Source organism: Mercenaria mercenaria, unplaced genomic scaffold (genome assembly GCF_021730395.1).
Source record: "Mercenaria mercenaria strain notata unplaced genomic scaffold, MADL_Memer_1 contig_4765, whole genome shotgun sequence".
NCBI classification, from domain to species: domain Eukaryota; kingdom Metazoa; phylum Mollusca; class Bivalvia; order Venerida; family Veneridae; genus Mercenaria; species Mercenaria mercenaria.
The window spans coordinates 1-55,096 of NW_026463018.1; the positions used below are offsets into that span (position 1 = coordinate 1).

General features: G+C 37.5%; 1 protein-coding gene across 1 annotated transcript; it reads left to right on the forward strand.

Annotated features, from left to right (window-relative positions):
* Window positions 1-746: 746 nt before the first annotated feature.
* LOC128554158 (hemicentin-2-like) lies at window positions 747-51,020 on the forward strand (the record flags this gene model as incomplete). Its single annotated transcript, XM_053535407.1, has 7 exons — window positions 747-1,052; window positions 5,487-5,792; window positions 19,453-19,725; window positions 20,788-21,081; window positions 24,800-25,132; window positions 45,111-45,416; window positions 50,901-51,020. Coding segments are annotated over 7 exons (1,938 nt in total), but the record flags the coding sequence as incomplete, so codon positions are not given.
* Between the last annotated feature and the right edge of the window lie 4,076 nt (window positions 51,021-55,096).

Consider the following 55,096-nt stretch of genomic DNA (forward strand, 5'->3'; position numbering starts at 1 on the left):
ACTCATAAAAATATTTCAGCAAATAATGGTTATTTGAAAATAGTTAAAATAAAAAAAATCCACAGAATTACGTACTTTCAAGATAAAAACTATTAATTTTGCGCGGTAACTGACACGTAACGTCATGACGTCAGTGACGTCATTTTAAGGCAACATTGTTTTGAAGCGTTTCTGCGGCAATTTATTCATTATTTCTGAATTATTAAACCATAAAGCATCAGATCGAAAACAGGTTCATGATTTGTTTTCAGAAGAATGAATATACAAACACATTTAGTTTGTCGTAAACGTCGTCGTAAATCGTCACGTTAGCTTCCGGTTGGACATGCGCACATACAAATATGAAGGTAACCTACCTCCTTAAAGGAAAGTCTGTCCAATTTTACTTTAGTGCATTCAACCAAGCATACAAAGAATAACGAATATGCACATGATTCAGCAGTTTGCATGCACATATTCTGATAACTATTGAAAATTCCATTTCAACCATGCCTAGATACTTTACAGTTACTTCTTGGGTGCAACAAAACCCTCATTTTTCGAATTCATTGAAGGGTGGTTATAGACTGGAGAAATCTAGAGGTGAGTTGAAGAAGAACATGGGTATGAATGCTTTACATTTATCCAGGTTAGATTAAAATTTGATATGAAGTAACATCATGATTATCCTTTTTCATTATCCGGAGTACAGGATCATGCATATGTTATGTATCTATTGAAATTTACCTATATATTCCTAATTTCAGTAAAGCCCAGTCAGCCAAAAGCCACTCAGACCGCAGTGGTATCTGCTGGAGGCTTTGTAGAGGTCAGCTGCAGAACAACTGGTTGCAGACCTGCTGCTAATATTTCCTGGTTATATCAGGGGTATACAACAAAAGGCAAAGTTAATGCTACACTCAATGCTGCAAAAGAAACATATACAGTTGATTCATTTTTTCGAAGACAGGTGACTGCTGCAGATAATGGGCATAATGTACAATGCGTAATTACTCATCCAGCACTTGTTAATCAAGCAGAGGGAATTGCATCAGTTAATCTTAACGTTAGGTGTAAGTTTGTTTTTGTTAAGCACTCTGGAAATACAAAAATAAGAATAGAGTCAACAATTTTTCTGAAAGTCTCAGATGAAATTTTGTTAGTGTATTTTTAGATAGCACTTTTTGCTGATTATGCAGGCTGGAGAAATTTACTTTAGCTATGTCAGTTATACTCACTGAGCACATACAGAAAACTTCACTTACAAGGAACATGGTTACAATTTCAAATGTCCCAATTTTTACCCTTTTGAATTTTTGAAACATTAAATGGTTACAGTGAACATGCTTATATCAAATTAATGGATATAAGGAACACAATTCCATATGCATATTCTGAAAGGTATAATAAAGCTTCACTGGGTGTATCCATCAGAAATTCAACACTACTTTTGAATGTCCCAAAGGATGTATTATGTTATAACCCTGTTGTCCGTCCATTACCAGTTTTGTATCTATTCTGTAAATCTTGAACCCTTTCGACGGATTTCAAAGAAACTTTACAGTACAAATGTTCACCACATTGAGACAACATGCAGAGCACATGATCTGGATGGCTAGTTTCAAGGTCAAGGTCACACTTTGGGGACAAAGGTCATATGATTGTGTCTTATGTCTGCTCTGTAACTCTTGACCCCCTTGAAGGATTTCAAAAAAAACACTAAGTCTTGACACAAATGTTCACTATATAGTAATGTTTTGTAGAGCGCATGTTTTGGATAGCTTTCTTCAAAGACAAGGTCCCTTGATGATTTCTATGTCAAGTTTGAAACTGGGTTGTGTTGGGTCAAAAACTAGGTCAGTAGGCCAGATCAAAGGAAAAGCTTGTGAACACTCCAGAGGCCAAATTTGTTACTCAATCTTTATGAAACTTGGTCAGAATGTTAGTCTTTATGATCTCTAGGTCAAGTTCGAAATTGGGTCATGTGGGATCAGAAACTAGTTCAGTAGGCTAGATCAAAGGAAAAGCTTGTGAACACTCTAGAGCCCACAGTTGTGACCCAATATTTATGAAACTTTGTCAGAATTATTGTCTTGATAATTTCTTTTGTGATTGCCCTGTGTCCGTCGTCCGTCGTCGTCTTCCGTCGTCCGTCGTCAACAATTTGACTGTTAACACTCTAGAGGTCACAATTTTGGCACAATCTTAATGAAACTTGGTCAGAATGTTACCTTCAATAAAATCTTGGACGAGTTCGTATTGGGTCATCTGAGGTCAAAAACTAAGTCACCAGGTCAAATCAAAGGAAAAGCTTGTTAACACTCTAGAGGTCACAATTTTGGCCCAATCTTAATGAAACTTGGTCAGAATCTTACCCTCAATAAAATCTTGGACAAGATTGATATTAGGTCATCTATGGATCAAAAACTAGGTCACCAGGTCAGATCAAAGGAAGAGCTTGTTAACACTCTAGAGGTCACAGTTTTGGCCAATCTTAATGAAGCTTTGTCAGAATGTTACTCTCAATTAAGTCTTGGATGAGTTCGATATTGGGTCATCTGGGATCAAAAACCAGGTCACCAGGTCAAATCAAAGGAAAAGCTTGTTAACACTCTAGAGGTCACAATCTTGGCCCAATCTTAATGAAACTTGGTCAGAATTATACTTTCAATAAAATCTTGGACGAGTTCGATATTTGGTCATCGGGGGATCAAAAACTACGTCATCGGGTCAAATCAAAGGAAAAGCTTGTAAACACTCTAGAGGTCACAATTTTGGCCCAATCTTAATGAAACTTGGTCAGGATATTACTCTCAATAAAATTTTGAAGAGTTTGATATTGGGTCATCTGGGGTCAAAAACTAGGTCACCAGGTCAAATCAAATGAAAAGCTTGTTAACACTCTAGAGTTCACAATTTCGGCCCGATCTTAATGAAAGTTGGTCAGAATATTATTCTCAATATAATCTTGGACGAGCTCGATATTTGGTCATCTGGGGTTCAAAAACTAGGTCACCAGGTCAGATCGAAGGAAAAGCTTGTTAACACTCTAGAGTTCACAATTTTGGCCCGATCTTAATGAAAGTTGGTCAGAATGTTTTCCTCAATATAATCTTGGACGAGCTCGATATTGGGTTATCTTGGATTAAAAGAAAAGGTCACCAGGTCAAATCAAAGGAAAAGCTTGTTAACACTGTAGATGCCACATTTATTACCATATCGTAATGGAACTTGGTCAGAATGTTGATCTTGATGATCTATAGGTCAAGTTCAAATCTGGGTCAGGTGGGATAAAAAACAAGGTCACTAGGTCAAATTAAAGAAAAGCTTGTTAACACTCTAGAGGCCATATATATGACTGTATCTTCATGAAACATGGTCAGAATGTTAATCTTGATGATCTTTAGGTCAAGTTCGAATCTGGGTCATGCGGGGTCAGAAACTAGGTCACGGGGTCAATTCAAAGGAAAAGGTAGTTAACACTTTAGAAATCACATTTATGATCATATCTTTATGAAACTTGGTCAGAATGTTAATCTTGATTATCTTTAGGTCAGTAGGTCAGGTGGGCGATACAGGGCCTTCATGGCCCTCTTGTTATTAATCTTGGTCAGAATGTTTTTCTTGATGATCTCTTGGCCAAGTTCGAAACTGGGTCATGTAGGGTAAGAAAGTAGGTCAGTAGTAGATCAAAGGGAAAGCTTGTGAACACTCTAGACGTCACAGTTGTGACCCAATATTTATGAAACTTTGTCAGAATGATTGTTTTGATGATTTCTGTGTCAATTTTGAATCTGGGTCATATGTGGTCGAAAACTAGGTCACTATGTCAGATCAAAGGAAAAGCGTGTGAACACTCTAGAGGCCACAATTGAGACCTAATCTTTATGGTTATTGACCAGAATGGATATCTTGATGGTTTCTAGGTCAGATTTGAAACTGGGTCATATGGAGTCAAAAACTAGGTCAGTAGACCAGATCAAATGAAAAGCTTGTGACTCTAGAGGCCACAGTTGTGGCTCAATCTTTATGAAACTTTGTCAGAATGATTGTCTTTATGATCTCTAGGTCAAGTAGAATCTGGATGATGTGGGGTCTAAAACTAGGTCAATGGGCCAGATTAAAAGAAAAGATTGTGAACACTTAGAGGCCACAGTTGTGACCTGATATTTATGAAAATTTGTATGAATGTTTGTCTTGTTTATCTCTAATTCAAGTTTGAAACTTGGTCATGTGGGGTCAAAAACTAGATCAGTAGGCCAGATCAACACTGGTAAGCCATATAGGGCCATTATGGCCCTCTTGTTTATCTCTTTTTGGTAGTAAAATATAGACTTGTGGAAACATTTTTCATAATAAACTATGTACATACCAAGGCTGACATATCATTAGAACATTGCATAATGTTTATTATATAAGCATGAATAAAGCTGCTATTAAAATGGGAGATATGCAATGGCTGCTTTAGGTCTGCATCCTGCATACATGTAATTGGGTGGAGACGTAAAGTCTTTTATACAGGCATTGTCATACTAGAAAGAAAAAATTACGAATTGATAATTATTATGTACACTAGCTTTTAGAACCTGATTCATCATGTGAAATAATTTAACCAACAACATCAATATTGTTGTAGCTGTAGTGAAGTTTCAGTTGCTTGAATATTGTTTTATATTTTGCCATCGGGGTATCAAGCGTTTATTGAACACAGCTTCTTGTTTATTTTGTTTTGTCAAAAAATAGAATCGCCGCTCCCATTAATGAGAAAATAAAAATATGCTGGCCTAAGAAAATTTGGCACAAATGTTAATCACATCGACGACATGCAGAGCGCATATTCTCGATTTCTTGTTTAAGGACAAGGTCACACTTATGGGTCAAAGATCATCGCTCTGTAAATCCTCAACACCTTGAAGGATTGCTAAGGAACTTGACACAAATATTCACCACATAGTGCAGAGCGCATGCCCTGGATGTCTTGCTTCAAAGTCAGTGTTACATTTAGGGGTGAAAGGTCATCATTCTGTAACTCTTGAACTGCTTACGGGATTTCGAAGAAACGTGACACAAATATTAACCATATCGAGATGATGTTCAGAGCGCATGTTCTGCATGGCGAGCTGCGCCTAGTCAAGGTCACACTTAGGGGTCAAAAGTCAGACCTTCAGTCGTATGTTGCTCTGTATTGCGGTGCGCCTGTAATTACATTTTTTCACTAAGCTATGTTTTAAAAAGTAATAGCATGTCATTGCAACAATAACAGAAAGAGTAATATTATTGCTACTGGAAAGAACACATTGCCACTTGTGTGTAGGTCTGGAAGGTCCTACCCTGTTTCTGACATCACATGGAGAGTGAACAATGTTAATGAGGTTGTGACAACTTCGTGAAATACATTTTTAATTTACAATTAAATGTAATACATAATATTTATGTACTGGATGAATGTGTTTGACTGATACTGATTTTACCTTCTGTTAACTCCAGCTGCGTTTATGTCATTACAGTTAAACCTCTTACAGCAACAATAACAGGAAACAGAAATATCATTGCTAATGGAAAAAAAACATTAACACTGGTATGTACATCTGGAAGCTCTAACCCGATATCTGACATCACATGGAGAATAAACAGTGTCATCACACCAAGTAACGGAAATCTGTCTGACCAGAGTGGGGAATATGGTGGAATGAAACGTCGGCAGATACTCAAATTGGCCCCAACCCGTGACAATGATAATGATAGTATTTCATGTCAAGCTTACAATAATGCAGGGACATCTGAAATGTCTGAAGTGACACTGGATTTAAAATGTAGGTTTTCTGATATATTTTGCTACCTACTTATGTATCCCACCCCAATGTATGGTAGGAGAAATTGATTTACTCCTCCGTGCTTGTATATGTGTGTCACAAATCTTGTCCGCAATCTAAGTGGAACATTTCTCATCCGATCTTCACCAAACAAGATGTGTTTGTCAGTAAGATTTTGACCATGTTGGATAACTAGCCAAATAGGCCCAGGCACTTAAGACGTACTGACTTCAAATCACTTGCCCCTCATCGATGTAGGTTCGAGCCTCACTCGGGGCGTTGAATTCTTCATGTGAGGAAGCCATCCAGCTGGCTTACGGAAGGTCGGTGGTTCTACCCAGGGGCCCGCTCGTGATGAAGTAATGCACGGAGGGGCACCTGGGATCTTCCTCCACCATTAAAGCTGGAAAGTCGCCATATGACCTATTATGTGTCGGTGCGACGTTAAATCCAACAAAAAAAAACAAACTTAAGACGTATGGCCCTTGATTTAACCAAAGATCGCTCAGGTCTTGGGAACAAAATTGACCCATATACTACTAAATGAATAGTAGTATATGGCTCCTTTATGTCCCCAAGATTTTATCATGTCAGATTAGGCAGTTGAGGTCTTAGTGCATGGTTGACTCGTATACTATTATTCAGATGATTAGGCAGTTGTGAGAGAACTGCACTTTTCTCAAAAGCACAACTATGATACATTTTAAGTACTTATTTTCTGATGCATTTTTAGCTCACATGTCACATAGTGACAAGGTGAGCTTTTGTGATCGCCCTTTGTCCATCCGTCCTTCGTCTGTCGTCTGTCCTTCGAAAATTGGCCAGATCCCATCATGGGTTCTACAGTTATTGCCCCTTAAAGGGCCAAAATTTGTTATTTTTGGCTTGTGAACATGAAAGAGACCACATTTTGCAATTGACTTTAATCAAACTTGCACACAACTGGTATTGGCATAATATCTAGATTCTTTTCGAAAATTGGCCAGATCCCATCATGGGTTCCAGAGTTATGGCCCCTTAAAAGTCTAAAATTTTCTATTTGGCTTTTGCAGGCATAAAAAAAGTTATAGAGACTTTTATACAAACTTGAAAAATATCTTCAACAACAATAAATCTTGAATTTCATGATGAATCAGTTAGATCCGGAGTTGTTTTAGTTCTGATTACATCCTCTGATTTTCGTCAAAATGGCTTTATATCAGTAAGTACTTGTAGGACTCGTTTGAAATTTCATTATTGTCATTAGTTGGACTGAGACAATCAGGGTAGATAACTATGGACTGATTTTATGTCAAATTACCTCCCTTTATTTCAAACTAAAATGGGCATATGTATCTCTGTTACTAATGAAGATACTGATCTGAAATTTCATTTATGCTATCAGATGGACTTGGACAATCAGTTAAAATACATATTAACTGAATATATGACAAAATACCTCCCTTTGTTTTTGTTTAAATGAATATACCTTAGCAGCTTCTAATGAGATTGGTTTGAAACGTTATTGTCTTCCGTGGTAAGAAATAGTCATGTTAGATAACTCTTGATTGAACATTTATCGATATGAATACTTTCCTAAAATATTGTTGTAAAGGCTTGTACTCTGTATCTTCAACATGCATATACCAATGTGTAATTACCTCCCCTGATTTTAATCAAAATGGTTTATCTCTGTAAGTATTTATAGGACTCGTTTGAAATTTCATTATTGGACTGAGACAATCAGGGTATAAGACTATGGACTGATTTTTAGCTCACCTGCCACATAGTGACAAGATGAGCTTTTGTGAACTCCCTTCGTCTATCGTCTGTCGTCAGTCCGTCCGTGCGTCCATCCGTCAACAATTTCTTGTCTGCATGATAGAGATTTCATTTATGATTTTATTTTAACCAAACTTTCACACAATTTGTATCACTATAAGATCTCGGTTCCTTACTTGAACTGGCCAGATCCCATTATCGGTTCCAGAGTTATGGTCCCTGAAAGGGTCAAAATTAGCTATTTTGACCTTGTCTGCACAATAGCAGCTTTAATTATGATTTGAGTTTTACCAAACTTGCACAAAACTTGTATCACCATAAGGTCTTGGTTCCTTTCTTGAACTAAACAGATTCCGTTGTGGGTTCCAGAGTTATGATTCCTGAAAGGGCCAGAATTAGCCATTTTGACCTTGTCTGCACAATAGCAGCTTCATTTATGATTTGAATTTAATAAAACTTGCACAAAACTTGTGTCACCGTAAGATTTCGGTTCCTTTCTTGAACTAGCCAGATCCCATTATGGGTTCCAGAGTTTTGGCCCCTGAAAGGGTCAGAATTAGCTATTTTGACCTTGTCTGCACAATAGCAGCTTCAGTTATGATTTGATTTTATTCAAACTTGCACACAACTTGTATAACCACAAGATCTTCGTCCCTTTCTTGAACTGGCCAGATTCCTTCATGGGTTCCAGAGTTATGGCCCCTTAAAGGTCCAAAATTTGCTATTTTGGCTTTTGGAGCCATATAGAGACTTCATTTATGATTTTTTTTGTTGGATTTAACGTCGCACCAACACATGATAGGTCATATGGCGACTTTCCAGCTTTAATGGTGGAGGAAGACCCCAGGTGCCCCTTCGTGCATTATTTCATCACGAGCGGGCACCTGGGTAGAACCACCGACCTTCCGTAAGCCAGCTGGATGGCTTCCTCACATGAAGAATTCAACGCCCCGAGTGAGGCTCAAACCCACATCGATGAGGGGCAAGTGATTTGAAGTCAGCGACCTTAACCACTCGGCCACGGAGGCCCCTCATTTATGATTTAATTTGATACAAACTTCAGAAATATCTTCAACAGCAAAAAATGTTGGATTTCTTGATGAATCTGTCAGATCCAATCGTAGGTTCCAGAGTTATTTTATATCTGATAACCTCCCCTGATTGTAATCAAAATGGCTTTATATCAGTAAGTCCTTATAGGACTTATTTGAAATTTCATTATTGTCAATTTAGTTGGACTGAGACAATCAGGGTAGATAACTATGGACTGATTTTATGTCAAATTACCTCTCTTTGTTAGTCCCCTACTGGTCTACTGGTTTAAAACCAGTTTCGGGGACTATAGTAATGCGCTTCCCATCCGTCAATCCGTCCGTCCGCAATTTCGTGTCCGGTCCATAACTCTGTCATCCATGAAGGGATTTTAATATCACTTGGCACAAATGTGGCGACGTGTCATGTGCAAAACCCGGACCCCTAGCTTAAAAGTCTAGGTCACAGTTGGAGGTCAAAGGTCAACTGGGCTTTTTTTCTGTCCGGTCCATAACTATGTCATCCATGAAGGGATTTTAATATTACTTGGCACAAAAGTAACTCATAATAAGACGATGTGTCATGCACAACTTTCAGACCCCTAGCTCAAAGGTTAAGGTCAAACTTGGCAGTCAAATGTTTACATAGCATAAACAGGGTCTGTTTTTGTGTCCAGTCCATAACTCTGTCATTCATGGAGGGATTTTAATATCACTTGGCAAAAATGTTCCCCATGATGCGACAACGTGTCATGCGCAAATCCCGGACCCTTGGCTCAAAGGTCAAGGTCACAATGGGAGGTCAAAGTTCAACAGGGCTTTTTTCCTGTCCGGTCAATAACTATGCCATCAGTGAAGGGATTTTAATATTACTTGGCATAAATGTTCCCCATGATGAGACCACATGTCATGTGCAAAACCCGGACCCCTAGCTCAAAGGTCAATGTCACAATTGGAGGTCAAAGGTTAATAGGTTTTTTTTCCTGTCTGGTCCAGATCTCTGCCATCCATTAAGGGATTTTAATATTACTTGGCATAAATGTTCCCATGATGAGACGACATGTCGTGCGCAACACCCAGAACCCTAGCTTAAAGGTCAAGGTCACACTTTGAGATCAAGATCAGTGGGACTTTTTTCTGGTCCGGTCAATAACTTTGTCATGCAAAACAGGATTTGAATATCAGTTTGCATAAATATTTCCCTTGATGAGACAATGTATTGTTCGCAACACCCAAACTCTTAGCTGCAAGGTAAAGGTCACACTTTGAAATCAATGGCCAAAAGGCCTTTTTTCCTATCCAATCTGTAACCCAACAATCCTTAAAGGGATTTTAATATTACTTGGTACAAATGTTCATCACCATAAGACAGAGTGTCATGCACAAGAACCTGGTCCCTAAGTCTAAGGTCAAGGTCACACATAGAGGCCAAAGATCAAATACAAGAATGAGTTTGTTCGGAGCATTTCTTCTTCATGCATGGAGGGATTCTGATGTAGATAACTTGGCACAAATGTTCACCACCGTGAGGCACTCTTGTTTTTAGAATTATGTCCCTTTGTTTTTACTATAAATAGATTATATTTTAACTGATTTATTACTGTTCGTATGGAAAAATCGAGATCAGTTTTCTGTGGGTCAGCCTGCATGTTACATATAATTTTTAGGAGCATTTTGACATATCTCTACCTGGTAAAGAGTTTCTTGTGGACTTATATATATGCCTGTGTGATCTATGTCAGAACTTGATCTTATCATTAAGAGCAATGGTACTCAGGTGAACAATATAGGGCCATCATGGCCCTCTTGTATGTACTTAATTTCTGATACATTTTACTTCATTTTACCTTCTTAATTTTCTAATACATTTTACATAACTATTATTAGCATTCATGATTCACTTTCTTTCCTATGTTCAAGATCAAAAGTCAGTTTCTGGTGAGTGACTAAGGACCTCTATGGCCCCTTTGTCTATGCTAAATGAAGTATGACTACCACTCCAGATTAGTTTTGCCTCCCCCCACCCTTGGGGAGACATTGTTTTTGCCCTGCCTGTCTTGTTTGTCCGTCCGTATGTACGTCACACTTCATTTCCGATCAGTAACTGGAGAACCATTTGACCTAGATCCTTGAAACTTCATAGGGTGGTAGGGCTGCTGGAGTAGACAACCCCTAATAATTGTGGGGTTACTCTGTTAAAGGTCAAGGTCACAGGGGCCTGAACATGGAAAACCATTTCCAGTCAATAACTTGCAAACCACATAACCCAGAATGATGAAACTTCAAAGGATGATTGGTCATGCATTGCAGAGTAGATGACCCCTATTGATTTTTGGGACCACTCTGTTAAAGGTGTAGGTCACAGGGGCCTGAACATAGAAAATTATTTCCAGTCAATAACTTGCGAACCACTTGACCCAGGATGTTGAAACTTCATAGGATGATTGATCATGCAGAGTAGATGACCCCTATTGTTTTTTGGGTCACTCTGTCTAAGGGCAAGGTCACAGGGGCCTGAACATGGATAACAGTTTCCAGTCAGAAACTCGCGAGCCACTTGACCCAGAATGTTGAAAATTCATAGGAAGGTTGGTCATGCAGAGTAAATGACCCCTATTATTTTTGGTTCACTCAATTAAAGGTCAAGGTCACAGGGGCCTGAATATTGAAAACCATTTCAGATCAATATCTTGAGAACCACTGGACCCAAAATGATGAAACTTCATAGGATGATTGTTCATGCTGAGTAGATGACCCCTATTGATTTTTTGGATCACTTTGTTAAAGGTCAAGGTCACAGGGGCCTGAACATGGAAAATTATTTTCAGTCAATAACTTGCGATCCACTTGACCCAGGATGTTGAAACTTCAAAGGATGATTGGTCTTGCTGAGTAGATTACCTCTAATGATTTTTGGGTCACTCTGTCAAAGGGCAAGGTCACAGGGGCCTGAACATGGATAACCATTTCCAGTCAGTAACTTGCGAACCACTTGACCCAGAATGTTGCAAATTCATAGGGAGATTGGTCATGCAGAGTAAATGACCCCTGTTTTTTTTTGGGGTCACTCCATTAAAGGTCAAGGTCACAGGGGCCTGAATATTGAAAACCATTTCCGATCAATATCTTGAGAACCACTTGACCTAGAATGATTAAACTTCAGAGGATGATTGATCATGCAGAGTAGATGACCCTATTGAATTTGGGGTCACTCTGTTAAAGGGTCCTGAACATGGAAAACCATTTCCGATCAATAATTTGAGAACTACATGATCCAGAATGTTGAAACTTCATTCGATGATTTAACATGAAGTGTAGATGTCCCCTATTGATTTTTGGGTCACTCTGTTAAAGGTCAAGGTCACAGGGGCCTGAACATGGAAAACCATTTCCAGTCAATAACTTCTGAACCACTTGACCCAGAGTGATGAAACTTCATAGGATGATTGGTCATGCATAGTAAATGACCCCTATTGAATTTGGGGTCACTCTGTTAAAGGGGCCTGAACATAGGAAACCATTTCCGATCAATAACTTGAGAACCACATGATCCAGAATGTTTAAACTTCATTCGATGATTGAACATGCAGGGGAGATGACCCCTATTGATTTTGGGGTCACTCTGTTAAAGGGGCATGAACATGGAAAACCGTTTCCGATCAATAACTTGAGAACCAGATGATTCAGAATGTTGAAACTTCATTGGATGATTGAATATGCAGAGTACTATCCATGACCCCTATTGAATTTTGGGTCAGCCTATTAATGGTCAAGGTCACAGGGGCTTGGTCATATAAAATCATTTCCGGAAAGTAACTTGAGAACTTTTTGACCTAGAATGTTGAAACTTAATAGGATGATTGGACATGCAGAGTAGATGACCCCTATTTATTTTGGGGTCACTTGATCAAAGGTCAAGGGCACAGTACCATGAACAGTGACTTGAGAACCACTAGGGCAAAATGGCTGGACATGCCAAGTAGATGATCCCTATTGCAGCCAACCGTCAGTGTCTCTTTGACTTCCACTCCTGACCCCTTTGACTTCTTTCCTATACAACTTTGCATTGGGGGAGACATGCACTTTTTTACAAAAGCATATTCTAGTTTTTAGCTCACCTGAGCACGAAGTGCTCAAAGGTGAGCTTTAGTGATCACCCTGTGTCCGTCGTCGTCTGTCGTCCATCCGTCCGTCCGTCCGTCGTCAACAATTTGACTGTTAACACTCTAGAGATCAAATTTTTGGCACAATCTTAATGAAACTTAGTCAGAATGTTACCCTCGATAAAATCTTGGATGAGTTCGATATTGGGTCATCTGATTATCTTTAGGTCAAGTTCGAGTCTGGGTAATGTTTTGTCAAAAAATAGGTCACCGGGTCAAATCAAAGGAAAAGCTTGTTAACACTCTAGAGGCCATATTTATGACTGTATCTTCATGAAATTTAGTCAGAATGTTAATCTTGATGATCTTAAGGTCAAGTTCGAATCTGGGTCATATGAGGTCAAAAACTAGGTCACCGGGTCAAATAAAAGGAAAAGCTTGTTAACACTCTAGAGGCCACATTTATGACTGTATCTTCATGAAACTTAGAATGTTAATCTGAGTTGTTGAAAAGAATATTGTACATCCATTCAAGTCGAAACACTGTTAAAAGATATATAGATACCCAATTTTTAGCTCACCTGAGCACAAAGTGCTCAAAGGTGAGCTTTTGTGACTGCCCTTAGTCCGTCGTCATCGTTGTCGGCGTCGGCGTCAACAATTTGACTGTTAACATCGTAGAGGTCACAAATTTAAGCCAATCTTAATGAAACTTGGTCAGAATGTTACCCTCAATAAAATCTTGGACGAGTTCGATATTGGGTCATCTGGGGTTAAAAACTAGGTCACCAGGTCAAATCAAAGCAAAAGCTTGTTAACACTGTAGAGGCCACATTTATGACTGTATCTTCATGAAACTTGGTCAGAATGTTACCCTCAATAAAGTCTTACAAGACAAGCTTGTTAACACTCTAGAGGATACATTTTTGGCCCAATCTTAATGAAACTTGGTCAGAATGTAACCCTCAATAAAATCTTAGACGAGTTCGATATTGGGACACCTGAGGTCAAAAACTATGTCACCAGGTCAAATCAAAGAAAAAGCTTGTTAACACTCTTGAGGTCACAATTTGAGCCTAATCTTAATGAAACTTGGTCAGAATGTTACCCTCAATAAAGTCTTACAAGAGTTTGATATTGGGTCATCTGGGGTCAAAAACTAGGTCACCAGGTCAAATCAAAGCAAAAGCTTGTTAACACTGTAGAGGCCACATTTATGACTGTATCTTCATGAAACTTGGTCATAATGTTAATCTTGATGATTTCAAGGTCCTGTTTGAAACTGGGTCATGTGGGATAAAAAAACTAGGTCACCAGGTCAAATCAAAGGAAAAGCTAGTTTACACTCTAGAGGCCACATTTATGACCATATCTTCATGAAACTTGGTCAGAATGTTTGCCTTGATGCTGTATAGGTCAAGTTTGAATCTGGGTCAGGTGGGGTCAAATACTAGGTCACTAGGTCAAATCAAAGGAAAGGCTTGTTAACACTCTAGAGGCCACATTTATGACTGAATCTTTATGAAACTTAGTCAGAATGTTAATCTTGTTAATCTTTAGGTCAAGGTCGAACCTGGGTCATGTCAGATCAAAAACTAGGTCTCCGTATCAAATGAAAGGTAAAGCTTGTTAACACTGTAGAGGCATTATTTATGACTGTATCTTGATGAAACTTGGTCAAAATGGTAATCTTGATATTCGCAAGATCGAATTTGAATATGGGTCATGTAGGATCAAAAACTAGGTCACCAGGTCAAATCAAAGGAAAAGCTAGTTTACAATTTAGAGGCCACATTTATCCCCATATCTTAATGAAACTGGGTCAGAATGTTAATCTTGATGATCTAGAGGTCAAGTTTAAATCTGCGTCAGGTGGGGTCAAAAACTATGTCAAATCAAAGGAAAAGCTTGTTTACACTCTAGAGGCCGCATTTATGACCATATCTTCATGAAACTTGGTCAGAATGGTAATCTTGATGATTTCAAGGTCCAGTTTGAATCTGGGTTATGTCAGGTCAAAAAATGGTCACTAGGTCAAATTAAAAGAAAAGCTAGTTTACACTTTAAAGGCCACATTTATACCATATTTTAATGAAACTTGGTCAGAATGTTAATCTTGATCGTCTTTAGGTCAATAGATCAGGTGAGCGATACAGGGCCTTCATGGCCCTTTTGTTTCAGTTATATATGATTCAGGTGAATTTTGCATTTCAAAATCCAATTACAGGTGATGTTGGCGTAATTTAGAATGTTTCATAATATGGTGATGTCAAATGTGGAAACCAAGATTGCAGCCTGTCCGAAATACTTTTGGTGACTGTCCAGTACAAAAAAAAAAAAAAAAAAATAAAAAAATATCTTGACACTATTGATCTTGCTGATAAGTGATTTCTCATTACAAACAATAACAGTCAACAATGAACTTAATACATGTACACATTTAATTTATCAAAAATCATGTTTTTTCTTGAGTTTGTAATCAGCTTAAATATTTAAAAACTTTTCATTACTGAAAAATGCATATTGTGAGTTGTATAAATCAAGCCTGCTTAGCTCAGTAGTGATAGCGCAGATCTACCGATCGCGAGGGGTCGTGCAACGCATGGCGTGGCATATGTTTTATGACAATTTGATAGAAGACAGTGTGTCTTAAATCATTTGTCCTCCACCTCTAATTCATGTGGGGAAGTTGGCAGTAACTTGCAGAGAACTGGTTTATACTGGAACAGAATCCAGTAACAGTGGTTAGGTTAACTGCCAGCTGTTACATAACTGAAATGCTGTTTAAAAACTGTTTTAAATCCAAAATAAACAAAGGATCCATGTTCATAGTTGACAATGGTCAATATTCTAGTATCACAAAAGAAACTACAGGGCCTCAGTGGCCGAGTGGCTAAGGTCACTTACTTAGAATCACTCGTCCCTCACTGATGTGGGTTCAAGCCTCACCTGGGGCATAGAATTCATCATGTGAGGAAGTCATCCAGCTAGCTTACTGAAAGCAGGTTGGTCCACCTTGGCATAGGGTCTTCCTCAACCATTAGACAGCTTGAAAGTCTCCAGACGACCTATAATTCTGTCGCTGTGATGTTAAACACAACAAAAACAAAGGAAACAAGCAAATTCGATGAATTGGTATCCCCTGCATCCGTTTTTTATGGGGATGTGGTTTACAAACTTCGTAAGATCTTGGGTCATGGTAATTTTCCAAATGTATTTGGTAAAATTATAAAACGTTTTATTAAAAGAGGTTAAGACCCAACTGTTTTGAGACATACCGCATGTTTAGTGTTCAACCCGTTTACAGTTGGACACTACGCTTCTCTCTTTGATTGTGTCTGACGGAAGAGGGGGAGGACTCTATGATAAGCAGTTTTTAAATCCTACCAGGACTGGACTGTTTTGATATCTGTCTTCTGGCCTGTTTCGTCGGGCCCTTAAGAGTGTTTCTCTTGTTGCTCTGTCTTCTGAAAAGGCATCGAGTACATACGTTTTTGGTTCTAAAGGTTTGCTTTTTATATATTTATACACGAGCATTTTTATGTTTTACATGCCATGTCTTTTTGTTTCCATAACATGTGTTAGAGATTCGCCTGGAGGGGTATACTTTTATTTACACTGTCCCGTGTCTTTGGAGCAAGGGGGGGGGGGGGGGGGGGGGTGCGGGGGTAAGAGTGATGTTGGGTGCGCACCATAAACCGGTTTAAGCTCCCCAGTGGTGTTTTTGCCACTGACCGTTCCAAGGCAGTGCCCCACTGTGTTCCTTTGTTTGTCGTTTTGTCCTCATGTGTTGGCTTTGTATGTTTGCGCGTGTATGTGTATGTGTGTGTGTGTGTGTGTTTTGGTGTGCACGTCTGCGTGCTGTGGGTTTCGTTTTGGGGAGGCTGCGTTTTTGGTACGTGGCATTCCCTGTTTGATATTTCTCTTTGTTTTTTTTTGTGGTGAGAAATGACAAAAAACATATCCGGCAAAATGTTAAGGATGTTACTAAGAGGCAAATAATTTCATTAGTCAAAATCTATTTAACAGAAAACAAATGTTTAATTAGAGTATTAAAGAGTATACAATAAATGAATGATATTTTGATCCTGACTAAAGAATTTATTTTGAATGGAATATGCTTACTGTAATAAGCTTAGCTATTAAAATTAAATGCAGTTAATTGAAATGTGAGCTTGAAGTTTAACTGGAAAGAAATAATTTCCTTGAGTGGTTTGGCACCAAGTGTTGCTGTTTAACAAGTTCACTTGAACTTAAAAGAACAGATGTCCTTAAGAGAACACAATCAAGTAAGATATCTTGAATATGGCTGGGTGCAAGGTTGGGGCAGTTACAACTTAACATGTTGAAGGTTTGAACATTAAAGAACAAGAAAAGAAAGGAATGGAAATACATATATATGTATATATATAAATATATGTTTATATTTTGGGGGATGGGGGTGTGTGAACAGGTGAGGAAACAAAAATTCACATGTTGAGTATAAATATTGATGGAAAATTAAAAATCAAAAGGGTGAAGGAAGCGGGGGCAGGGGATGCATGATCGGTGGTGGGCATGACTGGCTGGAGGAGCGAGGTGGGGGAATGGTACAACTTGCATGTTGATAAATAGTCATGTAAGGTTTGAAAAAATCTAAATTAAGGAATGAAAATAATTTTTTTTTGATGGGGGTCGGGGAGGGAGTTGGGAGGGGGAGGGGTTGTGACCAAGGTAAGGGGGTGACCAGGTGTGGGTGGACAACTTTACATGTTTATAATAAATGTTCAGGGAACAGAATGAAAGAAATTAAATGAAATTCTACCAAATGGTAAGTTTGTTATGTACAAATATGTGGATTTTTATATAATTAAAGGGCAATAACTCTGAAGTTACAAAAGAAATCTGAACGAAATTGTGTTTGCACAACCACATTATGGTGATCTAAATTCTGTTTAAGTTTCATAGTTCTAGGTGAAATATATCAAAAGTTATGATGCAGAAATTGCCATATTTATAGTACCTTATATAGTTAAACTTCTAAGGGCCATAACTCTTGTGTTTTTAGGGCAATCTGACTGAAACTTGACTGGCCGCATAAACTCATTGTGATGAACATGTATATGAAGTTTTTATAAAAATATTCCAAACCACTTCCTAGATATGGCTCCAACCGCCCCGGTAGCCTAGTGGTAGAGCGTCCGCTTTGAGTGCGGGAGGTTGTGGGTTCGATCCCCTGCCGCGTCATACCAAAGACGTAAAAATGGTACTAGCAGCGTCCTCGATTGGCGCTCAGCATTAAGGGGATAGTGCTAGAACTGGTCAGCCCGGTGTCAGTATAATGTGACTTTGTGGAGTATCATGCCACGTGTCTACGGCTTGATATTCCATTGAGGCAGCACTATAAAGTTAGGCATTGTGCTCGTGCACTGCTACAAGTAGACACCGTCGTTTATATGACTAAATAATTGTTGAAAAAGACGTTAAGCCCGAACACATACATACATATAGATATGGCCCCAGATGGACGGATCGAAAGATGGATGGACTGACAGTGCCAAAACTGTATCCCTCCGGCTTTCGTCAGGGGATACCAACCACATTGGGTCAGATTTAATGACTAATAATAAATGAGCATCAGAGTTGCAACAAGAGGTGTCTGATAACAGCACGCTTGACTATTCGAAGAATTGATTGAAGAATGGGGTCAAAAGATATTCAGACATAAGAAATAAATAGATTAGACAAACAATGTTCCTGTATTTCTTGGATTTCGATAGGTCTTGCACTAAATGGCAATGTATGAACCAATTTCATAGTCCAAAAAGGGTCATAATTCAGTCAAAATAGTTATGTACTCTTGCCTACAGATGGAAATCATGATGATAAATTTTTTTTTGACAAAACATGGACTTGTATGAAAACAGAACCAATTTCAAAGTCCAAAAAGGGCCATAATTCAGCCAAAATAGATGACAGAGTTACGTACTCTTTCCTACAGATAGAGACTATATTATACTATTATAGATTATACTAAACCAGTGATAAAAGTTTCAAAGCCCTATGTCAAACACTTTACAAAAAATTTGAACTGGTACAAAAAATTTAACCAAGATTTCTAAGTCAAAAGGGGCCATAATTCAGCCAAAATCCTTGATGGAGTTATGTACTCTTGCCTATAACTGGACGTGGTGCTGATAAACAGGTGTTGAAAGTTTCAAAGCTTTATCTCAAAAGACTTTGTCAAAATATGAACTGGTAAGAAATACTAATCCAGCTTTTTAAGTCAAAAAGGGCCATCATTCAGCCAAAATCCTTGATGGAGTTATATGCTCTTGCCTATAACTGGACTTGGTGATGGTAAACAAATGTTGAAAGTTTCAAAGCTTTATATCAAAAGACTATGTCAAAATATGAACTGGTACGAAAAACTTAACCAAGATTTCTAAGTCGAAAGGGACCATAATGCAGCCAAAATTCTTGATGGAGTTATGTATTCTTGCCTATAACTGGACATGGTGATGTTAAACAAGCGTTGAAAGTTTCAAAGCTTTATCTTAAAAGACTTTGTCAAAATGTAGACTGGTACGAAAAACTTAACCAAGGTGTGACGCCGACGCCATGGTGAGTAGGATAGCTCAACTTATTCTTCGAATAGTCGAGCTAAAAAATGGAATAGTTGTCTTATATGCAATGTTATTCTAATATCTCTTTGCCTTTTTACTAAGATCAACTGTAGACTCTCATAACCTGCATTTCTGAATACATGTTTTGACAATATTTTAGACCGTCCATTGATTGAGAACATGCCAGAAATTATAGTTGTTGAAGGAAACAGCAGTGTACTTACATGTGTTGCTTCAAGTAAACCAGCATCTACATTCAGATGGTTCCGAGAACAGAGTACATTTCTCGATCAGGGAAATGGAACACTTGGAAATAACAAGTTTTCATACACAATAAATAATGTGAGGAGAACTGATGCTGCAACATACAGATGTAATGCAAACAATAGAGTTGAACTAGAAGATAACAAAAATGTTCGTCTTAAAGTATATTGTAAGTAATGAAAACCCATCCTTCGGTGGTTGTTTGCATAATAGTAATCTCACTTATAGAAGATGTTGCAGTATAGAATGGTGTTATATATGCTAGATTTTTAGCTCACCTGGGCACAGAGTGCTCATGGTCAGGTATTTTGATCACGCTGTGTCCGTCGTCTGTGTGTGCATCAAGTTGTCTGTCGTCGACAATTGATCTTCCTGAAATTAAATCAGAATGATTGCCTTGATGAAAAACTAGGTAGAATTTGAATATCGGTCATCAAAAACTAGGTCACTAGGTCCAGTAAAATAACCTTGAGTATGAGATAGAGGCTTTATTTTTCAATTGATCTTCATGAAATTTGGTGAGAATGATAGCATTGATGAAGTCTAGGTCAAGCTCGAATATGGGTCATCTTGGATCAAAAATTAGGTCACTAGGTGAAATAAAAGAAAATGCTTGTTTAAACTCAAGATTTTTGCTCCAATTTTAATGATAATTGGTCAGAATATTTTTTTCCATGAAATCACTAGGTCAACATGTTTATATACACTGTTATGGTGTGCTATGATGTGGGTTCGAGCGTCACGTGGGGCGTTGAATTTTTCATGTGAGGAAGCCATCCGGCTGGCATAGAGAAGGTCGGTGGTTCTACCTAGGTGCCTGCTCATGACGAAATAATGCACAGAGGGGCACCTGGGGTCTTCCTTCACCATTAAAGCTGGAAAGTTGCCATATGACATATAATTGAGTCGGTGCAACGTTAAACCCAACAAAATACATAAATAAGTTTTGTGTTTCTCAGGTGAGTGACCTAGGATCATCTTTGCCCTCTTGTTTTAAAATTCTTCCATGTGAGAAAAATCGTACAGCTGTATTACAGAAAGTCTGTCATTCTACTCAGATGCCCATCTGTGTTTGTAGTTAAACCCTCGGGGGCGAATTTGGTTTTACTGCACCATCAAAAACTTAAGTCTCTGTATGACCTTTAATTGTGTTGGTGTCAGATGAGAGAAAAGAAATAAGGAGTTCTTGTATTTACATAAATAAGGAGTTCTAATATTTACATATACTTAGATCCCCCAGATGTCACAGCAATAGCAGACAATACCACCGTCAAAGCTACAACTGCTTCGATACTTTGTAATGCTAAAGGGGTGCCAAGCACTAACTATATGTACGGTAAATGGATACAGACATGGGCTGGATATAATGTTCCTGTATCAGAGAAACCTGAAAGTGAGAGACTTGTGTTAAAAAACCTGACATATGAACACTCTGGAGTTTACACTTGTTCTGCAAGTAATGGAATTAAAGTATTTGGTACAAACAAAGAATTTATGGAAGGATCCGTTCTGTTAGTAGTAAAATGTAAGTGTACAATTTTTCATGTGCTTGTATTATGGTAAGTAGATTGATATCCAAACTATTCAGATCATATTGTAATGGTTATATAACTGAGATTCTTCATTTGAGATGTCTTCTTTACCTTTTAGCTCACAACCGCCTCGGTAGCCTAGTGGTAGAGCGTCCGCTTCGAGTGCGGGAGGTCGTGGGTTCGATCCTCGGCCGCGTTATACCAAAGACGTAAAAAATGGTACTGGCAGCTTCCTCGCTTGGTGCTCAGCATCAAGGGGATAGTGCTAGGACTGGTCAGCCCGGTGTCAGTATAATGTGACTGGGTGGGGTATCATGCCACGTGTCTACGGCGTGATATTCCAATGAGGCAGCACTATAAAGTTAGGCATTGTTCTCACTGCTACAAGTGGACACCGTCGTTTGTATGACTGAAAAATTGTTGAAAAAAAAACGTTAAACCCGAACAAACACACATTACCTTTTAGCTCATCAGAGCAATGCTCATGGTTAGCTATTTTGATCACGCTTTGTCCAGCGTCCGTCATGCTTGCGTGTATGTGTCCGTCAGTTTTGTTGAAAAGACATCATTCTCCTCCATAACGACTGAATGGATTTTGCTGAAACTTGTCATAGATGTTCCTTTGGTGGTCCTCTATCAAAGTTGTTGAAACAGTTCAAGTTGGTTGCACATAGGGGCTGCCAGAGCTAAAAATAGAAAAATCTTAAAACGATATCTCCTAGACCGATGGTCCAATTTGAAGCAATTTCACCTAAATGGTCAACCAATATTGTCCAGATTATTTTGATTGGTCAAAAAACATGAGGGCGTGGCCAGAGGGCGTGATCACTTTTCCCTATATGTATATAATGGAAATTAAAAAAAAAATCTTGTGTGAAACTGTTGGCCCAATTTTGAAATAATTTTGATTCGTTAAAATAACACGGCCGCCAGAAGGCATTGTAACTTTCCTTATATATACACATGTAGTAGAAACTTTTAAAATCTTCTTGTGTGAAACTGCTGGCCCGATTTTAGAATACTTTTACACAAATGGTGTTTTTACACAAATGGTGTTTGTGTGACCAACTACTAAGATTGTTCAAATTATTCTGATTCATAAAAAAAAATGTCTTCCAGAGGGCATGGTCATTTTCCCCTGTATGTATATAGTGGAAACTAAAAATCTTATTATGTGAAACTGCTAGCCAGATTTTAAAATAATTTTACACAAATGGTTCTTGTGTGGCCCTCTACCAAGATAATTCAAATTATTCTGTTTCGTCAAAAAACATGGCTGCCAGGGGCGTGGTCACTTTTCCCTTTAAGTATAAAACTGTCCTGAAATAACTTCTACAAACACTGTTAAAATTTTCCTGATTTGTCAAAAAACATGGCAGTCAGAGGGCGTGGTCACTTTTTATCAACAAAATCTTTAAACATCATCTCCAAAACTACTGGATGTATTTTGATAAGGCCTAAAAAAATGTTTGTTTCCTGTGACATGCTGGAAAAAAGGGGGGTCGGTAGGTAGGAATCTTTTATTTTTATTTCTTTTTTTTTTTAGTAGGGGTCAGAACATTTCAGTGTTTTTTTCTGTTTTTTTTAATATACCAGGTAATAGGGGTTGAAGTCCTGGCAATAGTTAACAAATTGTGCTAGATGTGACTTGAGATAGTTGATACTGGTAACTGAGTGAAAATGTGAATCAGATAACATTTAGACAATTTATTTTTAATTACTGAACATGACAAGAATTGTGACAGAAAAACAAAAAAATATCTAAAATGGCATATGACTAGAACTGAAACACATCATACAGTTTGATTGTGATCGCCTGGCACAATCACCTTTTTTTATTTGTTGTCCATCTATGGACAGGTGATTATTTATCTACTATTTAATCATTATACAGGGCGTTTGGTAGGTTCTGAAACCCAAGTCATATATAGACTCTTCTGCCTAAATTTTCAACGGTCAAAATCAGATTTTCAAGAGTCAAGATCAGCTATTCAGGGGTGAAGCTATTCTGTTTGTATAACTTTATCTAAGACAAATACATTAGTCTCCATGCAAGTCTACAAGAAAACAAAGCCATCCAGTTCTGATCTTTCGTTTAATTTTAGACTTTGGTGTTTCAGCATCACTAACATCATCATTCTTTAATAGAATGTTTGGTTAACGTACCACACACAATGTCATTATCACTGTCATTAGAACGTTTCTGACCACCTATACTGTATATAAATCCTAAATCAAATAGTTTCCTTTGAGCCATAGTGTCATAAAATACTCAAGAACAGTTCATAAAAGCACAAAATTACCAATAACAGCTGTCATATTTTTCTTAAAATCAGACTTTTTATTGGCTTAATATTAAGATTTGCACTAGAAAATCTCGTTGGAAATGTCAGAAATGTCCGAAAATCACGGTCGCGAAAACGGGGGACAAATACGGAAAACGAAAGTTAGAGTTTAATTCTTGAAAAAAAAAATGCATCTGTTTAATTTATTTTCTACCATCATAGCTATTCACTTTTTACAATTTCTGCTAATCAAAATATTTTTTTATTTGTTTCTGCCCAAACTAAGCCTCGAAAATACTAGAAAATTTGCTATACATCGTAATGTTCGGTTATCCAATTTGTTATTTAGTAACCTTATTATCGCCAATTAACTGCCTAATCAAATAAAATTGTTGACCTTTCAATAACGGATGTTGTTCATACCACAGCGTGACCACTGAACAAGTGGTACAAACACGATAGTAGGCTGTTCTTCTACGCATTGTTTATCAATTAACTTTTACACATTGATCAATAAACACCTTTATAAATGACGGACATTATTGTACTAAATACAAACCGCGAGATGACCACGTGTCAGTTGGCACATGGCGTGATTGACATCTGTCAGTAGCTTATTAGTATACGACGCTCCGCCTTCTGTCATACTTCCACTTGTGGCGGCGAACAGTGTTGAAATTCACTGAGATTTTGATTGACAAGGGGCAGAACTTCTGAACTCGATACGCATCAAAGAAAACTTCTCGATTTTCGCGGGTGAAAACCCGGAACCTCGGGTTTATCGACAAACAGGCTGTTCGCCATGTTGTTTCATGTCGACGGAACCGGGAAAGTTCGTTACTATGCGCGACGAGGTCGGATACAACTAAATTATCCCTATAATCAATAAAGATATGAGAGCCTCGAATTTCGGCCCATAAAAAAATTGCGGTCGGCGGTAAAAGCTTACGGTCGGTCGGGTTACAGGAAACAGACATATTTTTTTAGGCCTAAATTGTTTTTTAGATTCATTGAACAGACGGGTTTGTTTGGTTAAAAGTAGGTTTTCAGCTATCAGACTTTTAAAATCATTTTCTCTCGAGCTTTGATATTTGGCATGTGTTATAAGGATTTGACTTTGGACTCTCTACCTTAATAGTCCAATTTATTGCCCTAAGATCAATAAAATGGCCATGCCTGTGTCTGATATGTGCTTGCTATAGGCTTATATATAAGAAACTTTGAAAATCTTCTTCTCTGAATCATTAATAGCTAGAGCTTTGATATTTGGTGTGTGATATCAGATTTGCAATGTTTTCCGCAATTATTCAAATTATGCCCAGGGTTCAAAAATGTGTGTGACATGTATGTAATATAGACTAACATTATACTGTAACGGTTTTATTGCTGTGATTCTTCATTTGAAATGTCTTGTTTACTTTTTCAGCATTCCCAGTAATAACAAATGTAAGTGAGAAAACACCAGCCAAATTTAAAGAAAATGCTTCTTTAGAAGTTTACTATTACTCAAATGTAGCAGGATCTGAAGTGAAAATCTACAGGAATGTGAATGGGTCTAAACAAGAAAGAATTATCTACAATGCATCAGAGACTCGTGTAGAAGTCAGTTTACCTGTGTTTGCACATACCGTCAGAACTCGTGGAACTAAAGCACAAATTTTGATTCAGATACTGTCACAGGACGACTTTGGATCCTATGATGTTGTTGTTGCAAATGAAATAGGTTCTAGCACTCGATCATTTGAAATAGTTCCAAAAGGTAAATGTTAATGTTTATTTTCTAAAGCTTACTATAAAATATTAAAAAGTTAAAAGAATTTGTAACTCGAATATACAAAAACTATTGGAGAGTTAAGCCACTTACCTGTCGTTGGCTTTGGTTCAAGTTTTTAACTCATCTGATTAAAAAAAAAATGATGAGTAATTGTCATCACTTGATTAGTGTCGGCGTCGGCGTCTGCGTTGCCTGGTTAAGTTTTATATTTAGGTCAGCTTTTCTCCTAAACTATGAAAGCTATTGCTTTAAAACCTGCAACACTTGTTCACCATCATAAGCTGACCCTGTACAGCAAGAAACATAACTCCATCCTGCGCTTTGCAAGATTTATGGCCCCTTTTGGACTTAGAAAATATCAGATTTCTTGGTTAAGTTTTATGTTTAAGTCAACTTTTTCTCTTATACTATCAAAGCTATTGTTTTGAAACTTGCAACACTTGTGCACCATCATTGGTTGACCCTGTGCATCAAGAAACATAACTCCATCCTGCTTTTTATGCCCACGGCATCTACTGATGCGGGAGGCATATAGTGATTGTCCTGTCTGTCCGTCTGTTCGTTCGTTTGTTCGTCCGTCAGTCCGTACGAGGTTAACCAAATGGGATCGTTTCGTCTAGCATCAATACCCCTTACTAGAATGACTTGATACTAATGCAGATGTAACCTGTGACCATTCCTCATCTTCAGACATCACTTGACCTCAGTATGACCTTGACCTTGACCTCATTTTGGACTTAGGTTGCTTTATATGGGCCATCTCTTGGTTAACCAAATGGGACCCTTTTGTCTAGCATCAATACTGCTTACAAGAATGAATTGATACTAATACAGATGTAACCTGTGACCATTCCTCATATTCAGACATCATCTGACCTCAGTTTGACCTTTACCTTGACCTCATTTTGGACTTAGGTTGCTTTATATGGGCCATCTCTTGGTTAACCAAATGGGACTGTTTCGTATAACATCAATACTGCTTACAAGAATGAATTGATACTAATACAGTTGTAACCTGTGACCATTCCTCATATTCACACATCATCTGACCTCAGTTTGACCTTGACCTCGTTTTGGACTTAGGTTGCTTTGTATCGACAAGGGTGCCACCGGGGGCATCAAGCGTTTATTGAATGCAGCTCCTTGTTGCAATAATTATTGACCCTTTTGGACTTAGAAAATCAGTTTTCTTGGTTGAGTATTATGTTTAAGTCAGCTTTTCTCATAAACTATCAAAGCTATTGCTTTAAAACTTGCAACAGTTTTTCACCATCGTAAGTGGACACTATACATGAAGAAACATAACTCTATCCTGCTTTTTGCAAGAATGGGTAGGAAAATATTTCTATTATACAAAAAAATCAGATGAGCGTCAGCACCCGCAAGGCGGTGTTCTTGTTATGAAATAGTAATACCATATCATCAAGGATATTTATGCCCCCCCCCCCCCCCTTGAATGAGGGGTATATTGTTTTGCAGATGTCAGTGGGTCTGTCGGTCGGTAGGTCAGTCGGTCTGTTTGTAGACCAATCCATTTCTGGATGATAACTCAAGAACACTTGGGCCTAGGATCATGAAAGTTGATAGGAAGGTTGGTCATCACCATCAGATGACCCCTATTGATTTTGAGGTCTGTGTGTCAAAGGTCAAGGTCACATTGACCCTGACCGCCTCAGTAGCCTAGTGGTAGAGCATCCCCTTCAAGTGCGGGAGGTTGTGGGTTGATCCCCGGCTGCGTCATACCAAAGACGTAAAAATTATACTAGCAGCTTCCTCGCTTGGCACTTAGCATTAGGAGGGTAGTATTAGGACTGGTCAGCCTGGTGTCAATATATTGTGACTGGGTGGGGTATGATGTCACGTGTCTATGGCGTGATATTCCAATGAGCACTTTAAAGTTGGGCATTGGGCTCACTGCCTCGAGTAGACACCGTCGTTTATATGACTGAAAAATTGTTGAAACAGATGTTAAACCTGAACACACACACACGCACACACACACACACACACACAGTGATCCTGAACAGTTAAACCGTTTCCGGATGATATCTCAAGAACTCTTGGGCCTAGGATCATGAAAGTTGATAGGGAGGTTGGTCATGACAAGCAGATGACCCCTATTGATTTTGAGGTCAGTATGTCAAAGGTCTGCTTTGCTGTTAATACATGTTAACTTTTAAAAGCATTCATTATCTCTCGGGCGAAAAGAGAAGTGAGTGATTTGTTAGAGCAAGAAAGACATCAGGGCCCAGTTGTTCGACACTTTAACAGACTGTTAAACTAATCGCTTGTTAAATTTTGATTCAAAATACTAGTCTTGGTTTCAGTGTTCATAATCCTTAAGTCATACATTTAGGTTTCTACGTTTTCTAAAGTGTCGAAATATTACTCTAAAAGTTAATCGACTGTTACCTTAATCAACTGTTAAAGTTTCGAACAACTGGCTCCAGATCTGAAAAATTTTGACCGTTCGGTCGAGTATAGTAGTATTTAGGGATATATTTCCTTTAAGGGGGTCTAAATAGAACGAGCAATTGAGGATGTAGATAAATTCATCACCTAAATGGTTAAGTTGGCAGTGCCGGCACTTCCAGTCTGCATATGGAACAAATGACTACCTCCATCTTCCCGTTTCTATTGGCAGCCTGTGATTTCCTGTTCTTATATTGAATAATTTTAAATGTAAATGTTTGGGCAACGTGATCAAGTATTTCTCCATTTTGATATCAGACTTAAACATCAGACAATTGACTGATCTAGGCCGAGTTCGAAAATGGGTCATCTGGGGTCAAAAACTAGGTCACTAGGTCAAATCAAAGGAAAACCTTATGTATGCGATAGAGGCTGTAATTTTCAATTAATCTTCACGAATTACAGTCAGAATGATTGCCTAGATGCGATCTAGGTCAAGTTCGAATATGGGTCATCTTGGGTCAAAAATTAGGTCAGTAGGTTAAATCAAAGAAAAACCTTGTATATGCGATAGAGGCTGTATTTTTCAATTGTTCTCCATGAAATTTGGTAGGAATGATTGCCTTTCTGAAATCTAGGTCATGTTTGAATATGGGTCATCTGGGATCAAAAAGAAGGTCACCAGGTCAAATAAAAGAAAACCTTGTGTATGCGATAGAGGCTGTATTTGTACCCCCCGATAACAAAGTTGTAATGGGGGGTATACTGGTTTCAGGTTGTCTGTCTGTCTGTCTGTCCGTAGACACAATCTTGTGCGCTCCATCTCTCCTAATCCCCTTGACAGAATTTAATGAAACTTCACACAAGTGATCAGTAACAACAGTAGTTGTGCATGGGGCATGTTAAGTTCTTGCAGAAAAAAAAAATTGCAGAGTTACGGGACTTTGTTTTTTGTTACTATACTATATACATGGACACAATCTTGTGCGCACCATCTCTCCTCATCCTCTTGACACAATTTAATGAAACTTCACACAAGGGATCAGTAACAACAGTAGTTATGCATGGGGCATGTTAGGTTCTTTCAGAAAAAAAAATTGCAGAGTTACGGGACTTTTGTTTTTTGTTACTATACTATATACATAGACACAATCTTGTGCGCACCATCTCTCCTCATCCTCTTGACACAGTTTAATGAAACTTCACACAAGTGATCAGTAACAACAGTAGTTGTGCATGGGACATGTTAGGTTCTTTCAGAAAAAAAAATTGCAGAGTTACGGGACTTTGTTTTTTGTTACTATACTATATACATAGACACAATTTTGTGCGCACCATCTCTCCTCATCCCCTTGACACAATGTCATGAAACTTCACACAAGTGAACAGTAACTACAGTAATTGGGCATGGGGCATGTTAGGTTCTTTCAACAACAAAAATTGCAGAGTTATGGACTTTTTTACTTGTTAACATACTATGTACATACAGTCTGCATATGCAATCTTGTGTGCGCCTAATCGTCCGAACCCTTGCACACAATTTAATGAAACTTCACATAAGTGATCAGTACCAACCCTAGTTTTGCATGGTGCATGTTACGCTCTTTAAGATAAATATTCTGCATAGTCATGGGACTTCGTTTTTTTGTTACTATACTGTATACATACAGTCTATATACATACAGTCCATATCTTTATGCAATATTGTGTGCGTCAAATTGCAATGTACTCAGGCTTTCAAGTAGTCCTACTTTTTCCTACTTTTCCTGCTTTTTAGGTCTGTTCCTACTTTTTCCTACTTTCTTCGAAAAAACTCCTATTATTCCTACTTTTTTATCTAAAGAAGAAAAAATATGTTAAGAAATTTTATTAAGTCTATTTGTATAATGAATGTAAGGACTGATGGTGTACTGGTGAGGCTCTAGAGACCTTTGATATGCTGCTGGTGACCTCTTCATTATGTGAGTTGAAGACTGACCTTGATTTTGGAGCATAAGAGGTTGCAGGTAGCTATGTACAATGGGGACCTCAAAGCATCATGAAAATAGAAAAAACCTTACATATTGTGCTGCTGTGTAATTGTGAGTAAATGTACAAGAATCAGGCCCAGATCCAGGACTGAAAAGAGGGTACCCATGCCTCAGCCCCTCCCCAGTTTGCTGAGAAATGACCTATACTCATCAAGGTTGCAACCAACTATTTTGGCCAAGGATTAATATTTTCTCAAAATTTAGACACAAAGTGCACCAGAAGCCTCCATTTCATACCAATATTTTAAAATTTTCCAGGGGGAGAACACACTGGCTTCCCAAAATTTGGAAACTACCCCTCCCAGTACCTTAAAATTTAGACCAAAAAATGCAACAGAGCTCATTTCGTACCCGTATTTCAAAATTTTCCAGCGGGAGAGCCCCCTGACCCCCTAAAATGACTGGGATACCTCTTCCCATACCTAAAAATTAAGACTAAAAAATGCACCCAGAGCCCACCATTTCATACCTGTATTTCGAAATTTTCCAGGGGGACAGCCCCCTGACTCCCTAAAATAACTGTGATACCTCTTCCATACCTAAAAATTAAGACCAAAAAATGCACCCAGAGCCCACCATTTCATACCTGTATTGCAAAATTTTCCAGGGGGAGAGCCCCCTGACCCCACCCCACCAAATGACTTGGATACCTCCGTCCATACCTCAAAATTTAGACAAAAAAATGCAAAAAAGCCCCACCTATTCATACTTGTATTTCAATATTTTCCAGGGGACAGCTTCTGACCCCCACCATCACCCCTAAAAGGAGGGGAGTACCCCTCCAGTAATTCAGAACTTAGACATTATATCAAAACATTGAGGGAGAGGATCCACTTATTCCTTCCCCAACTTGGACAGAGGCCCCCCTCCCAAACCTACCCCCTCTTGGCACTATGCACTTCGCCGGTGACGTATGCCGGTGATGCTTTTGTTCTAAAACTTGCAAATTTGTTCTCATAAGTTCCTACTATTTATAATCAGATTCCTACTTTTCTCCTACTTTTTTATATCAGAGGCTCCTACTTTTCTCCTACTTTTTCATTAAAGGTCACTTGAAAGCCTGTGTACTGTGTCATTGCATGCAGGGGGTACATTCATCACCTTTAGTGATAGCTCTAGTTTTCAATTGACCTTCATGAAATTTGGTCAGAATAATTGCCTTGATGAAATCTAGGTTGAGTTAGTTTATGGGTCATCTGGGGTCAAAAAGTAGGTCACTAGGTCAAATCAAAGAAAAACATTGTGTATGCGATAGAGGCTGTATTTTTCAGTTGATCTTCATGAAATTTGGTCAGAATAATTGCCTTTATGAAATCTAGGTCAAGTTTGAATATGGGTCACTAGGTCAAATCAAAGAAAATACACGTCTGTTCGTTCGTCACAACGTTAACTTTTTGCATGAAGGCACTTTACTCGCGAACCACTGCACCCAGGACCTTCAAACTTCGCATGCTGATAGTACTTATTGAGTATACTACCCTACTGACCTTGGGGTGACCAGGTCAAAGGTCAAGGTCACAGGGGCCAACGTTAACTTTTTGCTTGAAGGTACTTTACTCGCGAACCACTTCACCCAGGACCTTCAAACTTCACATGCTGATAGTACTTATTGAGTATACCACCCCTACTGACCTTGGGGTCACCAGGTCAAAGGTCAAGGTCACAGGGGCCAACGTTAACTTTTTGCTTGAAAGTACATTCAACTGTCCGTCTGTTCGTTCGTCACAACGTTAACTTTTTGCATGAAGGCACTTTACTCGCGACCCACTGCACCCAGGACCTTCAAACTTCACTTGCTGATAGTACTTATTGAGTACACCACTCCTACTTACTTTGGGGTGACCAGGTCAGAGGTCAAGATCACAGGGGCCAACGTTAACTTTTTGCATGAAGGCACTTTACCCGCGAACCACTTCACCCAGGACCTTCAAACTTTACATGCTGATAGTATTTTATGAGTACACCAACCCTACTGACTTTGGGGTGACCAGGTCAGAGGTCAAGATCACAGGGGCCAACGTTAACTTTTTGCATGAAGGCACTTTACATGCGAACCACTTCACCCAGGACCTTCAAACTTCACATGCTGATAGTACTTAATGAGTACACCACCCCACTGACCCACTTTTGGGTCACCAGGTCAAAGGTCAAGGTGCTGCGGTGGCATTTGTCACCATTAGTGAAATCACTAGGTCAAACATGTTTACACTGTTATGGTGTGTTATGGTGTGTTATGGTGTGTTTCTCAGGTGAGCAACCTAGGGCTGTTTAAGATAGACCCTTGAAATTCTTATGATATGTAAAGTTTTTCACACCGATCTTAAAACTGACTTCATTGACCATGAATATGACTTACTGACCTACTTTCTTCAGGTGAGCGATACAGGGCCTCCAGGGCCCTCTTGTTATGAAATGCATGCATTTGAAGTTGAACGAGGCATATTTCATAACATATTCTTGTTAATCTATTCTCGTGGCCCATAATCAATTTGCACCAATAGCTAATCATTCTTGTTTTAATTATTATTCCTAACGGATAACAACCTAATTCTCCATAGAACATATACAATGGTATACTTTTCTTGCACAAGGTGAGCTTTTGTGATCGCCCTGTGTCCGTCGGCGGCGTCGTCGTCGTCAACAATTCGACTGTTAACACTCTATAGAGGTCACAATTTTGGCCCAATCTTAATGAAACTTGGTCAGAATGTTACCCTCAATAAAATCTTGGACGAGTTCGATATTGGGTCATCTGGGGTGAAAAACTAGGTCACCATGTCAAATCAAAGGAAAAAGCTTGTTAACACTTAAGAGGTCACAATTTTGGCCCAATCTTAATGAAGCTTGGTCAGAATGTTACCCTCAATAAAATCTTGGGCGAGTTCGATATTGGGTCATCTGGGGTAAAAAACTAGGTCACCGGGTCAAATCAAAGAAAAAGTTTGTTAATACTCTAGAGGTCACAATTTGAGCCCAATCTTAATTAAACTTGGTCAGAATGTTTCCCTCAATAAAGTCTTGGACGAGTTCGATATTGGGTCATCTAGGATCAAAAGTTAGGTCACCGGGTCAAATCAAAGAAAAGGCTTGTTAACACTCTAGAGGTCACAATTTGGGCCCAATCTTAATGAAACTTGGTCAGAATGTTACACTCATTAAACTATTGCACGAGTTCGATATTAAGTCATCTAGGATCAAAAGCTAGGTCACCGGGTCAAATCAAAGAAAAGGCTTGTTAACACTCTAGAGGTCACAATTTGGGCTCAATCTGAATGAAACTTGGTCAGCATGTTACACTCATTAAAGTCTTGAACATGTTTGATATTGGGTCATCTGGGGTCAAAAACTAGGTCACCAGGTCAAATCAAAGGAAAAGCTTGTTAACACTGTAAAGCCCACATTTATGATTGTATCTTCATGAAACTTAGTCAGAATGTTTATCTTGATGATCCCAAAATCCGGTTTGAATATTGGTCATGTAGGATCAAAAACTAGGTCACTAGGTCAAATCAAAGGAAAAGCTAGTTTACACTGTAGAGGCCACATTTAAGATCATATCTTAATCTGGGTCGTGTGGGGTTAAAAACTAGGTCAGAAGGTCAAATCAAAGGAAAACCTTGTTAACACTCTAGAGGCTACATTTATGACTGTATTTTCATGAAACTTAGTTAGAATGTTAATCTTGATAATCTTTAGGTCGAGTTTGAATCTGGGTCAGGCAGGGTCAAAAACTAGGTCATCTAAAAGGAAAAGATTGTTAACACTATAGAGGCCACATTTATAACTGTATCTTCATGAAACTTAGTCAGAATATTAATCTTGATGATCTTTAGGTCAAGTTCGAATCTGGGTCATGTGGGGTCAAACACTAGGTCATCGGGTCAAATCAAAGGAAAAGCTATTTAACACTGTAGAGGCCACATTTATGACCATATCTTATTGAAACTTGGTCAGAATGTTAATCATGATGATTTTTAGGTCAATAGGTCAGGTGAGCGATACAGGGCCTTCATGGCCCTCTTGTTCTTAAAACTTGTTATGAATTGTTTCTATTAAATCAAGGTTTTGGAACCCCCATGCTTCAGAGTTATATTTAAGAATCAGAACAGATTTATCAAAAAGTTTCATTTGTAAATAAAATTGTAGATCAAGATTAAAAATTCTTGGAAAAAGAATAGGCATAACTGTGTTTATTTGGTTTGCCAAATGTTTTCTAGCACCTAAGAAACTTCCAGATGTCAAAAACTGTGTTCCTAGGTATTTATACCCTTTGACTATTTGTACAGGTTCATTATTTATTAGCTCTTCTGCTTGGCTCAGTAGGGAGAGCGCTGGTCAACATACCACAGGGTCGCGATTTCCATCCTCGGGTGGGGCATAATGTTCTCCGTGACTATTTGATAAAAGACATTGCATCTGAAATCATTCGTCCTCCACCTCTTATATATGCCAGGTAGTTGGCAGTTACTTGCGGAGAACAGGTTTGTACTGGTACATAATCCAGAAACACTGGTTAGGTTCAATGTTTGCCCTTACATGACTGAAATACTGTTAAAAACAGTCAGAACAGACAAAACAAACAAATCATTATTATGCCCCCTTCGAAGGAGGGGTATATTGTTTTGCAGATGTCTGTCGGTCAGTCGATTGGTCCGTATGTAGACCAATCTATTTCCGGATGATAACTCATGAACGCTTGGGCCTAGAATCATCAAAGTTAATAGGAAGGTTGATCATTACCAGCAGATGACCCCTATTGATTTTGAGATTTTATGTCAAAGGTCAAGTTCACAGCGACCCTTAACAGTTAAATGGTTTACGGATGATAACTCAAGAATGCTTAGGCCTAGGATCATGAAAGTTAATGAGGAGGTTGGTCATGACCAACAGATGACCCATATTGATTTTGAGATCTGTATGTCAAATGTCAGGGTCACAGTGACCCTGAACAGTTAAATGGTTTCCGGATGATAACTCAAGAACGCTTCGGCCTAGGATTGTGAAAGATGATCGGAGGTTGGGAATTTTTGGGAGGTATTTCTGGTGAACATAGAATATTTTAATGGATAAGTATGTTTTATGACAAATAACTGCAATTAACTTAATTAGATAGGTAACAAAACAAATCGGATTACAGTAAAACCTGTCTTAAGAGTCTTAATCATGATATGAACTTGCGCACCTCCTATTTTTCATTTTGGTCTGCCCCCTATTTTCAGAGTTATGGCCCTTTAAATAGTCAAAAATGCACATTTTACTTTGTGACGCACCTAGCTCAAAAAATATTTCATATAAATTTATTAAACTTTGTATGAGTCTTTATCATGATATGAACTTGTGCACCTCCTACTTTTTGTTTGGCTCTGTCCCCTGTTTTCAGAGTAATGGCCCCTGAAATAGTCAAAAATGCACATTTTCACCTTGTGATGCGCCTAGCTCAAAACGTATTTCATATAAATTAATTAAACCTTGTATGAGCCTTTATCATGATATGAACATGCGCATCTCCTATTTTTCATCTGGATCTGCTTCCTATTTTGAGAGTTATGGACCCTGAAATAGTAAAATATGCACATTTTCACCTTGTGACACACCTAGCTCAAAAAGTATTTAATATAAATGGTTGAAAACTTGCATTAATCTTTATCATGATATAAACTTTCACACCTCTTAGTTTTTGGCTGGCTACACCCCTATTTTTAAAGTTACGACACCTGAAATAGTAAGAAAATGCACATTTCCACCTAATTATGTGCCTTACTCAAAACGTATTTAATGTAATTCATTAAACCTTGCTTGAGTCTTTATCATGATCTGACCTTGCACACTTGGCATTCTTCTTGAGAGTCTTTGCACTTATTACAGAGAGGTATGGCCCTTGAAATAGCCAAAATAGAGGAGTTTTTGGTTGCGGGTTTATATTGTATTTCTTACAATCATAGCATCTTTATTTTATTCCGAATCACATGTGCTACACAAAATAGTCCCATTCATAAACAGTGCAGATGAATTATCAGTGAACAAGCATTCTTATTCAACCTGTATCCACACACACTGACCATTTTGATTATATAAGATCTATCAGTGATAAGGTATTCCAGCCCAAGGTTAGATCACAAGCTGGGTCAGGCAGAGTTCATCTTAGACATAAGGCACATTAAATTTGTATTTGTTTCTCATTCATGTATATTCATAGACTGGCATTTAAACAGAAAATAAATCTACCAAAAACCCACAACCATTAGACATTTCAAGGCTTTGCTTTTGTAATGCTTATAGCTCAAAAGTATATGGCCTGGAATAATGAATTCTTTTTATAAAATGTTTGTTTAGGCTAAACCCTATTAACACTGCAACATTTAAATTATTGCCCCTTTTTTGTGGCAAATGTACCAGTGTGGGGGGAACACCCTGTGTTCTACAGACACATTCTAATTAGCTCGACTATACGAAGTATGAGAGCTATCCTACTTGATCCGGCGTCGGCGTCGGTGTCTTTCCATGTCCCCTCCTTGGTTAAAGTTTTTTTTAACACTTTCTTGATGGATTTGATTCAAACTTAAAACAGTTATTCCACATCATCACCCACATCATCTGACCTCAGGGCTATAACCCTGGTTCCAATATTTCATGATTTATCCCCCCTTTTCACTTAGAATTTCAGGTTAAAGTTTTGATGCACTTTCACTCTATCTCTGTTATTACTGAATGGATCTGATTCAAACTTAAAAAAAATAGTTGTTCAACATCATCACCCTCATCATATGAAGCAAGGTGAATAACTCTGACATATTTTTTTAATGAATTATTCCCCCTTTTTACTTAGAATTTCAGGTTAAAGTTTTGGTGCACTTCCACTCTCTCTGTTATTACTGAATTTATTTGATTCAAACTTTAAATAGTTGTTCAGCATCATCACCCACATCATATGACACAATGTGCATTACTCTGGCACAACTTTTTCATGAATTATTCCCCCCTTTTTAGAATTTCAGGTTTAAGTTTTGATGCACTTTCACTCTGTCTCTGTATTACTGAATTAATTTGATTCAAACTTAAAATAGTTGATCCACCTTATCATCCACATCATATGACACAAATTGCATAACTCAGGCACAGTTTTTAGCTCACCTGAGCCAAAGGCTCATGGTGAACTTTTGTGACCGCTCAATGTCCGTCATCGGTCGTGCGTCGTCAGTCGTGCGTCTGTCAACATTTTCTAAAAAAATCTTCTTCTTGAAAACCACCAGGCAGAATTACACCAAACTTCACAGGAATGATCCTTGGGTGGTCCCCTTACAAATTTTTCAAAGAATTTAATTCCGTGTTTTATATAGACTTATATAGGGAAAAAACTTTAAAAATCTTCTTGCCTGAAACAGCAAGGCCTAAGCTTTTGATATCAAGTATGTTGCCTTTCCTATTGTTTCTCTACCAAATTTGTTCAAATTATGTCCCTAGTGTGAAAAGAGGCCCTACCCAGTGCTTACCAAGTTTAACATAGACTTATATGGGAAAAAATTAAAGATCTTCTTATATGAAAGTTCAAGGCCTAGGCATTTGATATTTGGTGTGTAACATTGCCTGGTGGATCTATAACAATTTTTTTTCAAAATATGCCTCTGGGGTGAAAAGAGTCCTCGCCCCGGGGGTCACTTGTTATAATTATGAGTTACTTAACAAGAAATACTTCAAAAATTATCAGGTCATATTTCATAGACTGTTCAATTATAATTACCTGATGACCCAAGCGATTAGGGATCACTTGACTGTGACCTTGACCTACTGCCCTACTTTGTTTTTTAAGATACAGCCTTGAAATTTAGATGACATGTACAGTTTTGTACACGAATCTTAACACTGTCTTTCAGTGACCATGATTGTGACATACTGACCTACTTTCTAATATTTTAGGCTTAGCATCAGTTTGTCATTTGAAACATGTGGCTCATATTACTCAGTTGAGCGATTCAGGGTCATCATGACCCTCTTGTTTCATGAATTGTTCCCCCATTTACTTACTAGAATTTTATGTTAAAGTTTTGATGCATTGTTTAGAATATACTTATATAGTGTTTTGATACACTTTATCTCTCTAATTACTTAATATTTTTGACTCGGGCTATTGTACAATATCTTCATCCACCATCGGAGTCACTCCAGTGGTAGCTCCAGTTTCCTGAGATGTGCCCAGTTTTACTATCCAGCACCGAAATAGTCGAGCGTGCTGTCTCCTTAGACAGCTCTTATTTTTTTAGCTCGACTATCCAAAGTATAAGGAGAGGTATCCTACTCGCCCCGGCGTCGGCGTCGGCGTCTTTCCGCGTCCCCACCTTGGTTAAAGTTTTTTTTACACTTTCTCTTTTTTCAACTTACCTCTGTAGTTACTTGATGGATTTGATTCAAACTTGAAATACTTATTCCTCATCATCATCCACATCATCTGACATAAAGGCCATACCACTGGTACCAATATTTCAAGAATCATCCCCCTTTTCACTAAGATTTTCAGGTTAAAGTTTTGATGCACTTTCAATCTATCTCTGTTATTACTGAATGGATTTGATTCAAACTTAAAATAGTTGTTCAACATCATCACCCACATCATATGGCACAAGGTGCATAACTCTGGCACCATATTTTCATGAATTATTCCCTCTTTTTACCTAGAATTTCAGGTTAAAGTTTTGGTGCACTTTCGCTCCACCTCTGTTATTACTGAATGGATTTTATTATTATACCCTCACCAAACATGTTTGGAGGTGGGTATATAGGAGTCAGTTTTGTCGCGTCGCCCTCGCGTCCACTCCCGTCCCGTCCCGAAATCTATTATCTCAGTTATTACTAAATGGATTTGATTCAAACCTAAAATAGATGTTCCACCTTATCACCCACATCATGTGACACAAGGTGCATAACTCTGACACCAAGTTTTCATGAAATATGTCCCCTTTTACTTAGAATTTAAGGTTAATTTTGTTGTAGTTTCACTATATCTCAGTTATTACTGAATGGATTTGATTCAAACTTAAAATATTGTTCCACCTCATCACCCACATCATGTGACATAAGGTGCTTAACTCTGACGTCAATTTTTTATGAATTATGTCCCCTTTTTACTTTAAGGTTGATTTTGATGTATTTTCACTATATCTCAGTTATTACAAAATGGATTTGATTCAAACTTAAAATAGATGTTCCACCACATCACCCACATCCTGTGACACAAGGTGCATAACTCTGACGTCAATTTTTCATGAATTATGCCCCTTTTTACTTAGAATTTAAGGTTAATTTTGATGTATGTTCACTGTATCTCAGTTACTACTAAATGGATTTGATTTAAACTTAAAATAGATGTTCCACCTCATCACCCACATCATGTGACACAAGGTGCATAACTCTGACACCAATTTTTCTTGAATTATGTCCCCTTTTACTTAGCATTTAAGGTTAATGTTGATGTATTTTCACTAAACCTCATTCTGATTGGCTTAGAGCCAAAGGGAAGTAACCTTTTTTTTTAACTTTTGTACCGAGTTTCTTCCCCTTAAATTCCAGGAATTAGTCTATTTTTAGAAATCCTATTTTTAGATTTTCAATATTTTTGGTATTTTTCTAACTTTTTTATTATCAGTCCTATGTAAACAGTAAATACATTTTTCTGTGGTAACATGGGTCGGTAAGAAATTTTTTTGTATTCACTTTTAGTGTATCGCTAATATTAGAGATTTTTTATATTTACCTCATCCCTCATCCAGGGCACATAATTATACTAGTATTACTTATATGTGGAAGCCCAGGATGAAGTACTCCAAAGATGAGTAAACTTCTTTTAAGTATTAAGCTTTTTTGACATTTTAATATTATGTAAAGTAAATTTAAGATTACTTATGGTTGCCATTCTTCTGTGACAAGACCGTATGGTGGGGGTATGAGTCACTCCTGTGACAGTTCTAGTTCAAACTTAAAATAATTGTTCAGCATCATCACCCACATCATATGACACAAGATGCATAACTCTGGCACAATTTTTCATGAATTATTCCCCTTTTTACTTAGAATTTCAGGTTAAAGTTTTATGCACTTTCACTCTCTCTCTCTGTTATTACTAAATGGATCTGATTCAAACTTAAACAATTGTTCAACATCATCACCCTTATCATATGACACAAGGTGCATAACTCTGGGACCAATTTTTCATGAATTATTTCCCCTTTTTACTTAGAATTTTAGGTTAAAGTTTTGATGCACTTTCACTCTGTCTCTGTTATTACTGAACGGATTTGATTCAAACATAAAATAGTTGTTCAACATCATCACCCACACCATATGACGCAAGGTGCATAACTCTTGCACCAATTTTTCATTAACTATTCCCCCTTTTTACTTAGAATTTTAGGTTAAAGTTTTGATGCACTTTTACTCTGTCTCTGTTATTACTGAATGGATTTGATTCAAACTTAAAATAATTGTTCAACATCATCACCCACACCATTTGACACAAGGTGCATAAAATCTGGCACCAATATTTAATGAATTATGCCCCTTTTTGCTTAGGATATACTTAATTAGTGTTTCGATATATTTTATCTTTTCCTCTCTTATTACTGTAAGTTGATATTTTTGACATAGACTCGGGCTATTGTGCAATATCTTAATCCACAATTGGAGTCATTAAACACTCCAGTGACAGCTCTAGTTTCCTCAGATGTTCCCAATTTCACTATCCAGCATCGAAATAGTCGAGCGCGCTGTCTCCTGTGACAGCTCTTGTTTACTGCCACTCTGCTTATAAACAGGCTTGTTATTCCCTGTAAAGTAGAGCTCTTGTTTACATTTATTTCTGTTTTCCTCTCCTGCCCCATAATCCAACAAAACATAGAGACTCCTTTTTTCCATTTTTTTGCTCACCTGAGCACAAAGTGCTCAGGGTGAGGTATTGTGATCGCTCACCGTCCAGCGTCCGTCCGTTGTACGTCCGTCCATCCGTTGTACGTCCGTCCGTCCGTCGTCCGTCCACAATTTCCTTTAAACAACATTTCCTCCTAAACCAACTGGCCAATTTTGATGAAACTTCACAGGGATGTTCCTTGGATGGTCTTCTTTGAAAATTATTCAAAGAATTGAATTCCATGCAGAACTCTGGTTGCCATGGCAACCAAAATGAAAAAATTTAAAAATCTTCTTCTCAAAAACAAGAAGCCCTAGAGCTTAGATATTTGGTGTGAATTATTGCCTAGTAGACCTCTACCAATTTTGTTCAAATCATGACCCCGGGGTCAAAATTGACCCCGCCCCAGGGGTCACTTGATTGTACATAGGAAAATTTTCTAAAAATAAACCAGAAGGCCTAAAGTTTAAATATTTCACATGTAGCATTGCCTAGTTGACCTCTACAAAATTCTTTCAAATCATGACCCCATGGGTGAAAATTAACCCCGCCCCAGGGGTCAATTGATTTTACATAGGAAAATCTACAAAAAACTTCTAAAAATAAACCAGAAGGCCTAGAGCTTAGGTATTTCACGTGTAGCATTGCCTTGTGGACCTCTACAAAATTTATTCAAATCGTGATCCCCGGGGTCAAAATTGACCCCGCCCCAGGGGTCACTTGATTTTACATAGGAAAATCTTCAAAACGTTTCTCAAAATAAACCAGAAGGCCTAGATCTTAGATATTTGACCTGTAGCATTGCCTAGTACACTTCTACAAAATTTGTTCAAATCATGACCTTCAGGATGAAATTGACCCCGCCCCATTGGGTTACATGATTGTACATAGTAAAATCTTCAAAATTTTCTAAAAATAAACCAGAAGGCCTAGAGCTTAGATATTTCACATGTAGCATTGCCTAGTAGACCTCTACAAAATTTGTTCAAATCATGACCCCTTATGGTCAAATTGACCCAGCCCCAGGGGTTACTTGATTGTACATAGGGAAATCTTCATAAATTTGCTAAAAATAAACTAGAAGGCTTAGATACTTGATATGTTACATTGCCTAGTAGACTTCTAAAAACTTTGTTCAAATCATTACCCCCGGGGTAAAGTTGGCCCCGCCCCAGGGGTTACTTGATTGTACATCGGAAAATCTTCCAAAAAAATTCTAAAAATCATCAGTTTGACATTTGAAACATGTAGCTCATATTACTCTGGTGAGCGATCCAGGGTCATCATGACCCTCTTGTTCTTTTGATCCAGTTAGAAAGGCTGGTTGTGTAAAACACTTCTGCAATCAAAAAGATATCCAGTTTAATATCAGTCCTATTTTCAGCTCAGCTGAGCCAAAGGCTCATGGTGAGCTATTGTCACCGCTCATTGTCAGTTGTGCGCCCGTCAACATTTTCTAAAAAAATCTTCTTGAAAACCACTGAGCAGAATTACACCAAACTTCACAGGAATGATCCTTGGGTGGCCCCCTTTCATAATTGTTCAAAGAATTGAATTCCATGCAGAACTCTGGTTGCCATGGCAACCAAAAGGAAAAACTTTAAAAATCTTCTTGTCCAAAACCATAGGGCCTAAGGCTTTGATATCTGGTGTGTAGCATCATCTAGTGATCCTCTACCAAAATTGTTCAAAGTATCCCCCCTAGGGTCAAATATTGCCCCGCCCTGGGGGTCACATGGTTTATATAGACTTATACAGGGAAAAATTTGAAAATCTTCTTGTACAAAACCACACAGCCTATGGCTTTGATATTTGGTATGTAGTATCATCTAGTAGTCCACTACCAAAATTGTTCAAATTATCCCCCTAGGGTCAAATATGGCTCTGGCCGTGGGGGTCACATGTTTTATATAGACTTATATAGGGAAAACTTTGAAAATCTTCTTGTACAAAACCACACCGCCTAGGGCTTTGATAATTGGTATGTAGCATTATCTAGTGGTCCTCTACCAAGATTGTTCAAATTAACTCTCTAGGGTCAAATATGGCCCCGCCCCGGGTGTCCCAAGATTTACATAGACTTAGATATGAAAAAAAGTTTAAAAATCTTCTTGCCTGAAACCACAACACTTAGACCTTTGATATTTGGTTTGTAGCATTGTCTTATGGTCCTCAACCAAAATTGTTCAAATCATACCCCTGGGTTGCCCTGGGGGTCCAAAGTTTTATATAGACTTATATAGGAAAAAAACCTCAAAAACGTTCTTGTCTGAAACCATACGACCTAGGCTTTTGATATTTGGTATGGTGCATTGTCTAGTAGTCCTCTACCAAAATTATTCAAATTATTCCCCTGGGATTCAAAGAGGCCCCGCCCTGGGGTCACTTAGTTACTATGTGAGTTATATAGGAAAAAATCTTTTATCATTTGATCCTATTTCCAAGACTGTTTAATAATAATTACCTGATGACCCCAAGTAATATGATGTCACTTGACTGTGACCTTGACCTACTGATCTACTTTTTAGCTCACCTGTCACGAAGTGACAAGGTGAGCTGTTGTGACCGCTTGATGTCCGTCGTCAATCGTGCGTAGTACGTCGTCCGTCGTCCGTCAACAATTTCTACAAAAATCTTCTTCTTGAAAACCACTGGGCAGAATTACACCAAACTTCACAGGAATGATCCTTGGATGGCCCCCTTTCAAAATTGTTCAAAGAATTGAATTCCATGCAGAACTCTGGTTGCCATGGCAACCGAAAGGAAAAACTTTAAAATCTTCTTCTCAAAAACCAGAAGCCCTAGAGCTTAGATATTTGGGGTCACTTGATTTTACATAGGAAAATCTTCAAAAATCTTCTTCTCAAAAACCAGAAGCCCTAGAGCTTAGATATTTGACATGTGGCATTGCCTAGTAGACCTCTACTAAAATTATTCAAATCATGACCCCGGGGTCAAAATTGACCCCGCCCCAGGGGTCACTTAATTTACATAGGAAAATCTTCAAAAATTTTCTTAAAATAAACCAGAAGGCTTAGAGCTTAGATATTTCACATGTAGCATTTCCTAGTAGACCCCTACAAAATATGTTCAACTCATGACCCCCGGAGTCAAAATTGACCCCGCCCCAGGGGTCACTTCATTTTATATAGGAAAATCTTCAAAAATTTTCTAAAAATAAAGCAGAAGGCCTAGAGCTTAGATATTTGACCTGTGGCATTGACTAATAGTTCTCTACAAAATTTGTTCAAATCATGACTCCCGGGGTCAGAATTGACCCCGCCCCAGGGGTCACTTGATTTTACCTAGGAAAATCTTTAAAAAATTTTCTAAAAATAAACCAAAAGGCCTAGAGCTTAGATATTTGAAATGTAGCATTGCCTTGTTGACTTCTACCAAATTTGTTCAAGTCATGACCCCCGGGGTCAAATTTGCTCCGCCCCATGGGGTTACTTGATTGTACATAGAAAAATCTTCAAAATTTTCTAAAAAAAACCCAGAAGGCCTAGAGTTTAGATATTTCACATGTAGCATTGCCTAGTGGACCTCTACAAAATTTGTTCAAATCATGACCCCTGGGGTCAAAATTGGCTCCGCCCTAGGGGTTACTTGATTTTACATAGGAAAATCTTCAAACATTTTCTAAAAATAACCAGAAGGCCTAGAGCTTAGATATTTGACATGTAGCGTTGCCTAATTGACCTCTACAAATTTCATCAAATCATGACCCCCGGGGTCAAAATTGACCCCGCCCCAGCGGTCACTTGATTTTACATAGAATAATCTTCAAAATTTTTCTAAAAATAAACCAGAAGGCCTAGAGCTGAGATATTTCACATGTAGTATTGCCTAGCGGACCTCTACAAAATTTGTTCAAATCATGACCCCCGAGGTAAAATTGGCCCTGCCCCAGGGGTTACTTGATTGTACATCGGAAAATTTCTAAAAATCATCAGTTTGACATTTAAAACATGTGGCTCATATTATTTATTTGATATTCATGGAATTTGATCAGAATGATTTTCATGATGAAATCTTAAGTCGTGTTCGAATCTGGTTATCTGTAGTAAAAAACTAGGTCACCTGGTTTAATCAAAGAAAATCCTTATGTAGGCAACAAGGGCTGCATTTTTCATTTGATGTGCACGAAACTTGATCAGTATGTTTGTTATCATGAAGTCTTGAATGGTTTTGAATTTGGGTCATGTGGAGTCAAATCAAAGGAAAAGTTTGTTTACTCTGTAGAGGCCACGTTCTTTGCTCCAATCTTCACGAAACTTGTTTTCATGAAATCTTGGTCGAGTTCTAATCTGGGTCATGTGGGGTGCAAAAACTAGTTCACTAGGTGAAATCAAAGAAAATGCTTGTTTACACTCTAGAAGCCACGTTTTTTCCAATTTTGATGAAAATTGGTCAGAATATTTGTCTCATGAAATGACTAGGTCATATTTTGATGACATTCACAGTTTTGCACACCAATCGTAAAACTGAATATCATTGACCATGAATGTGACCTACTGACTTTCTTAATATTTTATCATCAGTTTTATCTTTGAAACATGTAGCTCATATTACTCAGGTGAGCGATCCAGAGTCATCATGACCCTCTTGTTCTTTATTCATTTAGGTCCTCCTAGCATGCCAAATAATCTCACAGTAGACAGTATTCAGTATAACAAAGCACATCTGTCATGGATACGGGGATATCATGGAGGGCTTGCACAGACTTTTGTAATACAGCTTAGTACTGACCTGAACATTTGGAACAATATAACAGTCTATGGCGGGCTGAACAAGAGTTTAGAACCTATTTCTGAAGTTCTGCCGGGTCTTCATGATTCAACAACGTACTATATAAGAATGTTTGCTTTTAACAATGAAGGGAGTAGCCCATTTACAGAGATACTTAATTACACCACACCTTCAGTGCCAGGTAAGAATTAAGTTCTTTATTTAATGAAAAAAAAGGATGAAAAGAGAATGCCCTCAAAAAGCTGTGCAGCATTATGTTCTGGTTAGACAATGTTTGGTTGAGTTATAGCTTTTGCGTTTTTATTGTGTTTTCTGCCCTTCATTGTTATGCATAGAGGTATTTAGTTGATTGTTGGTGTGTAGCTTGTTGGTGTGTAGATGCATACGATGATAACAATCTGCGGACCGCACTTAATATTAACTCTCTTGAACAAATAAACACTTAGGTGCATTCTGTTAATTGTTTTGTATGCTTTTATAGACTTAAAGACTCCATGCTGAATTTATTGGACAGAACTTGTTAAAACTTGATTAGACAATAAAATATTTTTTTTAGTTTACCTTAGCAATGCTCAGGTGAGCTTTTGTGATCGCTCGATGTCCGACGTCTGACTGTCGTCTGTCACTAGTAACAACACTAGGTCAAATCAAAGAAAAACCTTGTGTATGCAATAGAGGTATTTTTTCAATTGATCTCCATGAAATTTGGTTAGAATGATTGCATTGATAAAATCTAGGCCTAGTTCAAAAATGTGTCATCTAGGGACAAAAATTAGGTCACTAGGTCAAATCAAAGAAAAACATTGCATATGCGATAGAGCCGGCATTTCTCAATTGATCTTCATGAAATTTGGCCAGAATGATTGCCTGAATGAAATGTAGGCTGAGTTCGAATATGGGTCATCCGGGGTCAAAAAGTAGGTCATTAGGCTAAATCAAAGAAAACATTGTGTATGCGATTATATAGAGACTGTATTTTTCAATTGATCTTCATGAAATTTGGTAGAGTTCAAATATTGATCATCTAGGGTTGAAAACTAGGTCAGAAGTGCAAATCAAAGGGAAACATTTTGCACGTGATAGAAGCAGTATTTTTCAATTGATTTTCATAAGATTTTGTCAGAATGATTGCCTTCATGAAATCAAGGTTGAATTTGAATATGGGACATCTGGGGTCAAAAAGTAGGTCACTTGGTCAAATAAAAAAAAACATTGTGTACGCAATTAAGGTACTAGATGACTAATAGTAATGTTTACAAAATGGCCTTTGCTTGGTATTTTCTGAAAGGTTACCGTGTTTTGCACTATTTTGCAATTTTTAAACAACTTTTACCGTGCCATTTTTTTATAAATTTTGTATAACTTATGGTATCTCCTCAAGCTCAAGTAGAGACAAATTTCAAAGTGATAGCCACTATCTACAGTCGTTTGCAGAGAACTCATTTTACCATTAATTTTAATAAAAGAAACATCAAACTATTGGTAAACAATTATAAAACACAAAATAAAAATGTCAATATCATTTTTTCTATGGTGCCGCAAGTAAACGGATTTAATGAGACAGAATTCATACTTCAACATTGAAAAAATAAGTTCGAATACTGTGTTTCTGTTTTGAATTGTGCTTACTCCATTTAAAAATAACCTTAGTGCAGACATAAAACCTACCTAAATTCCTTCCACAATATATAATCTAAGAGTGAAAGCAAAATAGAAAACTTTCACCACGTGTAACTCTACTCCTTCTGTTTAAGTAGTAAATTCACTTTGAACACCAATAAATCGCTTATAAGATTCATCTTTTTCCAATTTTGTACAAGAAATCAATAATAAGTCTTGAAAGAAGTAAAAACTTACTAGAAAAAAAGGAAAATAAGGAAAAAAAAATTGGTCCCAGTAGGGCTTGAATCTACGCCCCGCTAAGAATTGCAGTAAAAATAGGTTTATGGTAGGAATTGAATACTCTTCAAAAAGGAGGTTCTCTATTAGTGATCTAATACTTTAAGGCTGTATTTTTCTGTTGATCTTCATGAAATTTGGTCAAAATTATTGCGTTGGTAAAATCTAGGTTGAGGTTGAATATTGGTCATTCGGGGTTAAGAAGTAGGTCACTAGGTCAAATTAAAAAAAAAAACTTGTGTATGTGATAGAAGCTGTATTTTTCAATTGATTTTCTTGAAATTTATTCAGAATAATTGCCTTGATGAAATCTAGGTTGAGTTAATATCGGTCATCTGGGATCTGAAACTAGGTCACTAGTTCAAATAAAAGAAAAATACTTTGTATGTGGTAGAATCTGTATTTTTCAGTTGATCTTAATAAGATTTGGTCAGAATGATTGCCTTGATGAAATCTAGATTTTAGTTCGAATATTGGTCATATGGGGTGAAAAAGTAGGTCACTAGATCAGATCAATGCAAAATCTTGTGTATGCAATTAAGGCAGTATTTTTTAATTGTTCTTCATGAAATTTGGTCAGAATTATTGCCTTGATGAAATCTAGATTGAATTTGAATATTGGTTTTCTGGGGTCAAGAAGCAGGTCACTAGGTCAAATCAAAGAAAGACCTTGTTTATATGATAGAAGCTGTATTTTTCAATTGATGTTCATGAATTTTTGTCAGAATGATTGCCTAGGAGAAATCTATGTTTAGTTCGAATATGAGTCATTTACGGTTGAAAAGTAGGTCACTAGATCAAATCAAAGAAATACCTTGTGTATGCGACAGAGGCTGTATTTTTCAATTGATCTTCATGAAATTTGCTCAGAATGATTGCCTTGATGAAATTTAGTCCACGTTTGAATATGGGTCATCTGGGGTCAAAAAGTAGGTCATTAGGTCATATCAAAGAAAATATTTATTTAAACTCAAGAGACCACATTTTTGGTCTAATCCTAATGAAAATCGGCTAGAATATTTGTTTCCATGAATCACTAGGTCAAACATGTTTACACTGTTATGTGTGTTTCTCAGGTAAGCGGCCTAGGTCCATCTTGGCCCTCTTGTTTCCAGCTCACCTGAGCAATGCTTGGGTGAATTTTTGTGATCACTTGATGTCCGTCGTCCGTCGTCTGTTTGTCTGTCGTCTGTCAACATTTAGCTTGTATATGAGATAGAGGCTGTATTTTTCAACTGATATTCATCAGATTTGGTCAGAATGATAACCGTGATGAAATCTAGGCCAAGTTCGAAAATAGGTAATCTTCGGACAAAAGCTAGGTCACTAGATCAAATCAAAGAAAAAAGAAAAGCATTGTGTATGCGATAGAGGCTGTATTTTTCAATTGATCTTCATTAATTTTGGTCAGAATGATTACCTTGATAAAATCTAGGCAAAGTTCGAAAATAGGTCATGTGGGGTCAGTTGATCTTCATGAAATTTGGTCAGAAAAATTGCCTTGATGAAATTTAATTTGAGTTTGAATATTGGTTATTTGGGATCAAGAAGTAGGTCACTAGGTCAAATCAAAGAAAAACCTTGTGTATGTGATAGAAGCTGTATTTTTAGCTTGACTATTCGTAGAATAGTCTAGCTATTCTACTCACCCTGGTATTGGCGTCCGCGTCGCCGTCGGTGTCACACCTTGGTTAAGTTTTTGCATGCAAGTACCTACAGCTATCATTTAAAGGCATATAGGTTTGAAACCTGTTTTTTTCTTTTGCTAGGTCAATTACCAACCTCACTGGGTCAAGTTCCATAACTCTGACATGTATTTTGAGCAAATTATGCCCCTTTTGGACTTCTGGTTAAAGTTTTACATGCAAGTTACTATCTCCAAAACTAATGCAGATATTGAATTGAAATTTCACATGTGCCTTCAGGGTTATAAAACTAGTTGATAGCATCAAGTCCCATAACTATGCATTTTGGTCAAATTATGTCCCCTTTTGAACTTAAACTTCTTTTGATACTTAAACATTTTGGGTAATATTTTCCTTTTTCTGGGACAATATTTCAAATAGTCTAGCTTGGCTGTCTTGCGGACAGCTCTTGTTCAATTGATATTCATGAAATTTGGTCAGAATGATTGCCCTTGAGAAATTTAGGTTGAGTTCGAATATGGGTCATGTAGGGTTAAAAAGAAGGTTACTAGGTCAGATCAAAGAAAAACTTGTTTATGTGATAGAGGCTGTATTTTTTAACTGATCTTCATTAAATTTTGTGAGAATGATAACCTTGATAAAATCAAGGCCAAGTTTAAAAATGGATTATCTAGGTTCAAAAACTAGGTTACTAAGTCAAATCAAAGAAAAACCTGTATGCAAAAACATGAAAACTGAAAAAAAGGCTGTATTTCTCAATTGATCTTTATCAAAATTGGTCGGAATGATTGTCTAGATTAAATCTAAGTCGAGTTTGAATATGGGTCCTCTTGGATAAAAAAAGGTCAGATTAAAGGAAAACCTTGTGTATGCAATAGAGGCTGTATTTTTCAATTGATCTTCATAAAATTTGGTCAGAATGATCGCCTTGAGGAAATATAGGTCAAGATCGAATATGTGTCATCTGGGTTCAAAATTAGGTCACTGGTTAAATCAAAGGAAAGCCTTGTGTATGCAATCGAGACTGTTCACCTGAGCACGAAGTGCTCAAAGGTGAGCTTTTGTGATCACCCTGTGTCTGTTGTCGTCCATCCGTCAGTCGTCCGTTGTCAACAATTTGACTGTTAACACTCTAGAGGTCACAATTTTGGCCCAATCTTAATAAATCTTGGTCAGAATGTTACCCTTAAAAAAATCTTGGACAAGTTTGATATTGGGTCATCTGGGGTCAAAAACTAGGTCACCAGTTCAAATCAAAGGAAAAGCTTGTTAACACACTAGAGGTCACAATTTTGGCCCAATCTTTATGAGACTTGGTCAGAATGTTACCCTCAGTAACATTTTGAACGAGTTCAGTATTGGATCATCTGGGGTCAAAAACTAGGTCACTAGGTTAAAATAAAGGAAAAGCTTATTAACACTTTAGAGGCCACATTTATGACCATATCTTAATGAAACTTGGTCAGAATGTTAATCTTGATGATCTTTAGGCCAGTAGGTCAGGTGAGCGATACAGGGCCTTTATGGCCCTCTTGTTCAATTGATCTTCTTAAAATGATGTTTTGATCTTCATGAAATTTGGTCAGAACGATTGCCTTGATAAGATCTAGGTCAAGTTTGAATATGGGTCATCTGGGGTCAAAAACTAGGTCATTAGGTCACGTTAGGCCATTTCTGTGATACTCGTTTAATCTCAAGAGGCCACATTATTGGTCCAATTTTCGTAAAAATTGGCCAGAATATTTGTTTCCATGAAATCACTAGGTCAAACGTTTACACTGTTATGTTGTGTTTCTCAGGTGAGCGACCTAGGGCCATCTTGGCCCTCTTGTTTGTTTTGTTTTGGGTTTAACGCCGTTTTTTAATGGTATTTCAGTCATGTAATGGCGGGCAGTTAACCAAACCAGTGTTCCTGGATTCTGTACCAATACAAACCTGTTTTCTTCAAGTTATTTCTCCCACATGAATTATCAGAGGTGTAGGACAAATGATTTCAGACACAATACCTTCTATCAAATCGTCATGGTGATAAATATTGTAAGCAACCAACTTCCTGAATTTTAATTATATGTTAGATGCATCATGTCCAGTTGATAGACTTCTTATTTTCTTCTTTTTAGAGGAGGACAAGCCCAGTGTATTGGGAGCTGTAATTGGCGCTACTGCGGGTGGAATTTCAGCACTTATAATAATATCAGTAGTATTTGTTGTACTTAAACGCAGGGGTGTCTTTGCAAAAGGTAATGCTTTACTTAATGTCCATGCCAATCCTTTACCTTGAAAATTATTTCAGTTTAAAGTTCTTTAAACATTTTAGCTCAACTGTTCGGAAAATAGGGGGAGTGATGGGGAGGGGGCGCTATTCTACTCGCCCCTGCCTTGTCATAAATAAAGTTTTTCGGCAACCTTTGTTTTACTGCCATATCTGTGTTACTATTGGTTGTATCTTACTCTAACTTCACATAAACATTGTCCAGCATACAAACAAAGTATATGCAGGGGCGGTGCCCATTATACCCAAAATCAAGGTCACCAAGGTGATATGCTAGGTAATTTTAAAGGTTAAAAGTTTTTTGGTAACTTCTGTTTTTCTGTCATATTTTTGTTACTATTGCTTATATCGTATTGTAAGTTCACATAAACATTGGCCAGCATACAGACAGAGTATGTGCAGGGACTCGGCCCATTATACCCAAGGTCAAAGTCACCAAGTTGTTATGCTTAGGTGATTTTTAAGGTTAAAGTTAAATCAGCCTTTTGTTTTTCTGTGATACCTTTGTAACTATTGCTCATATCTTAAGTCTCAGTCACACTACACCGTAGAGCATTAACGGACCTTCAACGTATAATACTAACAAAAATTTCAATCCATTCATGTCCGTTCGCATGCGTTTCTTTCCCGTTTCTTCTGCCGCCTTTGCACTCCTTTTCCGGCGATGTTCCATCCGGTGGAAGGTTTTGAGATTGTTCAAAATTTAGAACGTACACCACCGGACAAAGGTGTCCATTAGGTAGTGGTAGCAATGCGCTGATATACGTTTTGTTCGTTACTCATGCGTTCCCTGTTTTGTACTTGACTGGTCTACATCCGTTCTTGTCCGGTTCGCATTCGTTCTTGTCAGGTGGACCTGATTCATGGCCGGACTACTACCGGACGTGCAGCGGATGCAACATAGTTTCAACAGACGATAGCTGACCAGAATGTTTTGTCAGTTTCTCATGCATTGCACTTACGTTTTAAGCGGTACAAGTCCGTTACTAGTACGGTGATATCTGTTAATTGAAAGTTGTTTGTCCTTTATATATGTGTTAATGTTGTTGTCACCAGATAACTTTCTGCCGCAATTTTTCTATTCGTTTGGCGTCTATTAAGGCTATATCGTGTAGTGTGACTAATACTCTACTGTAAGTTCACAGAAACATTGTCCAGCATACAAAGTATGTGCAGGGGCTGGGCAGATTTTACCAACGGTCAAGGACGCAAAGTTGTTATATTTTGAATTATTTTCATGATAATTTTTTTCGAAAGCTTCCTTTATAGACATATCTTTGGCATTTAAAAGATAATGACTTGAAATTAAAACTATTTCTTTATAATTATTATCTGCATGTTTGGTTACATTTCCCGTAACTCTTAACTGTATTTTTAACAGAATTATGCCCCTTTCATACTTAAATGTTTTGGCAAACTTAGTTTTTAGCTCCACTATTCGGATAATAGGGGGGCTATACTACTCGCCCTGGCGTCGGCGTCGGCGTGACCCTTCTTGGTTAAAGTTTTTCGGCAACCTTGTTTTTCTGTCATATCTTTGTTAATATTGCTTATATCTTACTGTAACTTCACATAAACATTGTCTAGTATGCAAACAAAGTACATGTAGGGGTTGAGCCCATTATACCAAAGGTCAAGGTCACGAAGGTGTTGTACTTGGAATTTTTTTCATGTTAAATTTTTATCGAAAGCTTTAAAAAACTCAAAATATATCTTTACCATCATCATCTGCATTTGTTGTAACAATCCTAATAACTCTAATTATTGTGCATTTGATGAAATTATGCCCTTTGGTGTATCTTCCTTTTATAGTAGAGATCTCTTATTCAGACATACATTCATTTTACTGTCAAATCCACGAATAGTGGAGCGCTGTCTTACGGACAGCTCTTGTTTTAAACATAACTTTGGTATAACATAACGACTTGAAACTCAAAATACATTTTAACCATCATCATCTGCAATATGTGTGGTAACAATCCCAATAACTCTAGTTTGTGTTCTTGACAGAATTATGCCCCTTGGTGTATCTTCCTTTCAAAGTAGAGGTTTTTTATTGAGACATATATTCATTTTACTGTCAAATCGCCAAATAGTGGAGTCTTACAGACAGCTCTTGTTGTTATATGCATGAGGATTTTTATTACCCCCAAGTTCAGTACACACACATACCCAACCAATGTGTTTCTTTTATGTGGGCTAAAATCTGTTGGAGTTCAAAGATGAATAAATAAAGTATTTGTAATAATCAGATGTGAATCTTTTCTTACATATTACCTATATCCGTGTCTGGACATTTTAGCTCACCTGAGCAGAGAGTTCTTAGGATGAGCTTTTGTGATCAGTCTGATGTCTGTTGAATGATATTCTTTATAAAAGCTAGGTTAAGTTTGAAACTTGGTCATCTGGGGTTAGATAATAGTGCAGTCACTAGATCAAATTCAAGAAATACCTTGTAAACAATTTGATCAAATTTGAAAATTAGTCATTGTGGCTCAGAAATGATAAATACAAAGTGGTAATAATGTACAATATAGCTCTGTTATAATAATAATAATAATAATAATAATAATATTGACTTTATTTATTGAGGCAACACTATTAGGCAAGCCCAATCTTCCAAGTGGGCCTCAAAATTATGTACAATATTTACAAATAGATTTCAAATACAAATTTGACAATAGCATGATTACAACATTCTAAGCATATGTTATGTTGTTCATTTTCCAGTTTGCTAAATAGGATCTTTTGAACTGCTCAAGACTGTTAGAATCTTTTACTTCAAGAGGTAATGAGTTCCTGATTTTTGGTCCCGAGTATTCAAGGGATTTTCTGTACAGTTCTAAGTTTGGTTTAGGTACTTCAAGACATTTATTTAATTCTGATCTTAAATTAATGTAAGGATTATGTACAAATTTAAATTTACTTTGAAGATAGGATGGACTAAGATTGTTAATTGATTTATAGACTAAAACTGCTTTCTTATAATGCAGTCGTTCATAGAATTTCATCCAGTTCAGCTCTTTAAACAAATCTTCAGATGGAAAATCAAAACATTTATCAATGATGATTCGAGCTGCTCTTTTTTGAAATTTTGTAATTTTTTCCATTGAATCCCTGTTGCAATTACCCCAAATCGTGCAGCAATAATCCAAGTGGGGTAAAATATAAGCATTAAAGAAAAGTTTTCTCTGGGGAATATCTAGGTAGCATTTAATTCGTTGTAAAAGATAAAGTAAGGAATTGCATTTCTTTAGTGTGTTATCAATATGATCTTTCCAGCTTAAGTTATTACTGACATGTACACCTAATAGTTTTTCTGAGTCTGTATATTCGACTGTTTCATTGTTGAATGTAAGAGGCGATGGGTTTAAAGTATCTTTATTAGTTCCTCTTGATGAGATAAACATTGTTTTGGGTTTTTGTACATTAGCTGTCATATAATTATGCTTGCACCAGTCCTCAATTTTAGAGAGTACAGATTGTAATTCAGAACTGATCTCTTGTTTGGTGTTTCCAACAACAGTTAAGGTTGTATCATCTGCAAAGATATCAGTAAAACAGTCTTTCAGATGTTGGGGCAGATCATTAATATATAAAATAAAAAGCAGAGGGCCAAGCACAGAGCCTTGAGGGACACCAGACATTATTGGCTTTGATTCAGATATTTTTCCAGAAATACATACTCGTTTTGAAATCTATTACTTAATTATGATTTAAACCGATCTAGGGATTCTTGACTAAAGTTACATAGTTTTAGCTTTTGCAACAGTACCGAATGGTTGACTAGGTCGAATGCTTTAGACAAGTCTAAGAATATTGTACCAACTAGCTGTCCATTGTTAATTGCATTTATCCATTTATCAGCTGTAGATGTAAGGGCTGTTTCACAGGAATGGTGACTCCTAAATCCTGATTGATATTCATATAAAAACTTATTGCTTTCAAGGTAGGCTTTCAAACTGTCACTGACATGACGTTCAATGACCTTTGATAATACAGGCAAAACTGATATTGGGCGATAGTTTTCTTTTTCTGATTTAG